Source organism: Marmota monax, unplaced genomic scaffold (assembly GCF_021218885.2).
Source record: "Marmota monax isolate L192 unplaced genomic scaffold, Marmota_monax_Labrador192_F-V1.1 WCK01_AAM20220418_F8-fsc00019, whole genome shotgun sequence".
Classification (NCBI taxonomy): Eukaryota; Metazoa; Chordata; class Mammalia; order Rodentia; family Sciuridae; genus Marmota; species Marmota monax.
In genome coordinates this window covers 16,387,648-16,459,736 of record NW_026695242.1, presented here as the reverse complement: position 1 = coordinate 16,459,736, position 72,089 = coordinate 16,387,648, and the positions used below count along the sequence as shown (strand labels likewise).

General features: G+C 35.1%; 1 protein-coding gene across 2 annotated transcripts; it reads right to left on the bottom strand.

The window, feature by feature from the left end:
* Positions 1 to 16,962: 16,962 nt before the first annotated feature.
* Tmem26 (transmembrane protein 26) lies at positions 16,963 to 62,573 on the bottom strand. Of its 2 annotated transcripts, none has more exons than XM_046419851.2 (6): positions 61,977 to 62,573; positions 45,661 to 45,787; positions 41,000 to 41,110; positions 38,202 to 38,422; positions 23,450 to 23,526; positions 16,963 to 20,811 (listed from the first exon to the last, which is right to left on the bottom strand). In XM_046419851.2, exons 1-6 carry the CDS (start codon positions 62,165 to 62,167, stop codon positions 20,420 to 20,422), a joined length of 1,119 nt encoding a protein of 372 aa, XP_046275807.1. In that variant the 5' UTR covers positions 62,168 to 62,573; the 3' UTR covers positions 16,963 to 20,419. The 2 variants fall into 2 exon arrangements, with proteins under 2 accessions (XP_046275807.1, XP_046275808.1); XM_046419852.2 differs by having other exon boundaries at positions 45,709 to 45,787; positions 61,977 to 62,526.
* Between the last annotated feature and the right edge of the window lie 9,516 nt (positions 62,574 to 72,089).

The window sequence follows — 72,089 nt, the reverse complement described above, 5'->3', positions numbered from 1 at the left end:
ACCAGTCTAATTTGGTGCCAATACCATGCTGTTTTTGTTACTATTGCTCTGTAGTATAGTTTAAGGTCTGGCATCGTGATGCTGCCAGCTTCACTCTTCCTGCTAAGGATCGCTTTAGCTATTTTGGATCTCTTATTTTTCCAGATGAATTTCATGATTACCTTTTCTATTTCTATGAGAAATGTCATTGGGATTTTGATTGGAATATTTACCCCTTGCACATCAGATAGAACACTAATGTCTATGGTATATAAAGAACTCAAAAAGCTAAGCACCAAAAAATCAAATAACCCAATCAATAAATAGACCAAGGACTTGAACAGACACTTCTCAGAAGATGATATGCAATCAATCAACGAATATATGAAAAAAATGTTCATCATTGCTAGCAATTAGAGAAATGCAAATCAAAACCACTCTAAGATTTCATCTCACTCCAATCCAAATGGCAGCTATTATGAAGACAAACAACAGTAAGTGTTGGCGAGGATGTGGGAAAAAGATACGCTCATACACTGCTGGTGGGACTGAAAATTGGTGCAGCCAATATGGAAAGCAGTATGGAGATTTCTTGGAAAATTGGGAATGGAACCACCATTCTCAAAGGACTTAAAAACAACATACTACAGGGACACAGTCACATCAATGTTTATAGCAGCACAATTCACAATAGCTAAACTGTGGAACCAACCTAGATGCCCTTCAATAGTTGAATGAAATAAAAAAAAACTGTGGCATATATACACAATGGAATATTACTCAGCAATAAAAGAGAATAAAATCATGGCATTTGCAGGTATATGGATAGAGTTAGAGAAGACAATGCTAAGTGAAGCTAGCCAATCCCAAAAAAACAAATGCTGAATTTTTTCTCTGATATAAGGAGGCTGACGCATAGTGGGATAGGGAGCGGAAGCATGGGAGGAATAGATGAATTCTAGATAGGGCAGAGGGTTTGGAGGGGAAGGGAGGGAATAAGGGGTTAGAAATGATGGTGGAATGTGATGATCATTATTATCCAAAGTACACCGTATAAAGACATAAATTGGTGTGAATATGCTTTGTGTACAACCAGAGATATGAAAAATTGTGCTGTTTGTGTGTAATAAGAATTGTAGGGCTGGGGATGTGGCTCAAGCGGTAGCACGCTCACCTGGCATGCATGGGGCACTGGGTTCAATCCTCAGCACCACATACAAATAAAGATGTTCTGTCCACCGAAAACTAAAATAATAAATATTAAAAAAATTCTCTCTCTCTTTAAAAAAAATTGTAATGCATTCCACAGTCATATATAAATAAAATAAATGAATAAACAAAAAAAAAGAATTTTGGAATTTAAAAGAAAAAAGAGAGTGGTTTAGAAATTGGTAGTTTTTAGAAAATCAAGACATCAAAGACTGTCATAGAACTTTCATGGTTTCAGGTAAAGAAAACCGAAAAATTCCAGAAAAGCAATGGGAAGAACTCTAGAACCAAGACAGTGGCTATCTCCCAGGACCAGAGGGTAGGTGAACAGCCCCATCTTTGGTAAGATCTAAATGGGGGCTTTTGTGGTTTCTATATTAACTTTCCCCAAAAGTTCATGTGTGAAACAATGCAAGAAAGTTTAGAGGTGAAATAATTGGGTTATGAGAGTTTAAACCTAATCAATGCATTAATATCCCACCCAGGGATTCACTCGGAGGTAAGCATAGGCAGGCAGGTGTGGCTGAAGGAGGTCACTGGGGCATGTCTTTGGGGTATACATTTTGTCCTTGATGAGAGGAGAAGGCTCTCTACCTCCTGGTGGCCATGTCCTGAGCTACATTCCTCCACCACATTCTCTGCTACACCTCAGGTATAGTACAATGGAGTTATCCATCTATTGAAGGAGCCTTCTGAAATCATGAGACCCAAATAAATTTTTTCTTCTTTAAAATTTTATTTTCAGATCTTTTGGTCACAACATCCAAAAATCAGACTAAAACAGGACTAGGATGATTACCTCCCACTCCATTAGCTTACAAATACAGTAAATCTCAGTTTAATTTCCTTACACTTGTTGTTTTATTTCTTTCTACCATATTCTTTTCTTCCCACAGATTAGCTTTTTTTGTTTCCTTTTTCACATGGGAAAGTTAAACTTTTTACAAATATCATTTTATTAATGTCACTGGGGGAAAAAATCTGATTGGCAAGTTCCAATTAGCTCTGAGTTAGGAGTAACTAACAAGACAGCCATTATCTCTTAGAGAAATAGAAATCACAGAAATCAGATACCCTCAATCCTATCTAGCATGAAAATGGAAAGAAATTTGCCCAAATCAATACATCTAAGAAGAAGCAAGCACAGTACTCAGATTGGAGTCTTCTGTTCCAAATCTCAGACTTCTTTTTCTCTTGGAGTCAAGGGAAGTACTGGAGATTGAACTCAGGGGCACTCAACCATTGAGCCACATACCCACTGTTTTGTATTTTATTTAGAGACAGGCTCTCATTTGAGTTGCTTAGCACCTTGCCAATGCTGAGGCTGGCTTTGAACTCCGCAATCCGCCTGCCTCAGCCTCCTAAACTGCTGGGATTACAGGGGTGTGCCATCAAGCCTGGTTCAGACTTCTTAAAGTTCCCCATACCTATTCCTTAGTATTCTCTAAATACTATCCCTTTGATGACCACAAGCTGAAGTGGTTAGGCAAATAAATAAATCAATAATAGAACAAAATTAAATTCAAAAGGTTTAGGGGAAGGTAAAGAAAAGCAGGATGTAAGGATTGGACTTCAGTATTCTGAGAATTCAGCCTCAACTTCCACGCACCTGAAGATGGCTGCAATAGTCTGCTCCAACTTCTCATTCACAGCCTTGGACCTGGAAAGCCTGGGGCACAGAGAAGTATTTGCTTCTTTTGCAGTCCCAGGGAGTGTGCCCATTGCAGCATCCAGGGCATTAGACTGGCATAATTCCACCACTAGAGAGCACAGGGCAACTTTCTAAAATATTTATTTTATCAAATTTATTTCAACTCCATTCCTTTCTGTAAAAGAAATGAAGGCATTTCTCAGTGTTGCTATTGGTTTATAAAAAAAATGTAATTTACTTTACTTTCTGCCCACAGTTAATTTAGCCCCATTGTGTCCCTGCCCCAAGTTCATGGCAATGTGACTTCACTGGGGAAGAATCCATGTAAAGATTGTACATTATACTTTAATGTCGAAAAGGTGGATGAGTTGACATCATATAATGGAAAGTGCATCACCCTTTTACTAAGAGATGTAATAGCAGAAACAGTCTTGACTGTGGAAACTGCCATAATAACTGCTATGCTCATTTTTTATTGATGATGGATAAAAATTCTCATAATACTGTAGCACAGGAACTTGCTGGAATATAGCTTCAGGCTGCCCCCAGGGCAGACTTTATTTATGCATCCCTACTTTCACTATTTGTAATGATAATGATAATAATAATAATAAATGATAATGATAAATATCGGTACTTTCTGAATTACAACAGGAAGTAGAAATTTTAGCCATTTGCATCTGGATCTGCTCTGCTGAAACTTCTTTTAAGGGTATAATGTTTAAAAAAAGAAAAGCCACAATAATGCTCACCATTGTTCAGGTTACTAATAGAACTGTGCTAGCAATGTGGAACAGAAAGTGAAATCTGCCCACTGCGGGTTTTTCTGGTTTTGCAACTATTATTGTAGGCTTTTTAAAAATTATTAATTTATAAAGTGCCCTGAGCCTTACAGAACATAAGCAGCTGAGCAGACTGGGGAAATAAAGTTACATAAATCAGTATTAGGTTAGTAGCACAAACCATGGTGTCCCTATGATAACTCCATACCATAGATTTGGGAGTCTTGGCACATTCAGGAATTTTTAAAAGCCTAGGAAAGTATTGCCAAAAATAAAGTAAATTTGTCAAAAGATTTATGGAGTATCAAATAAAGATTCTAAATATTATTTAAAATATTATATATACAATTTAAAATATAATGTATACAATTTTCAATAATTTGACATCTTGATAACTTCACAAATTAGAATCAGTAAGAAAAAAGGCAATTTGCAATTAATAACATACCTTTCCTGAATTATATCTACATTCTCTCTCAGTTTTATGAGATGCATCATTGGGTTTGCTGTGTGAATACTGTTGAGGATGCTGTTCCATACGCTGGGTGTAGTGTGACTTTGTCAGGAGCAATGGGAGGATTCCTGTCTGATCTCACCATCAAGAACAGTGGCACTGCTTCTGAGTGTGGACCCTGGGAACTGTGTAATTGACCACATTTCCTTTTTCCTTCTAGCTGTTGGAGAGCAAAATTCTTTTATAGCCTTCTCATAGCAGAGTACGAGTCTTACAGTGTTTTTCTCATCATTTCTAAATCCATTTTATGTTTCTCTGCGGCGTTTTATTATGCTTTGTTAGTTTCATACATCTGCTTAGCTGCCTTACTTAAATCCTTACTGGAAAGAATGTGGAGGTTGGGAAAGAGACAGAGGAAGGAATTGAAATTCATAAAATCAGAGATAAATATTATCTTCTATGACAAATTATAAAATTGAATTCTTCTGTATGTATAAAAAGGCTTTTAAATTCCATTTAGGGGATCTATATCCCTAGTGCAAAATAGCATTGAGTAGATACCTGTTTTAATTTGTTCATGTTTATGGATAGATCTATATTAATCTACATTGAATACTATCTTACAGTTTATTGCTATGGTACCTTTGTTAGATTTATTAATTTGTTTCATTTTATTTCATATATACAATGATAATAGCAGAGAACTTGAAAGCTTGTGGTGAGAATTAAAGATAATTTCTATAAAGTGAAAGCTTCAACCTTTTTGCACCTTAGTATTCTTATCTATAAAATGGGTACAAAACAATATTTGTATCATAAATATTTCTGGGAACTAAACTAGTAGACATATACAGCATATTAAGGAAAATTCTAAGACTGAGTATAGTTATTGCTTCTCATATTTTTATTTTAAAAAGGTTTTTAATGATCCTAAATTATCTCCCCCAACTTAAAAGTTAAAAATATGTTTCCTCAAGCCAAATACTACATATAGTAGTCTTCTTAAATGGGCTTAACATAACCATTTTTTAAAATTATAAGATATTCTATTGGCTCCATGAGATTCTCTGTTCACTCTCCTCATAAATACTGTAAGATCATTTACCTACTCCAGAGGAATGGTCTCAACCAGAGGAGATTTGGCCCTACACCCTCCCACACAGGTGATGTTTGCAATGTCTGGAGTCACTTTGGGTTGTCACAGTGAAGGATATGCACGTTACTGACATCCAGTAGGTCAAGGTCAGACGGGCTGCTAAACATCCTTCAGTGCACAGAACAGCCCCCATGACAAAGAATGATCTGGCTCAAAAGGTCAATAGTGCCAATTTTAAAAATATCCTAATGTGATGTTTCAGGTCCACAAAGGGCATAAGAGAAGGGAACATCATAAAGCTAGTGAAAATCAAAATTGTTCTTACTCAGGTACTGATGTTTTTGGAATTTCTTTTTCTTCAGAATTTTGTTTCCACTTTGTCAGAGCCTTAACAAACACAGTAGAAAAAAACAAAAAAATATGACAAAATATAGTTTAAGGAGTCACAAAGCCTACCATTAGCCATCTATGCCACTAAATTCATAAATAATTCTATTTTTAAAAATTTAGGGAAAAAGAAAATGAGGAGAGATTGGTTATTGGGGGAAAAGTCATGACTCAATCAGAGGAGTAAGTTCTGGTATTCTATGACATAGAAGGGTGATTATAGTCAACAATATTGTATTGTATAATTCAACATGGCTAGAAGAGAGGATTTTGAATGTCCTCAAAACAAAAAAGTGATAAATGTTTGGGATAAAGGATGTGTTGATTACTGCATAATGTATAAATGTACTGGAAACACTGCACTGTTCTTCATAAAGATGAACCATTATTTTATGTCAATAAAAACAAAGCCACTGAAAATCAAGTTAGAATCTAAAAAAAGTCCATCAGAGTCCACATTGAGCTCACATAGTACAGAAGCTCTGATGATTATGAACGTACAAAGTTCTGCAAAGCAATATTATTGGTAACAGTGGAAAGTTAGATGCTATCTAAATATTCATTGAAAAGAAATGGATAGTAAAAATGAACTTAAAAGTAAACCAACTAGGTATGTATGAAGGTTGAGATCTAACATAAAAAGCCAGTTGTAGAACCATTTGTTAGGATAACACTGTTTTTATTAAGATTGTGTTTGGCTGCATTTTTTAAAAAAACATAAATGACAGTGGCTTAACCAAAGGGTGGTTTATAATTTTGTCCTGTAAGGATTCAGTTGAAGGTGGCCCAGATATTAATCAGGTCTCCTAAAATGAGGAAAGACTTGAAAATTTATTTTCATAAGGTCTCAAACCTACAACCAGGCTTACTGGTTGTAGGTTTTTATTGCTTCCATCTTCTATGCCATCTTTCCATCCTCAAGATCTTAAGATGATAACTCCCATGTCAGACATGTATCTTTGCTTAGATCCAAAGAGAAAGAAGGTAAAAGATGGGTCTGAATCTGAACCTGTCCCCTCGTACCAAGAAAGCAATGTTTTTTGCTTTGGTTCTGTTTTCTTTTTCTAAAAGTTCCACCATTAGCACTTCTAGTTACAGCTCCCTGACCAAAACTAGATTATGTCCTTCCTTACCCATCATCCCACTCTTTAGCTGGCTGTCCCAACTTTGGGAAGGGGGAGTGAATGGAACTCACTGGGCCATTGCTTCTTGAACATGACCAAGTTCTGATAGAATGGAAGAGGGAACATTGAGTAGTCCGTGGAGAATTAGAATTGTCTGCCTCAAATACTACAAATTATTTAGAGAGTGGTAATACAGATATAAAAATGTGGACTGGAAGAATATGTAACAAATCTTTGAAAGCAGAGAAGGAGAAAAAGGAATACATTTAAGAAGCAGTACAAAGAAAGTTTTTACTTAATCTCTATTGCATTTATGTATTCATGTAAAAAGAAAATCTGAAGCAAATGAGACAAAATATTGAAGTCTTTAAATTTGGATATTAGACACATGAATCTTACAATTTTTAAAAAATTACTTCTCTCTATATATATTTTTTAAATTAAGGAAAAAAATCTTTGAAGGTATTTTGTTAACCTTCAAATACTAGGACTAGTGTTAAGTATTCTTTTACCACAAGAGAAAGAGAAACATGAAAGTATGTGCCCAAATAATGAGAGAAAGGAGGACTGAGATAAAAGCTCCAGGGAACGGCATTCCCACTGGCCACTAAGCTGGACAGTTCTTGGAAGTCCCAGTTCCCATATCCATATTGCATGCAGCGTCTCCCAGGTGCATACTCTGAAACAATTAAACTAGGATTTAAGCAGAACCATGGGGGAAAAAAATTTAAGTATTCATGATTCATCTTGTTCCCGCTGAAAGTCAGCATAAAAGCTTACATGTACAATGTTTCCAAATAGCTGACTGTCCTAACATTTTCTTTCATAAGAGATAGGTCATGCAGGATACCCATACAAGAAGAGATGCTTTTATGTGAGACATTTTATCCCCTTCCCCACAAAAAAAAAAAAAATGTGTAATGAATTATTTTCCAAAGCTGATGGTTTCGGAGCATTCATTTTCATGAAAGCCAAAGTCACCCCCACGCAGTAATGAATTCCTTTTGGATGTGATTCAGACTTTCCAAGGTTACCAACTGAGGTTTAACAGAAAGAATTATGCCAGTTTGACAAGGGATATCTGGGAGAAGTTGAGGGACAAAAAGTTCAGGAAGCAGAAGACAGGAGGAAGTGAGGCCACCAAGACTGGCTATTCACTGAACAGGGAAGAACTTCATGCCAAAGCAAAGACAGACAAAGCCAGTTTAGAATAGGTTTTAATTTATGCAAATGAAGAAGTCCCAGAAAAAAAAGAGAAAGGAAGACTTGCTGTTTTAGTTTCATGTTTACCTGCTGCAGTCTCATGTGCCCCCTTGACTTACCATGCTGATAAGCAAACAGGAAAAGCTATGAGGGAAGGCAAGGGAGAAGTCTCTGGAAACTCTGGAGAGATCTTCTGTAATATGACCTCACATATTCCCGGCTGCTGGGTCTTTCTTATGTTCTGTTAATTGTCTTAGAAAATGGGGTAAGGGTTTCAGTGTGGGAAGGAGCAAAAATGAGTTTTATTTTTTTCCAGCTCTATTAAATATAGAAAAGGAGACAATCAAAAGAAAATGTTCTGACATAATTAATCCCAGTACCACAGAAACAACAGCAGTAGTTTTCTTTGAACAAAAGTGCACAATACAAACCTCTCTTTGGGAAGAAGGCAGTCAAATTAATTTTCTCATTTTTGGTGAGTTGTAGAATATTCCACAGGAGGAAAGCTGTTAGGAGCAGACCAGTTAAAACCCAGGGATATAATGTAATTTAATCCCATTCTGAGTTTGCAGACAGATGTAGTTGTCATTTTTATGGAGGTGGTTTTGGACACAATTCCAAGGACAATGGGACAACTTTGCTGGTCAAAGCTAAGTTTGAAAAATTTCAGACCAAGAGGAAAGGCAAGTCTGTTCAGATTGTCTAGTTGGGTTGTGCTCAACAGTGCTCACTGATGAAACCCCAAGCATTCATAATGCATTCTTACCTGGGGAGCTAACCCTTTGAACATCGGCCCCTCAGATTTAATGACATGACCCTATATAAGCCTCTTGAACTTTCTAAATCTTGATATTCTCTCTCTCTCTCTCTCTCTCTCTCTCTCTCTCTCTCTCTCTCTCTCTCACACACACACACACACACACACAAATTGCCTTCAAAGTGTCATGAGAATACAAATAAAGATGTGAAAGTGCTGTGTAAACTCTAAAATGGTAGTAAAGATTATTTCAAGGATATTATAGGTATTATGTATTATTAGTAAAAAAAAAATAAAGATACTTTGTTTTTTCATTTTGTTGGACATTTTTCCTAAAGTTTGCTTTTATGTATGCATCATTTTAATCTATGAATTTACCATTTACTACAGCACATCTATACAAACTTTCAGTTTCATTTCTTTGCTTTCAAAGAGGTGAAGAGATCCAATATGGCATTAAGCTCAAACACTCTAGAAGCATGTAATTCAGAAGACAGAGTCTATCACAAGTAAAGGCAGCGTCAGAAAAGAAGTCAACAGAATGACACTAATTGAAACAGCATTTTTGAGGGATTTGAAACTGAAAATTTGAAGTTATAATAGTTGCTGTTTGCTTTGGCTTCTCCAAGAAGTTGGAGAAATTAAATCTGTATTCTTTGGAAGATTCTGATTGAAAGGAGGATTTTTATTAAGTTTTAGAAGAGGCATAAGGCAAGAATGAATTCTCTGATAGCTACTCAAATATTTCCTGAACATTATCCCTTTCGAGGAACTGGAGTTTTGATGAATGTGGCTGTCACCCCCAGAGATGCCACATTCAGTATAATAAATGGATCAGTTCCTGGATGTTTAGTCTTCTATGAAAGAGCACAGAACACAAAAATTCCAGGGTGAGCATATTTGGGTTTTTGCTGATTTCACATATGCAGGTAGAAATACAATTTTAAAACACAAATTATCAAGATGCTGTAGATCACCAGTGCTTAGGCTACAAAGAGACACATGTGTGCAGCAGAGTCAGAGAGTGTGAGTTCAATCAAGTCTGATTCAATAGTCTCTCAAGTACAAGCAAGGCAGATCCAGAAATATCAGCAATTGCCTCTTCTGCTGTTGACTCCCAAGCCAAAATAAACAGGACTGAATAATTTTTTATCATATCCAATTCAGCAGCATGCAGCTTAATGGGCTGCTTCCCAAAAGAGAGAAATGGTGGACATCTGCTCTTAAAAATGACTGACATGTTCCCCAAACTAGCATTTTTTTCAAGGCTTTTATGCCATGTATCATTTAAATATAATTTTAAACTTTTTGAGAAGTAGTTGGAGAGAGTTAATAAAAGTGAATATAATCTTCAAGTAAGATTGTTTTGCTGTAATTGAGATTGCTAAAATGCTATGGCCCCAAGTGTTCCTCCTTTTGGTATTCTTCCCTTTATTCTGTAAAAATAAATCTCACTGCTCCCTCACATGTAACAAATGAGCATCTTCTTCCCTGGATATCTACCAGGAATATACTTTAGATTGTTCTGAAAGTCTGCACAATGCTTTCAAGTCATCCATGTGGCTTCCACATGAATGGCGACTCACCACTTTGACCATAGAAATATGGCTGAGTTCAGATGGAAACCTCTCCAGAAGAGCTGCAGCCTTTGAAGACTGTCAATTTCAGCCCAAATCATTACAGGTCCAAGATGAGTCCTTGCAATGTTTGGGGGATCCTACAGTGGCTATCCCACAGGGATCAAGTGCCATCAACCTACAAAAATGTGTTTTCAAAAAACAAACAACTTTCAATTTTTTTAAACCTTTCCTTTTGCATTCCCCCTGATATTTCAAAGTACATGTTGGGAGCGAGGATAAGGACTTCAGGTTCCACACAAAACCCACAGAGAACCAAAACGAACGCTTCACAGGTGAGAAGGTAGGTGGTAGGGAGTAAAGTTTACACAGGTTATAGTAGCATTTTTTAAAGGCCATTGATATAAATTCCTGCAAAAGCAAGGGCAGTTTCTTATTCATTTGTATATCCCTCTTATATCTAGCAGTGGTATGTATATGGTTGGTATCAAAAAATATTTATTGTGCCATTGATCATTCACAGAGCAAAAAATTATTCTTCATGTACCATGAGAGTCTCCATAGGGCACAGAAACATGAATAAAACTAGGTCTCAATTCCAGAGTTTACCACAGGGGACACCATTTTGTTCAGTCTCCAAATTCACAAAAGACCTAAAACATTTTTCATTCTTCCCACAGAGGTTATATATGCCTTTGTAGAAGTAATACTGACAAGATTGAGAACTATAGTTGTTCAAAATACAAATTTAAATTAAGCCACAAGTTTTACAATTCTTTTGATGCTTAATCTTGTAAAATAGGAAAGTATATTATTCCATTTCTATCTATCTATCTATCATTTATCATTTCTTTTGGCAATAAAGGTTCACAAAAGAATTACCCCCAAATTGTTGATAAGGAACATTGTAACAAGGTGGGAGTTCATGCTATTTTACCCTCTTCATTATAATTTTCTGTGTAATTGAAGTCATTACTTTGAACACACATGGATTTACATAACCCAACAAAACAACAAAACTATATTCATTGTGTAAAATGAGATATAATATTCAGCAAATATGTGAAAGAGAAGAGTTAATCAAAGATGATTCCTTAGTTTGAGCTGAAATGATTGGAAGGGTAGTGGTTTTGTTAACAGAAATGGAGGAGTCATGAAAAGGGACAGATTTGCAAGGGACATGTTCTGAAATCAACTGTGAACGTGTTGAGTTGGAAGGGCTGGACGACCTTCTACATAGAAAGGCAGAAGAGAAGTTTGGCATAAAGCTGGTTCTATAGTCAAATGGTTTATTGATAAAAGGGAAGTCACAAAGGAAGAGATTAGTCTGGATGGACAAGATAGGACTTGTACACTTAGAGAGTAAAGCAGTAAACAAACCCATGGATATAGAAGGAGCCGATAATGAGAAAATATGAGAACCAGTAGGTGACGGTTCTCACATCACTGTGGGAGTGAGTTGGCCACAAAGAGTACGCAGAGCATAGAAAAGCCTATGGTTTATGGACATTATGTCTTTTTTCTTTGTTCATGTGCAGAAGTAGGTAAACATGTGCTCCAAGAATACTTAAGTAAATTCTTAAACAATGATAATAACTGAACATAGCAAGGCATACAGATAAATATGAAATATGATTTTAGTTTTACGAAAGAATTATTGGTATAAATAAGCACAGAAAACAACATAATCAGTGGTGGGTTTTTGTAGCTATTGCATGCTAACCACTAGACACAGACATGGATAAGATGGATACCCTTGACCTTTGCATTTCCATTATAGGCAAGAGTGACAGCAAATAAATAAACATATCAAGTAAAAATAATTTTGCTAGGAAAAAACTAGAGATTAATGTGATGGTGATTATTGGGGAAGGAAAAAAATGATAGCTTCTCTGTGGACCTTGTCTTCAAATTAGAATTCAAATAAGAAAGAGCTAGCTCAGGGTTGGGGTGTGGCTAGAGTAAAGGAATCCTAAAAAGAGGCACCAGCAAGTACAAAGTCATTGAGATAGAAAAAGCTTGGTGAATTATGGAAACAGACAATTGTCAGTGTGTCTGTGATTTTGTGACACTGTAACAGAGTATATGACATGGATTATACTCCTAGTTCACAGTCTGATGGCAGAAATGGACATACAAATAAACCATTACAGTACATTATAATAAGCACTGGGATAGAGACCAGTACAGAGTAAAATAAACAGTAAAATGGAAGACCCACTGAGCTCTTCAAGCAAGAAGATGTGATATTTGAGGTGAACCTTCTAAAGTTTTTGTGAAAATTTTTTTTTCCCAAGAAGATGGTGAACACTGAGTGGAAGATCCTATAAGAAAGGCTAATCTTATAAGGAGCAGGGAAAGGCATCATTCAAGCAGTACGAAAAGAAGGTATTAGAGTCTGCCCAAAGAAGGTATAGTCTACCCAAACTTGAGACAAGGAGGGAACTTTCAGGGACCACTAACCTGTTGCTTCTCCTACAGACTCTAGTTGGGGTCTATGATCCCATATGATAAATAGTAAATCCCATAGCTCTCCATCCACATTGTCTTCCTTAGCATTGTTGCTTCAAAGGAAATCCTAGAAACCAGGTCTCCAGGATGGAAGGATATCTCTGCTCTCAGGACTAAAAGTTGCCTACATTCACTCAAATCTTTGAGTTCCCTTGGGGTGCAGAACAATTTTGACCACTGGGATTATTCTTTCTTCCTTATCCACCAAATCTAGAAGGGGGAATTTGGCCACCCATGAGAGGGTAGAGGTGAGCAGAAAAGAGATGAGTAATGAAATGGTGGCAATATGAATATTGCTGAAAAAAAAGGACTTGTGGACATGTGGTAATGTAAAGAATAATTGTAGATTTAGGGGAACATGAATTGTTTCTTAGGGTGGCTGTCCCGTGTGTGTGTGTGTGTGTGTGTGTGTGTGTGTGTATTGATGGGGCGACAGGGATTGCAGTGGTGGAAAAATGACATTGGAGAGGGAGATGAAGGCCAGTTTATGAAAGGTCATACATGATTATCTTGGAATTTTAGGTTTAATCTTTTTGGCCATAAGACATCATCAGAATGTTTCAAATAGAAGAGATACATGATCAAATGTGTGCTTTAAAATAGCCAGTTCTAAATGACGTTAGAAAAATTATTATCCAGGTTTTATCTAGTAGATTGAAAAACCAATTGGAAAAGGATTGCAATTCCTCAGGCAAGAAAGTTTGCAAATTAGGAGAGTAGCACCTGGCAAAGAGATGATGGGATAAAGATTGAAAAGAAGCATAAGTAACATAACTGACAGAATGTGGGGATTACTCAGGAAGGAAGTGTGAGAAAGAAAAGGCAAGGGTCACAGACATAGCTGGTTTTAGCCTGGGTGCCTGTGCAACTGGAGACCCAATATTTCTGCATGTGGAATACATGTATTGGGTCTGTAATAATTGCAAAGTAACTAGGAGGAGACATTAATCCAGGCATGAAGTCCAAAGAAGAGGCTGGGGGTTGGTAGATATATCAATAAAAACCACTAGTTATAAGAATTAGTTGAAACCATGACAGCTGATGAAATAATTATAGCTTTGACCCAGCTGTTAGCTGTCACTTAGGTCATGTGGGAACCTTGAATAATAGAGAAGAACATTTTTTGCCAGAAGGTAGAAACAACCCCCAAGATTCCAGAATCACAACCATCTGAATTCTCCAGCTATGCATTTGGCAGAAGCCGAACACCAGCATCCACAGAGAAAACATATTTTGTCTTGTAGATCCAATTTTCCTTGGCCAAAATTCTTAGTTTGGATACAAAGACTATGTGGTATCTGACATGGTTGGTTTAGAATTTTTTTTTCTTCAATAATTTGATCAGATTTGCATATGACCCATTGGATCAGTTATCACAATCAATTGCATATTTAGTAAATATTTGACACAATTAAAAAGTTTATATACATATATTAGATGGGTTTTGAAATCTATGCATCCATTCCCATTTGGAAATGGGAATGGATGCATAGATTCTTTCTGAAGTTTTGTTTTTCTTTTAGGGCTCTTTTTGCTTTTCAGTCTCTCCTGGGGAAATGAATTTGACTATGTAATTCAAAGTTAAATTCCTCTCTGGTTTGTTTTGTTGGCTCCATAAATGTCAGTGAACGAGGAAGGTTCAGAGTGATGGTTGCAAAATTGTCTCCACGGTACTCATAAAGAAAGACCCAACAACTCTTTTTGATCAATTCGATTTTTCTGTGTTCTTACAAATCTACTAATGATCTCATTTCCCAAATACTTGACACTTATTAAGTCAAGCAAAATTGGACATGGCTTAAACCCCTGAAATACCAATGTTTTAAAAGACCATCCTTAGTTATAATGGCAAAGTCTCCATTTTCCTGGTAAAAATAAATGATAGGTTTTTACTTTATTTGTAAATTGATTTCAAAGCATCTGTATATTGCTACAGATTCACATAAAGATCATAAATTGTTGAGGTTTATTTTTATTTATAATTGCTTTTAAATTATAAAAAATTTTAAAAAGCTATAAAAAGCATAAAAGTGAACGTGAAAACAAGGAGAGGCAGAAATGTCATAATCACTAGAAACTTAAGCATCATTTCATATTTTTATTAGCCACTTATAAATGTATAGATAATATTTTTTAAAAGAGCAACATACTAACTTGTTTTCCATCCTTACTTTTATCTAACAAAATACTTAAACAATTGTTCTCTATCAGCACTTATGAATCTACTTCATTTTTAAAAATTCTATGTGATATTTTATATAGTTCAGAGGTTCCATTATATAACCATGACACATTGATGGACCCCATATTCTGCTACTATGGAAAATACTGAATAACCCTATGCAAATATACTTGGCATGTAGCCCTATGCAAACATAGTTGTGCATGTATAATTTTAGAATTCTTGCTGAGTTGCTATGTCAGATGATAAATGTATTTTTACCTTTGAATGATATTGCCAAGTTGTCTTCTAAAGAAATTATACCAACCTTTCTTTTGTGAGGGTATACTCACCCAGAGACAGTGAGGTTATAAAACCCTGACCAGTCGTGTCTAGAAATACTTGCTTCCCTTGAGTCCCCCCTTATACAGCATTCTGAAAACATTTGTGGATCTTTGACAATCCAAAAAATGAAAAACGGTTGCCTTGTATTCTAGTCGCATTTGAAAAATGGTATTTCATTGTGATTTGATTTGCATTGCTTTGTTTCTTTTGTAGTAAATCATATACTTTTGTTCTTAATTTTCCAATAAATTTTTACTTTTTTTCTTATAAGAACTATTGGTTCATTAAGAAAACTAATGTTTAGTAATATTTGTGGCAAATATATTTACACATTTTGTTGTTCAGCTTTTTATTTCACTTATGGTATTTCTATTAAGCTAAAATTTTCAGTGAGCAGAAATTTATATGTCTTCAATACCTACATGATTTACAATTGATTTAAAAAGCATCATTGCAATTATAAAAGCAAAGTTCTTTTTAAAATTTTGAGTGTTTAAGTATTTGATACATATGGAAATGTTTTGGACATAAAGATCGAAGTAGATATCCAATTTGATATTTTCCAAAGCCTAAATCATTTTTAATATTCAACTCCTGTCATGTGATTTACCATATATCAGAATTCTTTATGTAATTTAGTTTATTTATGAACTTTATTCTGATGACTTTTTTGCCCGCATATTCATGTGCCAGGACCAAATTCTCTTGGTTACTATAGCTGTATAATATATTTAAGTATATTGAAAGCTCTCTTTTTTTATCTTTTACTATTTTCCAGTTATTATTTCATGCTATTTTATCACTTTTAGAATCAGCTTGTGTAATTACTGAAAATTAAGATCTTATTGATAAAATTATGGGGATTGTGTTAAATTTACAGATCAACTTGATGGAAATTGATGCTTCTTAAAATGTCATGGCATCTTACTACTACTCTCTAATAGAATATTTATATTTGTTTAGTTATTCATGACCCTCAAAACCATTTTAAAGTATTTTTATATAGATCTTATATATTGATTAAATTTATTCCTATGTATTTTTTAGTTTTATTTCATATAACTAAAGGAAATCTCTTCTCCAAATATATATTCCATGTTATGTTTTTTATCTAGAAAAGCAACTGAATTTTGAGTGATGTCAGGTTAACTATTAAATAGTTACTTAGGTTTAATATACTTTTTTAGATGTTCAACCTTATATGAATAAAAATTATAAATTTGACTTCTTATTTTCAATTTATGTCCTCATTTCTCATCTGATTGTATGGATTTTTTTCTCCAGTAAAGAAAATAGTAGTGATATATATACCTTTTGCTACTCATAAATTTTAAAGAATTATGTCAAAAAATCTGCCAGTCTATTCTTTTGTAGCTTACGAGTTTCATGTCTTGCTTCAGAAGACCCTTCCCATTGAAGACACATTGCATATTTTCTTCTAATATTTATTGTTTTCATTTTCCATCAAAATCTTTAATCCATCTGGAATTTATCTCTATATATTACATGAGATAAAAATCTAACTTTATTTTTTCCAGATGGATTGCAAAATTTCCCAACATCATTTATAAAATTGGTCATTCTTTCCTCACTGGTTTGAAATGCCACTTTAATCATATTCTAAATAGATCAGTTATTTTTTTAGCCAGAGCTTAAAAACCATAAAGGAAATGAATTACAGTAGAGAACAAAGACATGAAAAGTAGGCAAAAAATAGACGTTGAGATAAATTGTGCACACACTATTTAATGTCTATCACAAAATACAAAGCTCAATCATACAAAGCCCAAAAATAGTATAAATATAAATACTGAAAGAAAATACACAGTATTCCAGTAAGAAAGATTCTGAGGATGGACACACATAAACTATAAGGCTGAGGCACTTAATTTTTCAAACATTGTTTAGTTATTCCCATCATATACAAAGTTATTTGAGCTTCAAAGCTGTAAAAAATCCTCCAGCTGCCTGGTTTAACTCTAATCAGATATTTCTGAGAGCAAATTAGAATTTCCCTTAGTAAAAAGCAGTGTGGAATTAGAAAAAATAATATGTATATGTATATGTATACACACACACACACACACACACATATAGTCTCTCTCTCTCTCTCTTGTAATTCAAGACTGATTTTACTTTTGCATCTCTAAAGCTCTGCAGATTCTTTAACTTCCTTGGAGAAGATGGAAGGTAGACAGAGCCTGGATCTTGCAGTTCTTTCTCTCTTGTAACAGTAGAACTGGTTAAGAGTTATCAATATTAAATGTCAAAGATGATGAGCATCAACATTCAACTCTGAAAGCTGGTAGAAATCCTAGAGCATGTGCATCTCCAATTCTTGCCCCCCCCAGAGCTCTGAAATTTTTCTTTCAAATAACAAGTTAATATCTAATTTTACAATGGTGAATTCTGATATTTCTTGGCTGTATCTTTATGGCTATATAAGGTCTAGTGGAACAACAGAACCAATGGGGGAATTTATCTAAGACTCTTCAATGGAAGATTAGAAAAGATGTTTTTGACCAATTCAAGGTTTTTATTTTGTTATCACAACTTACATAAAAATTAACAGAATAATCAAAGGAAAAACAGTTTACTAATATTACCATGCCATCATGTCATCTGAGATTCATTCCAAAAGGGCAAAGAAAACACAAGAGATGGTAAGGAGGTGTGTTTCTGCACAGTATTATTAAAACAGATACAATATGGTTTTCTCACAAATGGTATTTGTACAAAGGATATGGGATTGAGCTTAAATCAAACAGTTAAATGACAACAATGGCAACAACAGCTACAACAACAAATAACCCCTTTTCTTCAGTGGTTGGGAATTGGAATGTGCTGTATCTGGGGTTGGGAGTTGACATGGCTTGTATCACACTATATAGATGATGTGAGATATTATCTTATTAGAAATAAACTGGAAACAAGTCCCAGGGTGTCAACATATAGGAGATAACTGACGTCTAGCCACTGTATAGCAAACACTTGAAAGTCTTCAACCATTACAATGTTTAGCAGTTTATAATAAAAATATACAATCAAATTAATAAATTTTTAACTTTTCATCAGTGATACAACCTGGGCTTAGGGATCTTTTCAAATTAACTAAACAAATATAGATTTACTTTCCCCACTGTAAAAGCAGCCAGTCTATAGGAGTGGGAGTACTGGCAATTAGGTTAACAAATGCTGCCCTTAGCAGATTTTCCTGGGAAAACTTGCAAAACATGTGTCTATTTTTGCCACCATTAATTGCCTAGATGGTCCTGGTGCTCTTTGACTTCCTGGCACTCTAAATAAAACCAGATTTTTGGACAGGATTTTTCTTTCCCAGGCCTTTGGAGGAGTGCTAATTACAAAATACTTTATTTAAACACTAGAAACTCATTCAGAAACCAAGCCAAGTCTCAGATTTGAAAGCACTTAAAAATATCTTTGCAACAGCCGTACTACTTTATACTTTATCTATTTTTAGAGGCTCAATGTTTGTTTTGCTGGAATAAAAAAAATTAAAACATGAAAAGTATGCCATGGGCAAATCTGCAATAATAAGCAGCACATACATGTTGTGGAAGAAAGTATTCAACATAAAATAGTCAACACAAAAACAGATTCTGCTGAGGCATTTTTATAAATAGCAGTTATTATTTTGCTTTCCATTGCTAAGCAATTTAAATAACATGCCCTTAAAAGTTGTCAAGTTCTGTATTTCATATAAATATAATTTCCTGATCTTGTATAAAATTATTGTGCAAAATTATAAATGTATTCTGTTCAATTCATCTGTAATTTTACAATCATGTTAAAAATAGAAGCACGAGGAAGAAAAGAAATAGAATTTATTGGAAAATATACATTGCTCTGCATAAAACCAGAATATGTCTTTAAAACTTTTTTATCTAATTATTTAAATGGATATCATGTCACATCCAGATTTGTACATAAAATTGTCCCAAACAGTTGTCAATAGGTCACACCCAATTAAGGGCATACCCTTAAAAGGATCATACAGAGTCCAGAGATGTATAAAGGGAAAGAATGGCTATTTCAATAGTGGAAAAAGGAAGTCCCAGTGTGAGCAAATGAACCGCATTTCCTGATTCCCAGGATGCGATGGTAAGTTGCTACTGACGCCAGCATCCATCAAGGGCAGTGGATGGGGCTGATGCAACCCTCCATCCCCACATTCTGGAGACCAAAGCCCAAGTCAGTTTCAGTGGTGGCCGTTCAAGGAGCTGCAGCTATGTTTGCTGCTGCTGACAGACACCAGAAACCATGGTAACATTTAAGGACCCAAAACACCTTTATTCATGGCTCCTGAGCTGTCCTGGTTCAGCTCACATGATGCGACTTGGCAATACAGAAAACAGTAAAGTGGGTTCAGAAAAACACTGATGAATACTGCAAATCGTATTCAGAGTGGAAATTGTGACTATTCTAGCATTTTACCAGTATTTCCTGCTTTGCAACCAGTAGATACGTAACCGAAATGGCTTGCTGTGAATTTTGTAGTACCCAAGCCAAAAGCAATAAAATTTCTGTAAGACCATATGTGCCATGACAGAATACCACATCAGCCCAGAAAAATGATTTTCGTGGGAAGGCCTGTGTAGCGATGAATACGGCTCTGTATGATATGGAAGCTGGGCAGAGATTTTCTCTGCTTCCAGCTCACAATGAGGTAATTTTAAAGGCACTTTTCCCTCATTTGTTCTGCATTCACTGAATGTACATTTTTTGATGTCAGAGGGACATTGCAGAAAAGATTAGACGAGATAGTCTGACAATGCAGCCAAAGTTCAAAGCTTCTATATTTTCAGGTAACAGCTGCGACAGTTTGTCTGCACTAAATCTTTCCAGGGCATGTCACGGCAACCCTGTCCATAGCTTTTGAAACAGTTCAACACAAACAAATCACTTAGCTATTGAACAACTATCACATCTGATACCATCACAAGGAGGTTGTAGCCATAGCCACTAATCAAATGTTCCTTCCATTTCGTCAAAAAAAAAAAAAGAGAAAATTCTTCTGCTTTGACTTAAGATCACTTTTTCATGTTGTTTCTTTGAAAATTACCATATGCAAAGATTGGGGGAAAAGAAGAAGGAGTACACCACGGCTGTAAGAAAAATCCAAAAGTCAAAATTTGTAGCTGCATGCTGCTGAGAAGAAATAACTATGGTGTCAGATGGGAGTCCTCCGAGGTGACTGGGGAGGCCCGCAAAGGAATGGACAGTCCCTCCTTTGACCCAGAGGGTTGAGCCAGGTATCTGTGCTCTGCATTGGTGGCCTCTGACGGGTGCCTCAGGGAAGCACGGAATCCCAAAGCCAACACCACCAGGCGGTAGAGGTGCAACACCACCACGAGGAAATTCTTCACCGCGAAGAACACCAGCATTTGATTTATCACTTTAAAATAGGTTATCAGTATGAGCCTCACAACAAGGAATGGGCCATCTTGTATGAAGACGCTGATTCCGATGTTCCACAAAGAGGAACTGCACTGGCAGAAGAACTGCTTGATGTATCCCCGCCTTGTCACAGCCAAGGGGCACTCGATGTGATGTACTGAAAACACAAGACAGACCCATTAGCGTACCTCTCTTAAATGTAGAAATGGAAGACAGATGAAATCAGACAAGTCAATAACAATGGGCCCTATACTAGTAAATGGTGGGAAATGACTCTGATTTAATTTTGTCTGGAACAGGTGAAAGCTCCCTGGTCCTTCCCAATGCATGGTTTTCATTAACTGAAAAAAAAAAAAAATTCAAATCAGCCTCTTGTTCTCACTCGGAGGAAGCCTCAGTTAAATAGAGTGTTAAACAGAGAATAAAGAATTAAGGAGACTGCCACATGTGTCTTGGAGGCCTGCACTGTAGGATGGCAGTTGAGAAGTGGACTCAAGGACTCATCTGGGGGAGTCTGGCTGCGAGATAATGAACAGCTTATTTCTTGCCTCAGTTTCTTCCTTTGAAAACTGGGATAACCGTCTGTGTGAGGTCAGGGTTTCCTACTCATTGGTTCATTTTGTTTTAATTAGAAATGACACCTCTGCTTCTCTTCCCTCTCTCATTCAATCTTCCCTTTGGAATGATGAGTGGCTTCCTTGACTGTTAAATTTGACAAAGTGTACCTGAGTCAGATCATTCTAGAACTTCTCATTAGTATCTACCTATTTTCTTTCTGACTGACTCAGTTATATGTGTAAAATGTGCTGTGAAAACCCAAGCGCTTATAATCAAATTCAAATTTAATTCATGTCAAACACATTTTTCTAATGGGGGAAGAGTCCAAATAAATGCCATTGTTATTTTATTTTGTCCTAATTTCTTATGCTTTTGTTTCACAGTTTCCTAGAAAGACTGGATATAATTACTGATTTTCCAGTTGTACAAAAGGAGGTCCAATCAACAGATGAAACTTTTTGTTTTAATTTATAAAATGTAAATTTAATTCAGGGTCAAGGACAGAAAATAATCCTTTTATAATAATGAAGCCTTCCATTTGGAGTTTTCAAACAAAGAATGCCTTCGTTTACTGGAGCCTGCAAATATTATGAAGCTGCTTTGATATGGGTGAACATAATGTACTTTTTGTTGGAAAATACAATAGTGATTTAGTCAGAAGTAACATTTGGTCTTTGTTTTTCTAACAGCTGCATAACATTATCACCCCTGAAATTCACAAAATTTCTTTCTTAAATAAAAAAATTTCTTAGCAAGGCTATAAACCACAAGAAATGAGAGGGTGAGGATAAGCATAGTGAATGACAAAATAAAAACCAACATAAAAATCAGTAACGGCTTTTCCTAAGAAGTAAGAGTCCGGAAGTGGCTCCAAGAGGGCCCTAAAAGTATTACTGGGTACTTACAGTGATGGGCCTGAATATTCTATCAGCAGACCAGATGACCAGCTAATATTCTATCAGTTGATTAATAAGAATTGTGCACTTTCTAGGGCACACTCTAACAAAATCAGTGTGTGTATGTATGTGTGTGTGTGTGTTAGAATATAATTGTTTGTCATTATTAATTAGTAATTAGGTTTCGGTTTTTTGAAAAAGTTCCAGCAACTCTTTCCATCTGTTCTGATGACAAGTTTGTTTTGCAAAGTGGAAGCTAAGATCTAAAATGGTCTCTGAGCTTATCAAAGTGAACCAAAAAAAAAAGACAGAAAAAAAAGTTAAATATGCCTGTCCTAAGGATTCATTCTAACCCTGAGACCAGCAGATAGAGTATTTAAAAAAAAAGCCAGACTAAGAAAAATGTAATAATTAAATTCCAGAATTTCTCCAAAGTGAGGAGTTACCCAGCAGAATTGCAAAACTCCATGGTACCAAAAAGCTGTGGTATGGCTCCATGTCAACACTGACCAACTGAACTTTCTGAGATGGTAAAAATTTCCACATCTTTACTCCCATATCCATATTCAATATGGGAGCCACATGTGGCATTTGAGCACTTGAAATGTGGCTAGTGTGACTAAGGAACTAAACCAATAATTTTACTTGACTTTAATAAATTTAAATTTGAAGAGCCACACATGTCAAGTGGCTACCATGTTGGACAAAACATCTGTATATCCTTGCTACTATGAACTGTCCAGGACAAAGCTTGCCTCTTGCAAAGTCTTTAAGGTTTATATATTGATTCAAGTAAAATCAAATGTCATTACAAGGGCTGTCATGGAGAAAAATTTTAATTTTTCATTTGTGGCCCTCAAACATCGATTATTCCCCCAATACATGGCTCTTACATAGGAACAAAAATAAACCCTTACGAATATCAAAGAGATACTACTTTTATGCCAGCAACTTGCTAGACTCTTTATAAACTCTATGTTCATCACAAGAGCCATCAACCCTCCCTGTCATGATTATAATTACATTTCATGGTTGAAGAAACTAAGCCACAGACACACTAAAAAATTTTCAGGGGATTTTACAGATCATAAATGGTGGATCCATTATTTTAGTGAATATAAAGTTGTGTGATTGTCCACCGAACTATCTTCAGCTCATTATGCACCAGTGGATCCACTCATGGCTTCCCAATGTTTCCATCTACTTTCCTCCTAAGCTGAACTGTAACTAACTCTGGAATATCAAAATGATAATTCTCTCAATTATCTCATTAACTTTAGCAGAGTTTGCAATCAAAAGTTTTAATCTGATGTTTCTTTGCATAATTTTCAAGACGTTTACCTGCCAGGTCCAGTGGAAACTGCAACATACTCCATGTCCATAAAGCAAGGATGATACAGACTAGCTTAGGGTTATTCCTAGAATGCAACAAAATTTTAAATTAGTAATAAAACATATGATCACATGCAGAATAGAGAAAGTTTCTCAACCCACATATGAATCTATTCTTAATAAACCTCTTACAACTTGGAAAAATATGTAGGTGATATAATAAATCCATGAAAAAATCCATACATAAAGGAATAATGAAAAAGAAATGAAACATAAAAAAATCTAAAACTTACACTCAACATAAGCATGAATTATGACAAAACCCCTTGTTCCCACATTGCTCATCAGTTTTACAAGAGAATGGAAACATTATGGGAGAGAAGTGTAAGGAGGAAATGTTAGATATTGACATGGATGTTGAGAGGTCTGACTTCAAGAAATTTCAGGGGGAGACGCTGATGATTCTTCCAGGATTATAAGAGTCTAATTGAAAATGTCTCCCCAAAGGGTAAAATAATGGTTAAAATTAAAAAGTTAAGCATGTGAAAGAAAAGTGTCTTTAGGTGGAAAAAATGGGGCGATAAATAAATATTTGATAAATAAAGATTTATACCAGATACTGGACGGTAAAACAAGGAATATGTCTATTTCATCTACTGCTGTATACTCTGTGTCTAGAACTGTGCCTGGAAAGTAACAGGCTGTAGATATAAATATATAGATATAGTTACACACACACACACACACACACACACACACACAAGCACACCCAAGGCTTCATGCTTGCTAAGCAAGCACTCTACTGCTGAGCTACTTCCCAGCTCAGGACTCAACATACATTTATTGAAGGAATCATTAAATATACACAAGGGCCTGTGCTTGGGCCAATATACGGATATATTAGAGCTAAGAAAATGGTGTAGAAGACTAAAGTCAAAAAGAATAGGGGTAATGGAAATGCAAAGAATATTTTAAAAGTACCAATGTCATATTTATTTTTAGCAAGAATACAAATGAAGTTATCAACTTGAAGTCAGTGATGAACAATAGATTTTTGTTTCTCTTTTGTCAAGAGAGATTTTCAACTGGAGAGGGCTAGAAAAGCATCAGGGGAAGAGTAATTGAAACCAAACTAAATAGGGTGATTGTGAGGGATAAATGCTTCAAGTGTTGAGACCCTGAAAAATAAAATTTCAAAACTCTGAGAGAATTTGTAAATGAGATTTTCTGAGCCATCGTGATCTGTCTTGGCAGTTAATGGTGGAGACAATATTGGTGACAGGAAAAAAAAAAGCCTCAACTTCCAAAAAGAAGCAGAAATATATCTTAAAATACAAAAGGCCCATTAGTTTTAATGCCTATTTAGATTATACAAGTGATTCTTCAAAAGATTTCTGAGAACCCTTATAGAAGAAGACAGTAATTACCAAGAATCAGCACAGGTTCTCTGTGAACAATTGCACTGCTCTAAACTTATTTCATCTGCAGGTGATGCTACATAAATTGATGATAGACATTTGGATTTATAAAAAGCTTCCTGGAGAAAGTTTCCCAAACTGTCCTATTAACAAAATTAAGAAATGTTCTGGGTGTGAGTACTTCAAGGCTGATTCCTAACTATGTAAATGACTCCCCAGGAGTCCTCTGATGAGTTGCTGCAAGATCTTTCTCTGATTCTGTTCTACTTCACATTCCATCAAGGGCCAGGTTGACAACACTGATGGGAGAAAGGCTTCTCACAGGCACATGTGACTAGGAACTTTGGCAGAAAATCAGGAATTAGAAAGACACAATCAGAATTCCAAAAGATGGAACTGGATAAACCTAAATTAGAAAGAAAGGATAGAAGAGAGAGCATTTCAGAAGCAGCTTTGAAAAAGGCTCCAGGGTTTTTCCTTACTCTTACATAATTATAAATCCACAGGGTGAACTGATTTATGATTTTCCAAAATCAAATGCAATTGGTCAACTCACAAGAAATATAAAATCTAGAATTTTAAGTGGAAGTGCCTTTGGAACGTGGATATCATATTTCTCTCTTTGTAACATCCACATCTACATTCATTTTCTATACACAATAAGTGCCTGAATTTTAAAATAATGTTACCTGTAGTTTCCAACCTTGAGACGTGTGTAATAGGCAGTTTTCTAAATGATCACTTCATGATCTCACTTGATTCTCATATCAACTCAACAAAGTAGGCATAATTATCATTCACATTTGACTAAGGAGGAAACTGAGTCATAGAGAATCAAGGTACATTGTCTAAAGTAACATGGTTTTAAGAATTAAGAGCAGAAAATTTCTACCATTACATTATGCTATTTCCAGGAATGGAATGGAAAGTTTTAACCCTACTCTATTCTATAATACTCAGAACACACCTGAAATATTATGTATTATGCTTCATGGTAAATTTGTAAATTTATTTGTTCCAATGGGGAGAGACAACTATGGTAAGGGAATTTGGAGCTGTGTTAGATGTGGATTGCTTAAGAAACTGAAAACCATACAAGTTTCCTTTTAAGTTTTATTTAGTATGTTTAAAGGGCTATAATGGGGAAAAGAAAGTAAACATATCTGTGATTTCACAGGGACAATTCAGGCTCAAAACATCTGGTTGCATCTGTAGGAACCCAAATTTCATCACAACAGAAGAAAATACTTTCTAATAATATTAACTCAAACCTGAATAAGTTGCTACTTAAATCCATATATCCTGTAATAGGATTTTTCAAATAGACCTACAGAAGAACTTGTTAATGTTTTGGAGAGGACTTTTCAGTAGATGCAAAATAGATTTTTCCTAAGATGGTCACTTCTAAAGTCTTTTGTAATCCCAAACTTCAATAATTCTCATAAAAACTCATATGCAATTTGTCTGCAAGACAGTAGAATGTGGTGGTAATGCATGGGATCTAGTAGAAAGTGATCATAATTTAAATATCAGCTCCCACTCTCTCTAGAGAAATAGGATGAGGGACTCTCATCCTGGATTGATCAATTATAAGCTACATGAATATATAAAAGTAGTTTAGCATCTGCATGCTTTATTTTACCTATCTGCACTATGAGGATAACCATAACAATAGCTATTAGATTTTATTTGATTGTTTTAAGTGTATTACTTTACTATGTTAAAGATAGAAAGATCTTGGAACAACACCTAACACAGGTTAAGTGTGAGAGAACACTGCAAGTCAGTTTTATTTTATTACAGGTAATTTTGAGACTTTCTAACTATATATATATTTTTCTTATAAAATGGACATAATGGAAGTCTCTGCTCATAGGGCTACTTTAAGTGCTAAATAACTCATTAAAGAACTTCTTGGCACATAGCAAATGACAAATACGCATTACATTCTTGTTGTTGTTATTATTATTATTGATGATGATGATAAAGATGATGATGTTAACTTGCTTCTTATATTCTTTCATGTCTCAATTTTATCCTCTTAGGAAATAGGGACAAATTATAGCCTAACCTTGCCATAATCTTGCAATAATGAATGTTTATTTTTACACATACTTACCTATCCACATATAAAATACGGAAGAATATAGGTATTGGGAAAGATATTGGTAAAATTATAAAAAATAACAGTGTAACAGTGGGTCTAAAAATCTTAAAGCAGACAAATATGAATTATTGAATCACACAGTGAAATTACTCAAAAAGGTTAAATGAAAATAAATCACTGAGCTAAAGTTGCAAAAGTCAAGATTTTCAAAGGAACTTGGGGGTGGATTTATCCACTATGGTTCCACGTGTATAATCCACCTTCATGCATGTCAACTGAGGAGCATGGCAGGCAATGGCCTTCATAAAGAGAAAAAGATCTTGAGAAGTATAATGATTGATGTATCATTTTCCTACTTGGGAGGATAAAAAACTAGCATTTGGTGGATCAGCATTCCATCCTGGGCTGCAAATTAAAAATAAAGTCATACTTTGCCAACTTGCTTAACTAATTCTTTCTGGAAATATAAATATTCTTATAAACAATGATAATCAGTGAAGAAAATTTAGCTAGCTTTTAAAAAGTCATTTGACAAAACACATAAAGAGAATAAGAAATACATGAGAGAAGGAAAAAGAAAGAAAACAAAGTGTAAATTAGACTCGAAGAAATGTCTCATTAAGCAAAATAAAGAGAAATTAAGAAAAAATACAGTAAAAATACAGTAAGATTCTTCTTTGTGTACTAAAATACAATGAAATACCAGTAATGTAATGGAAATAGATTTTCTTCTTAGTAAATGATTTGTATTCAGCAAAAGATTGCACAATGATTTCCAAATTATGAATGGCCAATAGAACTCCTCCTGGCAATGATGTTGGAATTCAGACTTATGACAATGTCAGAAGGTGGGTACAGCAAAATCAAAAGGTCGGTAAATCTTTCCCCCAACAAATAAGTATAACACCAGACAAATTGTCAAAAATAACCATTCCAGGTTATGGAATGCAACCAGAGGCAAACAACAAATTGATTAGCATTTATTCATGAAAATGTCGGACTTCAGGTAAAGAGTAGGGAGAATCTGCAGCATTTTTACTCATGGATATTGTCATATCTTCAGCCTGACTGTGTTCAAGAAAAATTGCACTGGACGGAATTAAACAGTCAAGGAAGAATTAATTCAGCACTCTTGCAAAAAGGGAGATAGACTGAACACAACTCTGCTGAAACAAAAGATAGGAGTTTTTAAGTACTGGGGTGAGCTAGTGGAAAAGTTCAGGGTGGAGGTTAGTCAATGTGATTAGATCATTTCTGTTTGCTAATTGTCATGTATTAATGTTGCACACATAGACTGGAATTTATCTTTCTTCATGATATTTTTTACATTTACAATATACATTACTGCACTTAAAAGACTTGGCTCCTAGATCCTTGAAAAAGACATTCTTGGCTTTTCAACCCTCAAGATTCTGGGAGAAGATTTACATCTCAAAGAGACGCACAAAAGATTTACAATTTCAATTTTGTTTTTTTAAATAAAAGCTCTAGGAAAAAGGAAGCCCTGGACTCTAGGCAGTAAAAGCACATAAAGTTAATTCAAGTTGTGAACATGTTAAGACCATCTTGATCAGTAGGAATGGTAGTTTTACCAAAAAGTGCTTGGCGATGAAAACCAGAGGCCCTCTGTGGCCTGAGGTTTGGAAAGAAGTATGAAATCTCACACTCAGAGGTGTGGTCAATATAAGTAACAAACTTCCTTGGAAATTGAAGGGAAAATCCACAGCTCTTCTATTTTGAGGTTGCAATCCCACTTGGGATTGATAGGTAGCAGACAGATGTGAGAGGTGGGAACATGAATTTAAGAGTAAATTCTGTAGACGGGGTCTACTGTGCTAACTCCCACATGCTTTTCTTTAAAAATAAAAATAAAAATCAAGGCCAATCTGGCCCTGCCCTAGCCTACGTCAATAGGATGTAGTACATTTCTCAGCAAACAACCTTTTATCTGTAGAAGAAATGCAGGCTCAAATGCTACTCCCTGTCAATAAAAATAAACACAAGTTACGATAAAGGGGGAACTTTTGTGACCTTTATGCAGACCAGATTTCAGAATTCAGAAAGACACAAGAATCAGAAGCAAAAGCCTACCAACCAGAAAATCCGTAAGAACAAGTTCCAATTAGAACCAGTCAGCCCAGACCAAGGTAACCCTGGGTTGCTTTTAGATCTTTAGCATGTCATTATAATACTAAAATTTCCCCTCCATGGGGTTAGACCATACACTGCAGGGACTTGAAAGTCTGAAGCAATTTTGCTGCCAGTCAAATGACATGAAGTGGACCTGGGTGAGGCTCTCTGGAAACTTCCCTGAGAATCTAGAATGAAACTGGACAATGAGGGTCTAAATTGACTCTCTCCTTTCTGAGAGGAAGGACCCACTCAACTTCTTGTCCTTGACAGTGTCCTTATTCATTTTTCCTTTCCCTTCTGATAAACTCCTTCCTGCTATTATGTGCAGGATTTGAAATCCTTCCTGCGGGGTTACAAAGAACTTGTCATGAATCCCTGTGGTTGTTTCAACTCCACGGGTGGTTCTCTCTGTGTACAGCCGAATGATAAGCTAACTTTAAATATAATGGAGACATGGTCAAAGTGAGAGAGCTATAAAGAGCCTAGATAAGTTCTCCTTCCTGTATGGTGACTGACTAAGAAATCGCTGGCAGTGCAAAGAAGACCCGAAAGGATCCAGTTTAAATTAAAAGATGAAGTATACCTGGAATCTTCCTGAACTTTAAATGTGCTACTCAATCAATACACAGATCAGAGGGTAGAAATCATAAAGGATCAGTATTTGATGTCTCTGCCCAAATTACCAGCTAATCACAAGCTTTGATGTGGCAACTGGAATGCTAAACTAAAAATAGAACTAAGAATTTTAAAAACCTGAGACATCAGTGATTGTAATCCAAGGAGAGGTAGATTCCTAGGATTAGGTAAACTAAAGCAACAAAGGAAGAAACCTGAGGTGATGATGGGGAAGTTTGAAAATGTTCAGTTTTCCACAAAGAAAGTATGTGAAATGCAAAATGTACAAAATGGGACCTATAATTACTCTGCGGTGGAGGGACAGTCAGTAGAAATTCACTCTAATGGGGCTTAGACAGTAACATCAGCAGAAAAAGACATAAAAACAGACAACATATATAGCTGAAAGAATGAAATAAAATTTTGTTTTATAAATGAAAGAAATATCTGATGTCAGTGACTTAAATAAACAATCTAATAATGAAATAGCAAAAATATAAAATTATTAAAGAGAAGCTTTAGAGTTGAAAATATATAAATTGAAATGAAAAATTCACTAGACAGACTCTGATTTTTTTTTACTCTATGTCTAGATTTGAGATGGAAAAAGAAAGAACCAGTGACCTGGGAGATAAATCGATGGAAACTATCAAATCTGAAGTTCAGCAAGTAAAACAGATTGAAGAAAAATCAATTGATGGAACATGGTCAAGGATGTGCATTTTTAATAGGATTCCCAGCAGAAAAAGCAAACAGAGCAAGGAAGTTATTTAAAGATATAATGGCTGAAATATCTTAAAGAGAAAATAATTTACAGATCCAACTTCAACAAAGCTTTATAAAGATGAAAAGCAAAGAGAAATGCACCTGGACATATCACAGTCAAACTACTAGAAGACAAAGAGAAAAAGAAACCCTGAAAATAATGAAGAGAAAATTGATTCATCATGTGCGGGATACCAACAAAATAACTAATGATTAATATCTAATATGAAACAGTGAAGATCAGAAGACAATGGGATAGCATATATAAATCCTAAAAGAAAAATAAAGTGATAAACCAAGAATTCCATCTACAACAAAAATATTCTTCAAACATCAAGACAAAAAAAAACACATTTCCATGTAAAGAAAGACAGGAGAGTGTTATTAGCCCGTTTGCCTTAGAAGAAACACTAAATGAAGTCCATTCTGATGAAGGGAATTACATTAGACAGTAATTTAAGTCTACCTGAAGGAATGAAGAGTATCAAAATAGAAAATCTAGAGGCAAACAGAAAAGACATATGAAATATTATACAATCATATAAATACTTTCTTCTCTTAACTTTATTTAAAAAAAAAAAAAAACAAAAGATTGGTCTGGGGATGTGGCTCAAGCGGTAACGCGCTTGCCTGGCATGCATGGAGCACTGGGTTCTATCCTCAGCACCACATAAAATAAAATAAAGATGTTGTGTCCACCGAAAACTTAAAAATAAATATTAAAACATTCTCTCTTCTCTCTCTCTCTTTCTAAAAAAAAAAATTTAAAAAACCCCAAAAGATTTTAAATAGTGACATAACTATGTGGTCTGGTTTGTAGCATACAAAGACATATATATGTACAACCATAATAGCAAAAAAAGGCGGGATGAAACGGAGTTATGGGTAAGGAAGCAAATGAAGCTATAAAGCTGTGATCAAATGGAGAAATATTGGTGTGCTTTGCTGGAACTAAAGTTAGTATTAATCTATGAGAATCTAAAGAAGTAATTACACATTTTTCTCGAGCTTACATAGAACATTCTGAGAGGTAGGCCATATCCTAGATAAATAAATCTTAATAAATTAAAAATATTGAATCATTTTAAATTATATTCACAGACTATGATAAAAGTAAATTTTTTTAAAAAAATGGAAAATATCCATATATTTGAAGTTAAATTTCTTTTTTATAAATACTCACACAAGGAAAAATCACAGGAGAAATTGCAAAATATTTTGAATTATATTAAAAAAAGGATAATTTGTCAAAATTTATAATGCACTGGAAAAACACTGCATAAAGGGAAATGCATGGCTTTGGATGCTTATGAGGAAAGAAGGAAAGTCTCAGATCAATAGTTAAAGTTTCCACATTTAGAAACTAGAAAAAAAAAAACAGAAGAAGAACAAATTAAATCGGAAACCAGCCTAAGGTAGAAAACAAACAACAGAGCATAAATGATTGAAATGAAAATAGAGAAAATCAATAAAATCAAAAGCTGGTTATTTTTGAAGATTGACAAAATCAGTAAATACCACCAAACAAAACAAACAAGTAAACAACTTCCCTCTAGGAAAAAGGCAGAGAATGACAAATAGCCAAACTGAGAAATGAAAAAGAAGGTATCACAACTGGTTCCATAGACTTTAAAATGTAGTAAGTGAATAATATGGACAATTTTATGCCATAAATTAGAAACAAATGAAACTGAAAATCTAGAAAGAAAAATACAACCAAAATTAACTAAAGAAAGAGAATATACAAATAGACCTATTAGAATCAATGATCTTGATTTGGCTATTTAAAAAACAAACAAACAGGGGCTGGATTGTGGCTCAGCGGTAGAGAGCTCACCTAACACATGAGAGGCCCTGGGTTCAATCCTCAGCAACACATAAAAATAAATAAATAAAATAAAAGTATTGTGTCCAACTACAACTAAAAAAAATAAATAAAAATTAAAACAAACAAATAAAACTTCCATAAAGAAGAGCCTGGGCCCAGAAGTCTTCCTAGGTGAATTCTACAAATACTTAAAGAAGAAATAGCAAAAGTTTTCAAACTAAAGGAGAGCATGCTCCTGGGGTATTTAATAAAGTCAATATAACCCAGATACAAAGGCCAGAAAAAGATGTTAGAAAAAGAACAGTAGAAATCAATATTCCTCAGGAGCATTGATATAAAAATTAGCAAAATGTTAGCAAACTGAATCCAGGAACATTTAAAAAAGAGTATACAATATAACTAAGTAGAATTTATTCCAAATACATTGAGAGTGGTTTAAAATCTAAAAATTAGTTAATATAATATACTTTTATAGAATAAAGATGAACTAACATAAAATCATCTCAAAAAAAAGCAGAAAAGGGATTTAACAAAATTCAATACCTATAAACACTTATAAGGGGGGAGAAAAACTTCCAGTAATACAAATATAAATGGAAATTTAGTCAAATTGATAAAGACCATCTATGTATAACTTAACCTCACATTATCCTTAATGGACAAAGCATTAATCTCTTGAGATTGAAATATTCACTCATTACTTCTTTTCAACATTGAAAAAAAGTTTCTTGCTGTGCACTATGTCAAGAAAAAGAAACTAAAGGCATATGGATTAGAAAAAAATCAAAACTGTCCTTATTCACAAATGATCTTATATGTAGAACACATTGAGGCATAGGACAAATAAGCAATTTAGCACAGTTACTGGGTACAAAATCATCATACAAAAAAATTGTGTTTCTATATAGCAATGAAAATATGAACATGAAATTAATAAAGTGCTTGTGTAGCAAGAGCATTCAAAAAATAAAATATTTAGGAGAAAAACATTTGGAACAGCAGTGTGAGACTTGTACATTGAAAATAGCAAAATGTTACTAAGACAAATTAGGGAACATCTTAAAACAAAAATGAGATGTTTCAGTTGCAAGACATAATATTGACAAGATACCAACTCTTCCCATACTTACCCTCTGATTTAGTTATTTCCTATCAAGGCCACAAATTTTTCTTTTTATTTTGTTTGCTTTTGCTAGAACTGAATAAGATAATCATGACAATTTGAAGGAAATGCAAAAGACCTTGAATAGCTAAGTCATTTTTTTTATGAAAAGTAATGTCAGAAGACTTCAAGTATTTCATTTCAAAAGTGACAGTAAAGCTACAGTAATCATGATAGTATGGCTTTGGTATAAAGACAAACATGTAGTTTAATGGAACACAATAAAAAGTCCAGACAAAATCGCTTAACATCTGTGGTCAATTGATTGTTGATGAAGATGCCAAGGCAAGGTGACAGGAAAAGAATATTTAAAAAAAATATTGTTGGAACAATTAATCCCAGCTTGGGCAACAAACAGGGCTGGGACAATGACAATATTAAAAAAAAAAGCAAGTTGGAAACTTACCTCACATTATACAAAAATGAAGTCAAACTGGACAATAAAAATAAATGAAAGAATTTTTAAATTTCCTTTAAAAAATTGAAAGAAGGTATTTTTGATTTTTAATTTTTAATTTCTAATTTATTATTTCTTAGATATGACACCAAGAAGCATGATAGAAAAGAGAAAATATTGACAGCTTTGGACATCAAAATTTTTAAACTATGTTCTTCAAAAGATAACATTATAAAAATAAGTGGAATGATGGGTATCAATGTTTGCATTTATATAACCGATAAAGGACTTGTATCTAGAATATATTTTAAAACTCTTACTGCTCAATAATAAAATAATCCAATTTAAATGAACAAAAATTTTTTAGGCTTGGTGGAACACACTTCTAATCCTAGCGACTGGGGAGGCTGAGGCAGAAGGATCACAACTTCAAAGCCTCAGCAACATAGTGAGACCCTGTCTCAAAATAAAAAATAAAAAGGTCTGGGGGATATGGCTTACTGGTTAAATACCCCATGGTTTAATCCTTGGTACACTCCTTCACAAAATAAAGTGGGCAAAAATTTTAATAGGCACTTCAATAAAGATATATAAGTAGCTAATAAGCATGTGCAAAGATAATGAATAATGTTCATTGTTAAATACAAATTAGAGCCACAATGAAAAAAAAAGTCTGAGCAAGAATATGGAGAAAATAGAACTATCATACATTGCTGGTTGGGAATATAAAATGGTAAAGCTACTCTAGAAACTGAAAGTTTTTTAAAAAGTTAAATATGCACTTAAAATAAAATTAGTCCTTCTACTTCTAGGTAATTATGGGAGAGAAATGAAAACATATGGAAATGTTGATAAATGAATGTTCACAGCAACATCACTCTTAATAGCATAAAGCTATAAGTAATGCACATATATATCCACTAAACAAATAAACAAATGTGGCACATGCATAAAATGGAATAGTATGCAACAATTAAAACAAGAACCAGACAGATTAACATGGATGAACCCTAAAACAGTATGCCAAATGAAAAACAAAGACAAAAAAGAATACATATTTTATAATTCCATTTACATGAAATTTCTAAAACAAAGATCTGTGCAGGCAGAAAGTAGGTTAGTGGTTGCTTATGGTGGGTGGCAGAAGTGAAAATTGATGGCAAAAAGCTATAATATTTTTTAGAGTAATGAGAATATTCTAAATCTAGATTTTATTTATGGTGCCACAAATTTATAATTTGATAATATCATTAGACCTTAGAATTAAAAATTCAGCTTAGAAAAAAATTGTAAGATCATAAGATTTAGACACCTAGATAAATTCATAAAATTAATCAGATGAACTTCAGTTGTGCCAAAGGAGTAAATTGATTTATTCTTCAAAAATGATATCTGAGGGGCTGGGGATGTGGCTCAAGCGATAGCGCTCTCGCCTGGCGTGCGTGCGGCCCGGGTTCAATCCTCAGCACCACATACAAACAAAGATGTTGTGTCCGCCGAGAACTAAAAAAAAAAAGTAAATATTAAAAAAAAATTCTCTCTCTCTCTCTCTCTCTCTCTTTAAAAAAATGATATCTGACATATTATTTACAATATAGGAAAGAGATTTGGGTGGAGCATGGTGGTGCACTCCTATGATCCCAAGTACTTGTGAGTTCCAGGACAACCTCAGCAAAACAGCGAGACCCTTTCTCAAATAAAAATATAAAAATTAAAATATATATATATATATATATATATATATATATATATAAATGACATATTTGCATATTTGTAATGTAGTTCTCATCCCTCATTGTTGTATTGTAGGCTTTCTCCTAAAAATGTCAACTCAAAATATAGAATAAAATAAGAGAAAATAAAATGTCATAATAACAAGCTATGCTGAACAGACCACAATGAAGTAACCAATTTATTATAAATATCTTTTACTTAAACATTAATTTTATTCTCCCTGATAAAGGGGGAAAGCTAAGTCCCAGTGGGAAAAGATTAAAGATCTCCTTTGAAAGACAGACATTTCACAGTGTCAATTCTTGCAGTAAAGGCAGGACTTGAGACAGGAAATCAGACCCTGGAACCTGGCTTTTACGAGACAGGAAAAATTCTAGATATACTTTAGGACTTGACTTTGGGTGTAGAGGATATTTGAGTAATGGAGGTACATGGGAGTAGAATAGAGATTACAAAAGGCCACTAAACACACTAAAGCTTATATAAAATGGCATACTATTTGCAGATAATATGTGCACATTTTCCCATATACTTTAAATCATCTCTAGAGTACTTACAATACCTAATATAATGTAAATGCTATGTAAATAGTTGCTGCACTGTATGGTTTAGGAAAAAAAAATGACCAGACAAAAAGTCTGAATATGTTCACTATATATACATTTTAAAATATTTTCTATCTGCATATGTAGAACCTGTAGATATAGCTTGCTTGGAATATGATACATGTTTAAAAATTTTTAAAAATATACATTTGTGAAAGTATTCAGAGCGATATGTAGACCCCGAAAGGAATCAGGGGATTTAAATATCCTGAAATATCATGTGTTACCTAAAACCTCACTGAGTTGAAATAGACTTGTTTTGGGTAGAACTGAGCATCCTTCATGCAGCACTTGCTTCACCATTCACCCACTGTGTGCTACCCATTCTCTGCCTGGCACCCTGCCTGGCACATGTTACCCAACAAATCCATTGTTGGTGAATAAAGGCCTCGTGATTTTCAAAGATTTTTTTTTTTGAGACTGGGGAATTAAATAAACTTATTTAATAGTCAACATTTATTGGCAACCACAGATCTATAAATTGCTTCTTGATGTCATTTCTGGATGGGACTCATAAAGAGTCTAATAATTCAGTTTGGTATTTCTCAATTTTTATGACTAGCCTGTAAAACATACCCCCCCCCATTTCCCTAAATATTTAACATGTATATATTTATTTCTAGAAAGCTATAGTTTGTTATCCTTGTATTGTCATATCCCTGTCACTGTAGATATTTATTATTTTTATGTGATTTGTCATGATAGTTTCACATTTTTCTTAGAATCACTTTGTGTTATAATTATCATTAAACTACTTAAAAATAAATTATACAGTGTAAATCACAGACAAAATATAAGGCATTAAAACTACAGAAATAAACACTTTGAAGACATTGTACCAATTTAGATTTGATTCTTTTTTTTTATTGGTTGTTCAAAACATTATAAAGCTCTTGACATATCATATTTCATACATTAGATTCAAGTTATGAACTCCCAATTTTACCCCAAATACAGATTGCAGAATCACATCGGTTACACATCCACATTTTTACATAATGCCCTATTAGTAACTGTTGTATTCTGCTACCTGATTCTTTTTAAAAGAATATGTCAACTTAATGAGCGAAAAGAAAAATTAATATAAATGAAACAAGAAATGATCTTGTAAAGATAACCAATGGTTATAAATATAATTTGTACTATAATTGAGATATTAAGTTTACTCAATAAGTTAATATATTTTGCTCAGCTTTATGTTATGTTGTTTGAGAAACACAGCATAAAGTAAACTGTAGCATTAAAAGCCAGCCTCATTCCAATTTATTTTTATAGCATAGTGCAAAACAACCCAAGCTTAAAGTACATTCAGACACTGAGACTTAAATCCCTAATGGGTAGAAAGTAGTTCCATAAACAGATGTGATCATGGATTCTGAGTTTATTTGCTTGTGGCAAAAATAAAAGTACCAACTCAATAAGTTTTAATTTATAGGCATCTACACCAAAAAGCCTTTGGGCGCTTTGAACAAAACTGACTAAAAATAAAATTTTGTAAAATAAAACTTCATCTTCCCCATTCTACATCCACACAAGGGAATGTAAATTCTCCAACTGAAGAAGAGAGAGAGTTCTCCATGTCTTTTGGAATTACAGCTACACTGTGCTCTAGAAGAGGATTTTACAATCAGTTCCTGGTACTTGGTAATGTGAAAGAGGAATTAGGGATGATTTTTCCACTACAGAAGTTTTCCCTATAAAATGGCCCCACTTGACCTATAGTCATACAAGCATGCACAGCTTTTCTGTTCTCATCCACAGGCCATATTATGCGTCCTTTTATCTGGTAGAAATCTCCTTTATGTAGTAGTAGTGGTAGTAGTAGTAGTAATACTATAAACATCATATCAGTTCCAAGCATGTATCTAAATAGCTACAAATTGTACTATCTTAACATTGAACACAGGAAATACTCAAATTCTTGTTCATATGAGATACAAATAACAGAAAGAGAGGTGCATGGTACTAGCCTTGAAAAGAAGCACTGCAGTACTTACCTCACATTATTTAATCCCAGAGTCTCACTGGTAAATTCCAGTATGTCAGCAGCTGTTCCCACAAACATAAGGAGAAGTTCTGAGAGCTGGTCTCGAGTGATGGTACCTCCAATAGGTAGAAGCCATCTTCCAATTATTAGCAGTAACAGGAATGTCTGATGAAGTCCCAAAGTCCAAGTCGTCTCACATACTGCAGATAAGTTATGTACAAAAACTTTGGCCTGTTTAACAGAAATGTCAGACAGAAGGATTATGAGCTTGTAGAGAGATGTTTTCTTCACCACAGCTTTCAAGTTAGTTTGCATCTGTAGATGTATTCAGGAGTTAACCCTTCTCTTACTAATGAAAATAACACTGTTCTGCTGAACACAGAAAAAAGAAATATACCTCTAACGTGGGCCTTAAGGTAAGGCTACAACTAGCAAGTAATTTAAACCTTATACTTCTGAGTGAGATTGCACATATGATATTTAAAGAGCCAATTTTACAATGTTTTAAAGATCATTGCTCATTATATTATACTCTATAACAAAGTATAATACATAGCAAAATTTTATAAATTCCATATTAAAATCACAAAAGGAGTCCTATAGTTTTCTTTTGCAGATTTAAAATCTGAATTTACTAACCTGAAGATATTTTTAGCATGGTACAGTCTTCCCTTTCATTTATTATTGCCTTAAAACTGTATCTTATCAAGACAGCAAAAATGTAATAATGTTTATCATGTTATCTTAAGAAAGAGAATAGCAGTTATTATTTTTATTCTGAATATTTAACATATTATAAAATAAGTTTTAAATTAGCAAGCAAATTTTAGTCTGTCATTATTCTTAGACTCAGAAAAATTTATATCCTACTAATACATTTCCTATGAACTCTTTTGCCCATTTACCTTCTAAATAAAATTTAAAGTATATTTTGACCTTATTATGTTACAAGTTTTAAAGACTACTAGGTCTTAGGTCTTAAGAATGACAATTTAAACTTATTTATGCAAGTGACTTAAATATTTTTGTGCAAAATCTACCCCCTCTTGCTCACTTATCTCTCTTGATCACTTATTCCTCTTGATCACTTATTGATATCAAATGAACAAGTACAGGGAGAATAAAAGAAAAGGCAGATGCTGACCTGATTGAAATCATGCAAGGTCAAGAGTCTTTCATTTGTACACTTCTTTATATTTTTATATGAAACTTCACATACATCTTATTTAATTCACAAAAGAACAACACTAGCAGGAAAGATATTAATTTTTTAATTGTCAGATGAAAAACTGAGAGAGACTAAGTAACTTGTCCAACATGATATAGATAAATTGGGATTAGAATTAGAATTAAAACCCAAGTTAATTCTATTCTTACTGACAAAATCAATATATTATTTTCAAGAACATGTTTCAGTGATAGGGATTCTTTGATTCTTTTTCTTTTATACCACTTTGAAATAGGCCATGATGGCTTTGCCAAATACCAAACCCTTGAAGAAAAAGAAAGTCATTCTATGTTGGCTAAAACTCCTTTCTAACATACTTAAACAAATAATATAGGACGGAAGTCTAAGCTAGTTCAATAAGACAAGAAAAAGAAATAAAATGTATACTCATGGGTAAGGAACAAATAAAACTATTCTTATTCACAGAAAACAAAATTGTCTATGTAAAAAATCCTAAGAAATTCATCAAAAATTTCCTATAATAAGCAAATTTGCAAAATAAAGGTTGATATACAAAAGTCAAACTTTTTCCTATATACTAGTAAAGAATTAGATTTGCAATTTAAAAAGCAATATCATTTGCATTATCCCCCTCAAAAATGAAATATTTTCGTATAAACCTAATGAAATATTTAGAGGAAAATACACACACACACATACACACACACATTATATATACATGAAGAAACTACAAAATGCTTATCCAAGATGTCCTTCAGTAACCAAATGGATAAATAAACTGAACAATGAAATATTATTCAGCACTAAAATGAAATAAGGTATCAAGTCTGAAAATACTATATATTTGATGATTTCACCTACATAATATTATAGAAAAGGTAAAACTAAAAAGGCAGTAAAATGACCAATGGCTGTCATGACTTGGCAGGAAGGAGAGGGATGAATAAATGAACACAAGACTTTTAGGGCAGTCAACATACTCTGTATAATATTATAATGGTAGACACCTGCTACTATTCATTTGTCTGAACCCATAGAATGTACAATTTCAAGAATAAACCTTAGTGTAAACAATGGACTTTTAGTGATAATGAGATGGCCATGTAGATTTATCAATTTTTAACCAATATACTACTCTGCTGCATGATGTTGATGGTAGGGGAGGCTGTGCATATTTGGGGGCAAAGGGCAAATGTGAAATCTCTGTACCTTTCTCTTGGTTTAACTGTGAACCTAAACTGTTCTGAAAAACAAATACTTTTTAAAAAAATTATATGTATAAAATTAGAATACAAATGTGTGAATGATATAATTAAAATATTAGAATAGCATATATTTCAGTGTATATATCTCCACTATATAGTATCTGAATTGTCTTTTAATACTGTAGGTTATATACAGTATTAAATTTATGTAAAATGTTTAAAATATACTATGTAAAATGTTTAAAAATAGATAACATACAATTATTTTGTGAATTTTCTGACCCAAACAATTAAATTGGCAAACGTATTTAGGGAAGAATAAACTAGAAATGGACTGCTCATTATGCTCATGAAGTCCAACTGTTTGATAGATGTTTGATAGATCTTTTCATAAATGGTAGGAAAAGCTCTCACCGTCTCAATGATATTCACTCCATTGACTTTCTCCTTAGACATCAGGGTGGGATCAGTGTCTTCTCTTCTACTGATGTTCTGTGACAGTCCTTCAGATTGAACATCACAATACTAAAAATGATTGTGGTGGTATCAATATGCAAAAAAAGGCAATAAGGTAGAGTTTGAAATGATTTTAATCTATCCAAGATATTATGAGCAGATATGTGATGCTTATACATAACACATAAGCATTTACTAATATCTGAATACAGACTTGAGATAGAAAACCCCTTTTCAGTTAATTTGTGAAGGGGGGTAACTACATGTCTTTGAGGCTCTTGAGGACACAGACTCTCTGAGTGACCATGAGAATGGCTGAATTGATAACTGATACCTGGAATCCCTTTACTGAACCCTGGAATAAGTATAATACAAACCAACAGCCATAACAATGTAATCCTGGTCAGAACACTTACTTTCTTTCTTACCTGGAAGTCTCATTATCCAAAACACCATTCTGCTTAAATAAATGACCCAATTATTTTGAATCTTTCCTGTCAAATACTCTAACAATTTTTTTTTCTTATGTTCAGTGGTTCAGACATTTTAACTTTAGGTTGATTTAGGTGTATGGGAAATTTGATGATTTAATTTTTCTTTCCTTCTTCTTTTTGCTTGTAAATTTCTGCAAGTGAAATGCACAAAATTATTATCTTGCAGATAAAAATGGAAAAAGTATATATAAGAGAGGAAAGAGACAGCACTTGAAAACATAGCTACAACCCATGCATATTTTATCAACTGGCTTAAAAAATGGTTGAAGAACTTTTAAACATCTGCAGTTCTAATTTTTTTTTTAAACACACGCACACACACCACTACCACTATTACCACCCCATAGCCATGATTACACATTTGATTTTATAGAAAAATTATTTAAGAGGATAAAATATTGAAAGCTATAACGTGCTTTTTTTAAAATTTTACTGGATAGTCATTGATTCTTCTATGCTCTTCTTGAAAAAGTAGAAAAGACTTGCAAGAAGCTGGTTTTTTTTGTTGTTGTTTGTTTTGTTTTGTTTTTTGCACTTCACCCAAGTAAGTACTGTTATGGGTGAAATGACAATGACAAGAATAATTTTTAAAAATGGCCATTTGCCATATCTCTAGGAGCAAAAATATAGCTGTTTGCACACTTTGTGTGTGTGTACGTGTGTGAAACTAAAACTCTAAGAAAAAACAGTGGCAATTTAAAAGTTTAATTTTTGAGTTTAGATCCAAATCCTCATTACAGAGTAGTTTTGTGACTATTGCTAAGAACTTACTGGTCAATGGGACACAAATTTTGACCATTCTGTTTGCAGGCGTGAAGGCAGATTGATTATATGTTAAAAGTGGTAACCTTCATATGTTTTTGACATCCTTATCACTAAAAATCAACAGTTGTCTTGTTATTTAAGGAAAAAAGTCATTCTTTAGTACAGTATAAGCTAACTTGGAAACAAATAGTTTTGCACTCTATATTACGGTATTCAGACTTATTTGAGTTCCTCTCCACTTATGTTATTTTGTTAGAGATTGATGAGACTTTTCTTTAAGTATACCTACATAAAGACAGCAATGAACAAGTGATTTGACTCCTTCAGCCTAAACTGACTTACATTGTTTTTGTAGTTACATTGTTTACATTAATCACAGCATAGTGATTCTATGAAGATGACTTGGGTACCAACCTGCTATTTTTTCATGAACTATACCTTTAATATCTTAATAATTTCCACAGCATTTCTTTAGGTCAAACCAGTCTGTGACACCATCAAGACCAGAGCATTTCCATTACTTTAATGAGGCCACTTCATAAGCAAATCTCGCTAATGGTTAAGGTCACACTTGTCATAGCTGTTTTGTTTCCATGCATTCCACTAGTTTCTGGAATGAAGGTACCAAATTGGTGATCTAGGGGAAATATCTTTATGAAACATATCTAGGGGAAATATCTTTATAAACATCTTTATAAAACAGATGTTTTGCTCACGCCAAATCATAGATTAGAACATTGAGGATGTAGAATAAATGGTAAAATGTGAAAGGAAATTAAATTACTCTTTTTCATCATGAAAACTTCAGATGCAAACTAATGCAGACTCCTTTAGAATATAGGATAGACAACTGAGAAAGGCAGAGGAGTTTAATGGATTGGGTGTCCATTAGGATATAAGCCCCAGCACTGCTGTTGATTACCTATGTGTCCTTAGGAAAATTTCCTAAACTTTCTGATCCTCAAGGTCTTCTTATATAAAATAGAAATGGGGGCTGGGGATGTGGCTCAAGCAGTAGCACGCTCGCCTGGCATGCGTGCGGCCAGGGTTTGATCCTCAGCACCACATACAAACAAAGATGTTGTGTCCACCGAAAACTAAAAAAAAATAAATATTAAAATTCTCTCTCTCTCTCTCTCTCTCTTAAAAAAAATAAAATAGAAATGTATACACCATGCCTAACTTATTATAAATGAGAAAATATATCTAAAAGCACTCTGAAACATACAATGCTATAAAAAGAAAAGTGATTATCATAACCAGAATTTCCTAATTTCCTAAATGAGTAGGCTAAGGGATTTGCTATACTTCACTTTATTCTGCCATTTCTTATTTCTTTAAACGGAAACCATCTATATATGGATTCTATTTAAATTATGCATAGATATATTTTTTCTCTTGTATATATGTATGCATATATATGTGTGTGTGTATATATATATATACATATATATATATATATGTGTGTATATATATATGACATTCTTAGGAATTACAAAACAAAAACAACCCCCCCTTTATCTGTACTTTGCTACATCAATGCCTTTGGGTTTATGGGAGCATATATATATGGATTCTATTTAAATTATAAAAGTACAGATAAAGGGGGGTTTGTTTTTGTTTTGTAATTCCTAAGAAAGTCATTTTACAGCATGTCACATTATTGCAATCTTATATACATATATATGAGAAAGAAAACATATCTATACATATATATACTATATATATATATATATATATATATATATATATATATATATATATATATAAAATTTTTGTCTCTCTCACTTTTACCATCTCCATCCTAGCTCACTGCCCATTTCAATCTCTGAGCATTCATTTTAATTCTCAGTGTCAAATCCATTACTACTAACGGTTCAATTTCTTTTGTAGTATGAAAATTAGAGAGGTACTGCCCGGGGCTCAAAAATCTTTTTTTTTTTTTTATTAAAAAGAGAGCTTTTGGTTGCATGCTATTTGTTGTAATGGGATTTGACCTGTATATCAATTAACTGTGCAATGCATTTATATTATAAAAGCATTTGGTAAAATGAATTGCTATTGTGGATGATAGCCATGTCATAGAATTGGATATGTAGGGAAAAAATTGATTTAAATCACCGGGAGCTTATTTCCATACCCTTCAAAATTGTAAGTAGTAAGGAGATTGAAACAGTTCCCTAACTCCTTATGATACTTTTCAAAAAAGCCATGATGTTTTGAACCAACAAATCTATAGTTATAAAAAAAAAGAAGAAGAAGAAGAAACTTTTGGTGCAGAACTAGAGATGGTTTATCACTTTAATGATTTTTAGCCAGAAGATTTAAGGAGGAAAATGGTTTCTCTATTGCTTCATTATTTGTATTTGCTTGGAGATTTCTTCAAGGATAGTCCACAGAGCTAAATTCCCCTCTCATGTGCCTACAATGTGGAGCAAGCATTATTAGATAACCTAAACATGCTATTAAATGACTACCTATAACAAAGAAATCTGTACAGGGACAAATTCTCAGAGATTCTGTCTAAAGCATTTATCAATAAAGTTACTAAAATGTTAGATACTAACCATAATTCATCTGTAACAAAAGTCCTGTAACTGGAATTGTGAAGTCCAAGCTAGAGTCTGAAGGGCTTTGCTAGCTGGCCATCTCAGTTTCTCAAAAGCACCATCAACAGTAAGTGACTGAACCCAATGCAAGCCTGCTGACTAGAGTTGTCTGTGTAGGAAGCTGCTCAATTAAAAAGTCTCTACATGAAGATTAGTGACTCTTATTGGAAGCCAGATTATTTTCTAGGTCCTCACGATCTAATACATGTAAGCTCACCTTTCTCTGTATGGTTTCCACATCTTCCCCCGATTTAGCCTGAATGTCAGGGCTCTGGAATAGGTTTCCTGTTTCACTAAGATGGCCCAGGAGACCCCCCAAAAGAATCTCCTTTCTTCTGCATTAACGGTATTTTAAAAAGCCCCCATAAATCCAAATGTATTTACATAGCAAAGTACAGATAAAGGGGGGTTTATTTTTGTTTTATAATTCCTAAGAATGTCACTTTACAGGATGTCACATTATTGTGACCTGAAGATTCCTGGCATAACACAGCAACTCCCTATAGCTTCCAGGGTCAAAATCAAATTTCCACATGAATTCTATCATGTGTGGAGCAAGGGAGGGAGTCTGAGGAACACAGTCACTAACACAGATGTTAATTAATTGTGTAATCTTAAATTTTAAGTGAAATAATATTTTAATTTTTTTTGACAGATCACAGAATCCATTCTTTTTATAAATGGCCTTTTATTCTATTTTTGATAATTTGTCTCTTGAAAAAGAGCATTGCTGAAATAAATCAGATCATACTGTGAAAGCAGTTTGCCTCTGGATATTCCAATTTCCAAAAGGAAGTACCTGGGTCCCATGATGCATTTCAAGGAGCCACAATGATGGAACGATGTTAATCAGATATAAAAATATAGCTGGTGAAAACCTGTGAAAGGGAAAAACAAGATAGTTCAGCTTTTATGGGAAAAAAAGGGAAGAAAGGAAGGATAACAAATGCCTACTCCCTAATCTCATCAAGTCAACCTTTTTATCTTAAGTGTGTATTTCCACAGGAAAAAAAAAAAAGCGTTATGTGATTTCTGCCATACGGATTGCAGAGAAACACAGTAACTGTAAAAGGCACTAGCAGCTGTCATTCTCACTGAATTTCTAATCCAATTAATAGATGTTAATTTTAATATGGTTAATGGGACACTGCCAATTAGTTTCAGGCACAACACTGGATATTTTGCATTTAATATGTTTTACAAAAAGCAAATACAGCACTCGTAAACCTCAGATTTTTTTCAACATTGCAATTTCAGGAAGATTGGCTACATTTTTCAACATTAACATGGAATTCTGAGAGCTCAAATAATAACACCCTGCTAGTACACACACACACACACACAAAAAAAAAAAAAAAAACAGATGATAAGAATGAAAAATGAGAATAATGCACTGGTTTTGTGTATGTGTGTTAAACCTGTAAAATAAAAACCTGAACACAGCCAAAAGGTTTGGGAATTTTTTTAAAGGCTATCTAAATATCTATTCATTATTTTCTGCCTCAACATTTCAGATGGGAATCTAAGCAATAGGCTTTTGTTGTCAGACACACTCAGGTTCAAATGTCAGCTTTGCCATGGACATCTTACTTGGTTTCCTAATCCACAAAATGGGAACAGTCCTTGCCTGTATCAGTCAATGTGGGCTGCTGTGTGAAATACTATAGACTCCATGGCTGAAACAACAGAGCTGATTTTTCTCATAATCTGGAGTTGAGGAGCCTAAAATCAGGGCTCCAGCATGGTGGAGCTCTGGTGAGCACTCTCTTCTTGGCCTGCAGACAGGACTTCTCCATGTCCTCTCTGGTGGCCTTTCCTCAGTGCTTGTGCTGGGAGAGCTCTCTCCCTTTCTTCTACTTTTAAGACCACTGATTTTATTAGATTAGGACCCATGTTTATGACTTCATTTAACCCTAATTACCAAATTAATCTCCAAATTCTGTCAAATTTGGTCTTAAGACTTTAATAATGAATCTAGAAGGGACACGATGCAGCCCATCACCGTCACATGGATTTCCCAGGGAGTATATTGTATCATCTGTAAGACAGTGCCTGGCAGAGGAAGGCACTCAATAACAGATGGAAACTGCTAGTATTATTATGAAATAAGATGAAATTAATATAAATCCCAAATTTATTTCTTCAAATTGCATTTTATTTTAGATTGGATTCTTGCTTGATAGAACATCTCAAAGTCAAAATTGAAAGTCAATATATTTTATTAAAATACTTGTAGGACACACTTATACTTTTGAGATGAAATGTTACCTACACAGTAGTATTATAATCCATAGAAAAGTAAATAAAGATAAATGAAAGAGGAAATTTTAGGATGGAGTTTTAAAAGGGGTTTTTAACCCTTTCATTAGATCTTCTGTCAACTTCTGAAGAGAGGAAGGCAGAAAGGGCAAAATGAAAAGAAATCCTTAAAAAATCAATATTTAATATAGATACTCCCCTACCTTTGATTTCCTGCCAAAACCAATTTTGAAACAAAAGGTTATGGGTCAAGATATTATTAAAATCTGACTTGGAAGATGGCTGGGCTTCAGGGAAATATAAAAAGTCCATGTTGAGCATGCTCTTAAAAAAAAGTGAGAGCAATTAACTCTTTGACCTTATATATCAAAGGAAACACCAGGACAGAATATTTCCTGTGTGAAAAGGAGGAGGAAGTGAATTCTGGTCAGAGGGACAGTTGGAATATGCAGATTTTTGTTTAGACAGGTCAAATGTTGGCTGGACTGTTAGTTGACTCTTGTTCAGATTAATTTTGAGATTAACTCCCCTAACAATATCATTACAAAAATAATCTGGGGGAAACAATAGACTGAGTATATAATTGTTCTTGAAGGGAGGTTAAAAACAAAAATAACAATGACCCTTAATATCTTCTAGTATAAGATTTATTTGTTTAATTGGAAAAAATATTATTCCATCTCAACATATTTCTTTTAATTAGGAAATTATTTACATAAACATACACATACAACTCAAGATTCAAGATTTTCTGTATAGAAAATCTAAATTCCATAACTCAATATTCAAGGCCTCTATCATTGGGTCTTATCTCCGCTTCCTCTATTGCATCCTATCAAGCTAAGCAACTCAGTAGTCCCAATGTACTGTGTATTTTTAGATACCCCCAACCCCCACGCCCCCCCCCAAAGTAATAGGCTGGATGGAAGAGTCTGGGATAGTTCTTCTTACTTCATTCTGTCTTTGTTAGATTTATTGGACATAAAGATGAAAGGAGAAAGTGAGAAGAAATCATATCAAGGGCTTAGGAATTGATTATATTAAATTCAATCCAAGACTTCTTTAACCAACCACTGGTCTCTGTTCAGAACCATTCACTCTATTCTCTCCTATTTTGGCTAATTTGAGAAGAGAGGATTGGAAATGGCGTTAGAGCAAATGCCCCCCCCCCACCCCCATAATGAAAGATCTCTTTTCGGAATGCCTTCTGGTGGACTTGTATGTCCACCAATATCCTACATATTTTCAGGGCATAGCAGCAATTAATCTTAAACAACACATGCTGTACTTTTATAATAATGTATATATAAGACATAGATTGCCTAATGTAAGTCTTTGAGGCAGGTCCTGAGCCCTATGTGTCTTTGTATAACTTCCCTCTTCTCACTTTATCTTCTCTTCTCCCCCATGGCAACACAATACCTTATTCAATCTATATGCACAGCAAGCAAATGCTCAAATGTTCAAATGCCTGAATTTATGAATAAAGAACAGATGGTGCAAGTTTGTTCTTCATGTCCAAGTTTGTTCTTCAGGCTGTGACCTTTGAAGAATTATTGCACTTAGGTATGATCCAGTAGAAATTTCACAAATTTAGAGGACACAAACATTTGAATCCTATGCCTTCCTTTCATTTATCTTTGGAAATTTATTACCTTCCCTGAGACTCAATGTACTATTTTTAAAATGGGGTGGGGGGTGATACTCACTCCAAAGGATAGCTATGAACATTAAATCAGACAGTTGTACCATGTAGTCAACATTGTAGGTAATCAATAAATGTAGTTAGCTGCTTTTTACCCTAGTCTGAGCTCTGCAAGTTTACTCAGGGCTACATATTTGTACCTGTGTTTAAAGAGGATTCAGAATACCAGTCTAGAAGACTATTTCTTCAAATAGTTTATGGTCAATTCCATTTTTAAATCATGATTCTCACAACTATTGCTATCTAAGTCTGCTTGTATAAAGTGATGCTTTTTGCACTGCTGAGGACACAACTAGGCCTAACTCCACATTCAATGTTAAGGCAACTACTGGTTGACACAGCCATGGTTTGCTTGGGCATTTGCCCATCACAAACTCCAGGAGGCTGCACAATCAGGACTAGGCCTATGTTTTGGGTTGTGTTGCTTGCCATTCTTCCTCACTGTGCTCCTGTGACAGTGTTCCTCCTGTCTGGGAAAATGAGAAGAAGGTTAAGGACCTTTTTAGCTCAGGCCCCCACACATGCATTTGTATCCCTGGGAAATTCTCCCTGAATTTTACCAATTCTCTCCTTACAGGTCATGCCAATGACATGAGACTCCTCCAGGAAAATATTTCTTGTCTTTGTTCATTTTTTACCCCATGGATTTTCAAAATTGATAATTATATATATGGATGTGTATATGTATTTGGTATCATTTCATCATTGTCCTCCAGCAATTCCAAACAACACAAGCACAATATGTCTGCTCATAATTGTACCTTTGCTCTTTCCAGAGTGTCTGACAGTTGTGGGCTCCCACAAATATCCAGTGATTCAATGAGGACCTAGTTAAATTACCATTTCTACTGTTTTGTTGCCCTGTGCTAGGTTTGGTGTGATTCTCAAAATACTATCATAAATTGATTTTTTTACTTGAAATTTTACTGAAGGAAACTAGTTTAATATTGTTCTGCTACTGAGAAAGAATTTTTTGTTCTTTTTACATATACATGACAGTAGAGTGTATTTTAAAATATTATACATACATGGAATATAACTTATTCTAATTAGGATCCCATTCTTATGATTGTACATAATGTAGAGTTTTTCTGGTTGTGTATTCATATATGTACATAGGAAAGTTATATCCAATTCATTCTACTTTCTTTCCTATTCCCACCCCCTCTTTTGTCTTCATTCCCCTTTTCTAATCCAATTAACTTCTTTTTATAAATATTTTTTTAGTTATAGAGGAACATGCAGTATATATATGACATCAGGAGAAAGTAGATGCCAAGCACCTTGTTTGAAGGCTAATATTATAAAGAGCTCTCATTAACTCAGAAATAACTTTTTATCAGGTTTCTAGACAATTGTTTATAAAAATATAATATCTTGTACTAATCAAAACTGATAAATATATGACTAAATAAGACACATTTCAGTGGGAAATTTTTGCAAAACTGATAATACCATATTACCAATGAACTAACTGCCATAAGAAACTCAGATTTATTACATTCTTGAAGACTACTACCCTGCCAGAATACTGGAGTTGCCCAATGTTAACACTTCAATGCCAAAGTAGTTTGCTTCACTATTTTTTCTAAAGTAAACTTTCCAAAAAATTAATTTCTTTACTTTTTTAAAAAATTTAACAACAGTTAACCTAGCTATCAATTCCTCCCAAAGTATACAAACATAAAAAATATCTAAAAGAATCTTTTTCTTTAATATATATATATATATATATATATGTATATATAGATAGATAGATAGATATAGATATATATATATAGATAAATATATATCAACAAATTCATTTATTTTGTTTTATTTATTAATGAAATAAGTGTTACATGCTAGACACTGCTCAGAACTCTTTAAAAGCTGTACTGACTGCCTTTTTCATTTCATCCAAAAACAAAATACCACTTGTCATATATAGTTGTCATTTCAACAAATTATAATACTTTTCAAATGATGATTATGTTGTTACCTTTAGCAACTTAGTCCTGCAATGGATTTTATTCACTTCAACTCACTATTAGTCTAGAATTAAGGTTCCACTTTTCTCTTTCTAAAAATGACAATTATTGTTATTTGCTTACTGAAAAAGAAACACATAATTTTTAGAAACATATAACATTATAAATAATCATATAGAGGAAAAGATAACCATAATATCACCCACTATTCTGTTTAGTTTTTCTGTCTGACTTTCAATCATATATATATATATATATATATATATATATATATATATATATATATATAAAACAATATTTAAGGGAAGCAAAAATAATGTTCAAAAATGAATTCAATGTGAATCCAGATTTTATATATATTTCATTTCTTGTTTTCTAGTCTATATAACAGTGGATCTGTAAGGATCCCAGATCCAAATTTAAAAATCTTTTATCAAACTACCTTAACTATCTTTGATAAAATTTCACTTTATAATAACAGGTTTGTTTTATGCAAATCAAAAAACTAGGTCAAAATACCTTTCTGTGATCTCCTAGGTTTCTCTAATTGGACTTAGCATCCATTATTTCGGTCTAGGTTGTTTAGCCAGAGCATCCCATTAGTGTGCAGGGAGACTATGGCCAATACAACAGCCTCAGTATTTCACCTATCTTCTGCAACCCTTCAGAATGAACCCAGTGCGTTTGCAGAACAGTCTCTGAATTCTCTGACAAGTCACTTCCCTGACCCCAGCCACCATTCATTTATTTTCTTAAATAGCACCTCACCACCACCTCCCCTCCAGGAGCCCTTGGTGTGTGAAGGATCCTTGGCAAAGGACACCACCACTAAAGGGCCATAGGCTCATGAGAATCCCCACAGAAATGGGAAACTAAATATAGACAGGTACGTTTTGATAGGTACCAACATCAGATGATAGGTTTGTTTTCTCCGTGAACTTATGGGAGAGTAGGTCAAGAACACAAGAAACACAGAGAATTTTCAAATTGTTTGGGAATACCCATTGCAGTAGAATCATATTCTGAAGGTGAATATTAGCATTCTTAATTATAATTTTCATTTCTTATTGAAAATTTTAAAAATAGAGTCATATTCCCAAATTATGGTATAAACTGAAAGCATAATTAGCACTCAGTATACCTCACTTAACCTAAAATTTTCTGAAAGTACATCTAAAGAAAGCACAAGCTCACATTTGAACTTCAGCAGTGTGTTGCACTATTAAGCTAGTTATGAGACAAAATATGAATTAATTTTAGGATTTATATTTTATTTTTCTCATAAAATATGAGAACTTGGCAGAGAACAACATGACATCTTCCTAAATAAACTGGTTCCAAATGTAACCCTAGGTACCACCATCATGTTTTCTTCCCTGAAAAGCATTTTTTTTCTCTGCAGTTCTGCATCCCACCAGCTAATTCAAAGGCCAGTACAGAAATCACTTCCCTCAGATAGTATTATGACTGAATCTCGACTCTGCAGCAATTCTGCACTCTTGAACATAATTTGTGGAAAATTATTTCTTTCTCAGACTGTTGTTTTGTACTGTTCTCATATAGCTGCATTTATTTTATATTCCTGCCAGAACACTATCACAGAATCTAGTATAATAAATGCTTGCTTAATGAATAAATGAACTTCAGTTGTCATTGACTACAGCAATTTTAATGCTCTCTCAGAATATAAAATGAATTGTAAATGTTATTTAGGTAACACTTTCATTCTATATAAAGATAATAGTATTTATTTTTGTTCTGTAGAAGAGTTGTTTCTTCATTTCAGGATCCAAATGAAGACAATCTAGTGTACCCTCCTCCTGCTTTTTTTTAACTTTACAAGGACATTCGCTTGTACAAGAAAGTGTGTTTTGTATGAACTTTTCTATATTGTTTTGCAAGCAAAATCATGCTAGTCCTCCCTTAGTAGGTCACCTGAAATTTACCCAATTTTGGAGAAGGAAAAGAAGAAGAAAAAATAAATAAAAGCTTTGACCCTTTCTCCATTAGAAAGATTTTTGATCCTAAAAGCTATGTAGTTGTACTGTCTACAAGCAAAACCCAATTCGGTTATTGAATACAGAGCATAAAGAATAGGATAATGGAGTAAAGGAATGAACCAGCCCAGGATGACCAAATTTTCTTCCTTCCTTCCTTCCTTCCTTCCTTCCTTCCTTCCTTTCTTTCTTTCTTTCTGCTACAAAGTTCTATGTTTTTTTTTATTTGGTTTTGTTTCGAGATGTAACTTAGTACTGCAAGTAATCCATACAGGAAGTATTTAAGATAAGTACCCAGGTGAAAGGAAAAGAGCAACATCATGCTTCAAAGGACAATGAACATCATCTGACAAGTCTAGATGATTTTTCTTGGGAAGAGGAATCCTTCTCCAAGCTTCTCAGTACTGGCTTTCTCATCTGAAAATAGGAATAATAATGGCCCCACCATAGCTACTATGAGGATCAAATGAGATGATGCATGCAAAGCAAATGTGCTCACCAAATGTTAGAATTGTTTTTGCCATTTATTATTTTTAGTTGTGACCTTATGTAAATGATTTAGCCATGCTGTGCATCAGTGTCCTCATCTGAGAACTGTGATAATGATGAGAACTAATTCATAGGGACACTGTAGGATTACATGAGATTATATGAGATAATGGATATAAAGCAGACTCGATAATTGATAACTGTTAATCACCTCCATTATTATAATTGTGATTACCATCATCTTCATCACCATTGTTAGCAAACTCTCAGAGAATGGCAAAGATGATTTATTGGGAAGCTATTTCAGGTGAACTAAAACATTGCATGTGTCAGAGGCTCAATTTGTGACGGAAAAAAAAAAAAAAAAAGCAAAGGAATACGACAGAGCACAACCAGGGCTGGCAGCAACACTAATGTTACAGGATTGTTTGTTTTGTTTCCTTAAAAATGTACTTTTTTTTTTTTTGGTACCTGGATTGAACCCAAGGGTGCTTAACCACTGAGCAACATCCCTAGCCCTTTAAAATTTTATTTAGAAACAGGGCCTCACTAGGTTGCTTAAGACCTCAATAAATTGTTGAGGCTGGCTTTGAACGTCTGATCCTCCTGTCTCAGCCTACTGAGCCACTGGGATTTCAGGTGTGCACCACTACTCCCGAAATTTACTAATATTTATGATAATAAGTGTATAACATCATATACACTTATATATATATATGTGTGTGTGTGTGTATGTGTGTACAGTATCTACATCTTTGAGAGACTGAAAGTGAAATATAACTCCCCTCCTTCAACAACTACAGGAAGTAGGCTAATACTCAGAGCATGATTTTGCTTACAACATAATATAGAAAAGTTCATATAAAACCTACCCTGGCATTTATATTAACTAACTTTTGTCATTTATATTTTTTCAATGTGACTTTCAAACAAGTGCATTTTATGGTACATACACTAAAATTTTTAGTTTTTCTTAAAGAAAAGAAACATTGGTTTGTTTGTTTGTTTTAACAAAATGATTCATCTTCCTGAAGCTTCACTTTGCTGATACCAGCACTTCACAGGAACTTCCAGAGTCACGTGAGACATGCACACAGGGAGAATAAACCTTCATGTAAATGTGAATTTCTCCCTGCTGGGAATAAAGTTAAACAATTCACATTTGACCTAATACTGTGTGCATAATAATGTTACTGCCATTGAGAAGAAGAAATGCATAAAATTTAAAACTAGGGATATATTTATAGTGGTTTATTTGAGCTGTCCACATTAGTCTGTACTTTGTTTTTCTCTTGGCCAAGAACAAAAAGCTATGTTGGGGTTGTGGCTCAGTGGTGGAGTACTTGCCCTTCAAGTGTGAGACACTGGGTTCAATCCTCAGCACCACATAAAAATAAATAAATAAAATAAAATATTGTGTTAATCTACAACTAAAAACATTTTTTAAAAAAGAACAAAAAGCTTAAAAATATTAGTAACTTTAATTTTCAGTTCTAAAGTTCTTGTTTTACCCATTAAAATTTTGGTTCTATGAATAAGTAAAAAAATAGACACAGGTACATTAAAATAGGTTTAAAATAATAATCTAGAGCTTAAATACATTATATTAATATTATTTAATATCATTATGTTAGAATTACTATATTATATTATAACTATATTACTATTGGGCTATATTTAAAATTTTATAAAGATGTTCCACATCTGGGACACAAAGACAAAACAGGTTAGATATACTCATGGAGAAAGCATGGTAACCATTCATTGGTAACCATTCCATTCTAAATGCAGACATAACTGTTATACTGGTCCAAAGTCCATTGTAAAATACGAGAAAAAAAAATTGACTTCTTGAAAGTAAATCATAGAACCAATCTAAGGAGAGTCTTTTTTTTTTCTCAAACATAACTTGAATTAATAAGTCATTTGCTGGTAACATTCAATGTGTACTTTCAAAAAGAATGAAAACTTAAGTCACCTTTATGCATTAAGCTCAAGGATCAGAATTCAAACACATATATCTATAAATATACCAGAAGAAACTATAAAACCCCAGATACACTTTATAGACAGGGCTGATAAATCCAATGTGTGGGAGACTAACCTTGTACATGACTGGGTCATACTCCCTGGCTGGGTGCTGAGGTGCTCAGTCACAGAAATGTGGCAGAGCTTTCCCCACCCTTCTTGGGTTCCAGGGACAGTGTCTCCTGCATGGGTGTGTCTTGCTACAGCCCCATGGGTGGAGGTATGCTCACCTGTTCCTTTTTAATATAACCCCTTGCCCTGTTTAGAATAGAATGTTCCATGGAAGTGCCTTGTGTGTGTCCCCTTTTCTTACTGTGTCCTTGGGTTGGCTTACCCAGGTGTCAGTCAACCTGCTGACAGTGGACATCATGAAGATATACTCAGCCCCCTGAAACCTGACCCCTTGCCTCATCTGAATAGCTTTTCCTCAATAAAAGTGGTTAGCATGTTCTCTCTTTCTCTCTCTCTCTCTCTCTCTCTCTCTCTCTCTCTCTCTCTCTCTCTCTATCTCCCAGGACCCTTAAGGTCAGAGGAACTGTCACAGCAACCCCAGAGAAAAAGGTATTTGTGTCTCTTGTGTGGTTATTTTGCGCAGCCCAGTTAGCCCAGTTCAATTGGAGTGACCCCTGAGCCTTTTAGTCGTGAACAGAAACCCGGCACCAATGCACAGTGGGAAGAATTACTGGAATACCTAAAAAGCTCAGGAGAGACTTTGAGAAATCTGGACACCAAGTATGAAGAGGGTGAGACACGGCCTATCTTCTGGGATAATTTCCAGTTCCCAAGTTAGTGTTAAGGAAGTCACAGGATCTCTTTCCTGATCCTTCCATCTTGTCCTCTCTGGGGTCCAAAAATATCAGTGAGAGTAGGAGCTGGGGAGGAGTGTGCTTATTTTCCAACTTTCTCTCTGGCATTTAAATGAACATTTTAATTTTTTTTGGTGGAGGAAAGTATGCATTATCACATTCTATACAGAATTACATCATACAAAATTCTCCTGCACTGCTCAAAACTTGTATTAAGATGTATCTGTCAAGTCTACATTTTGTACTTCACTATTGAACTTTCCAGAAGTAATTGAGTAATCAAAACGGATTTCTTCAGTTTTTCACAAAATTGCTTTGAATTTGAGATCGATGTAGGATAGACTGCCTTCTGATTTCCAATTCATCTTTCGTTTTTTTTCACCTTGTGAGCCAGGCAATTTCTAACACACCATGTTTAAACTGAGATAATGGTAATTTTTTAAAATTTAGTAAATCCCAGGTCTGGGGAAAAAAATAATTAGTAAGACTCTTTCATATGGAGGCAGGGGACATAGGAAGGAGAAAAGACAGGGAAGAGCAGAAAAGAAAGTCAATATTTATTGGTCACGTGGGGGAATGTTAGAAACGTTTCAAGTCACATGAAGATTGTCCAGGCACCTTGACTTTTCCCTTCTCCCTGGACCACTCTTACCATTTCTGACTCCCTCTGATGTCTCAGGCCTCAACTCTCAGACCACCTCCCCAGCCAGAATCTATGAACACCCAGTGCAGCCTTTCCCTGCATACACCCTCACTGTGTACTCCATACCACTTGGACATTCATCCATTGTTCTGAGTACTCATTTGTTCACTTGCTTATTTTTTACCTATTATTTATTTATTTATTACTTCTTTGGTTATTTTCTGAGCCCACTGATTAACGTGGGATTTTGAGAGTCAGGGATGTGCCTCTTTTATTTATTTCCATATTCTACAAAATGAACAATGCCTACCAGATATAGTAGAGTTTTCAAACACTGTAACTGAATGAAGAATGGTAAGACACCAAGCTTCCTCCAGAGACATCTGCTCAAGTTTCCTGTCCAGGCTGTCCTCTTTCCAGTTGGCCTGTGCACTCCAGATGCAGATCTCACTTATTTTTTTCCTGCTATAGCCCCAAGGCTGCAAAGTTCCCCCTGCTCCACCCTGTACTGTGCATCACACCCTTTCTCCTACAAACTGTCAGCCTGCAATGGATAAGACTGAGCACTTGGAGCCTTCTCTACTCCCTCCCTGCCAATTGCCAACTATATGCCCTAGTTTAGTCATTTAAAAATGGGGGGAAAAAACCCAGAGAAACAGAAAATTATTACACCTATTGCCAAGATTGAATGAGATTGTTTGTGTGAGACACTTGGTAAAGCCTGAAATACAAGAAATGTTAAGTATTCATCATTATTTTATTCCCACGCCTTTGAGTACTTAGTCAAAATGCCAACTTTTATGTTAAAGTTTCAGATGTGTTTGTTTTCTGTTTCTTTTGTGTCCAGAATAGTATCATGTTTACTTATTAAGAAATTCAAAGATTGCCTGATCCAACTTACTAAAAGAAAAGGTAAGGAGAGTTAACAAAATCAAAACAGAACAAAAATGACCCAATAGGTGAGTTATTACCTGTTGATTCAAATTATATTTCCCTTGCATTTTTAAAATTCTGGTGAAGAAAGTTTGGTGCTTAAAATTCTGTACTTTGGCTAGTGGACTCAACTTAGATTTCTACTTTAATCTCACATACTGCTTGCTTTCAAGTGAACAGGCTTCAAGCTTGTCACGATCTTGGTAATTTTTCAATCCCCTAGGGAATATTTTATCACTATTGGCTGGAAGGCAACTGAAATATTATTTTGTATTTGACTTTACCTAAATGGTAATTCACAGATCCATTGGATTGTTGCCTAGACAACTGAATATAATAAAATCAAGAGAAAAAAAAAGATTAAGCTAAGTAATACTAATTTCCAGCTTAAAGAAATATAAGGGAATATGGAGGTGAAATAAATACTAGGTGAAAAAAGTGCAAACTCTACTAGCATGCATTTATTGAATTTAACAAGGGTTGTGCTGTTGGCTCACCCTCCGGATCCTATAGGATTCCAGCAAATTAAACTTCTCCAACTGGCAAGTTAATAGTGTTGATGTAATGCTGCTTGTCCCCAGACAGCTGAACTCAGCAACTCCAGTTCCATTTTTCCTTTCCAAAGGATAGCTAAAGAAACATTCCTGGGACACATGTAACATGTTTGCTTTTTCAAGAAAGAAATTTAGTTCACATTTTCTTCTATAGCTCTATGTCTTATGCCATGATTTCTTTTTTTTTAACACATTTTTAGTTGTTGATAGATCTTTATTTTATTAATTTATACACGGTGCTGAGAATTGAACCCAGGGCCTCACACATGCCAGACAAATGTGCTACCGCTAAGCCCCAGCCCCAGCCCCTTATGCTATGATTTCTATAGATTTTATTTGTTTGGGTAAAAAGAACAATATTTAGAGTATTCCAAAAGTTCACAGATCTGAAGTTCAAGGAAAAGGGATTTTTTTTGTCCTATATGTATACATATTATTGTCCTATATGTATTGTGGTCCTGTATGTATATTCTCTTCGGTTTTTCAACACAGGAGGGCCTGTGGACATTGCTGCTGCTTCTGCTTTCTCCTCCCCTTTCCTACACAGAGCAATTCCCTTACAAGTCCACTTTTTCAAAAGTGAATATAAGACACACAACTGTAACCTGTGTCTCCTAACAATATAGCACGTACAGTTCTCAAAGCCAATGGTTAAATCCAGCTCCTTATTTATAATTCCAGAAAAATATTCCATAGTGTGAAAATATAATTTTTCAGCTATTCCCTTGATGAACAATCAACTCATTTTCAGGTTTATTTTCCATCAACACGGTGGAAGTTAATCGTTTTTGTTCATGATTTTACATGTGGGATCTTTTGAGTCTGCACATTATATTTTAAAATATAAGGCTTATGGGTCAAAGGTCTATTTATCTATATTAAATAGCTTTACATTTAGATCTACATGTATTAACATTTTCTTATTTAAAGGTAGTATAGATATTGCTATGGTATCTCTATTTGGTCCCATCAGCTCAGGTTTTTCATTTTATTTATTTATTTATTTTTTGGTAGAAAATGGTTCTTAACACTCAAAAGCAACAACAACAAGAACTTATGCCTTGTTTTAAGTAGAAAACTTTAATCTAGAAATAAAATGTGCCTCAAATCAAACCGATTTTTATTGTTACTATGTTATTTCAAGATTATTCATATTTTAGCAGTTCTTTTTTTTTCAAACTTTTGACAGAACATTGTGTAGGTGCTAGGTACTGAACAAATGACCACACTGGCAGACTCAGCTCTGTATTTAACAACAGCAAAGCATTACCAATATATTTGATGGAACAACACATTATTAATCACATTTCTATTTAGGCCATTACCAAAGATTCACTTGTTCCTGAAATTTTGTTATAAGCCAAATCATTAAATTTCTTTGCTTATTTTCAAGTATTAGTAGAACTATTAAGTCAACAAGGTTTTTCTTGAATTAATGTTAGAATGTACGGTATACATCATGGATCTGTTTTTATGACATACAAGGTGTTTTGTTTCTACTTTTTTGCTATGGAAAATAGTTAACTGGCTATCTCTTTGATATGTGTAGTCATAAAATGTGACTAGTTTATATAAGAATATTTTAAGTAAGAAGAAAACAAAGGAAAATCCTAGGATTTAGAGATGACCATTTTCACTGACCATCAATATGTATTATTTCATATAATTCTTCAACAACTTATGAAATTAGCATTCACAGATGAGAAACTGAGTTTCAGAGACACCAAGCAACTTGCTCAAGGTCTCACAGCAAATAAATTGGAAAGCCCATACTTGACCCCATCATCTGTCTGGTGTTGAGGCCCACACTAGTGTATCCTTTGTTCTCTACTGAACCTGACACATTGATCACCATGCACTTTTGCCCCAATGTTTTTCTTTTCTTGGTTATAAGTCACAGGTCAGTCTGAATCAACAGTCAGTGATACAGACATGAAGCGAAAGTTCCTTTGGCTATAGCACTTCTACATGACTGGAATGGATCTGGTCCCCCTCTTGGAGAGGAAGGGGATTATTCCTGGTCCTGCTGAGCTGGCTCCTCTTCTGAGGTTAAAATTTCTCCCAGAAGCTTGAGGTTGGTGGTAGGACATGGAACATTGTTTAGTCTCAGACTTCATCCTTTTGTTATAGTCAATATTTCTACGAGTGTATTAAAGCTATTCACCAAAAACTAATTCAATGTTACATGACCTTCTGCGTGTACACTTTTCTTCCCTTTGTTTTTTTTTTTTTTTAATGCTGAGAATTATTTGGGAAGCTAAGGACATTCTTCTTTGAGACTTCCAAAAGGCACACTGGAAAGTACCTCAAATGTCTCAAGCTTAATAAGTATTCATGAGGAGGAGGAGGCGGTAGTAGTAACATTGCAATCCTCCTTATATTAGACTGTTGTTGAATAATTTGAGCATTGATAATTTTAGAATATTTTCAGCAGTGGAAAATTTAAGCAAGACTCACATCATCTTCAGAGGCAACACATGTTCATCCATGGCCTGTCATGAAATGCACAGCCTTTTGAAGTTTCATATGCAAAAGGGTAGAAGGTCTTTTCTTTTCCTTCCTGAATATGATGCCTAACTATAACACCAAATAGTATGGAATTCTTAAATTAGCTAATACTATTTTCTCAGTTCATATCGCATTAGGTTTTGTTGGTGGTGGTGGCGGTGTTTTAAATATTTGCCCTGCTTCCTAGTTAAAAAAAAAAAAAATACAGCAAGAGGACTAACTTGGGGAAGTTTGGGATAAAAATGTACCCGGAGTGTAGGGATGGGTGGGGATGGAGGCAGTGGGGGATGCTCTTTGTAAATGGCAAGAGAATCTTTTTCTCAATTCTCCTACTGCCATGCAAGACTTTGGGAATTCAGCACCACGCCCAGCTTGTAACTCTTGAACACTGAGGTTAAGGCTGAAACACTACCTGCTGCTCCCTTCTCCAGCATCACACACAGACCAGGTCTGGCAAAATAGGCTGGCTGTTAGCCAAACTCGGAAATCACCAACCCCAGACACCTGCAGCTGGTTCCTTGCCAGAGAGCCCGGGACGCCTGGGGTTGGAAAGATGGAAAGTCGCTGAAGCCTCAGATGCACGCACGCACCCGGGACCGGGAAAAATTGAGAAGCGGTTGAAACCATAGATGCCCAGGGAAGAGCTGCTCTCCCTGGAAGGGTGCCTGGCACGCACGGCTCTGGCAAAGATCCAGGATGCCCAGCGAAAAGCATTCCCACACCTGCATGCGCTCAGAGTGCCAGCGCTTACCCACACACCCCAAATTCACAAACAAGGCACATGGCAACGTCCTTTCCCCTGGGTACCCCTATCTGGGTGGCACTCTGTTCTAGGCAGACAAACCCTTCTTTTCTTTTCTTTCTTTCTCTCTCTCTCTCTTTTTTTTTTTTTTCTCATCTTGCAAGTTTCTAAACCTGAGGCTGGGCGACCCAGGGCTGCGCTCAGGGCTCCTAGTGTTGCCCTGGAATCCACCGGGTACCCATGCCATGCCCAAGAGACGCACAGGCATCTCTCGCACGTTCCAAGCTCCCAGAGAGGACAAAAGGGGATAAGGGTCCCAATTTGAGTAAACAAACGGTGACTGCTGAGACAAGCTTCTAGGGCTGTCTGCTAGTGCCTCAGGGAACAATACCCAGGGCCCATGTGCGCCCTCCCTTTCCCAAGGCATTCTCACCAATTGTATCCTCTGCCACGCTTGAACTTGACGGTAAGCACAGTCTCCAGGAAGAGCAAGAGGTTGAGCAGCGCCAGCAGCCAGTACCATGGATCTCCCTTCACCTTCGTCACTCGCCAGACCCCGACCAGGGAGTGCAGCACAAACAGCAGCCTGGTGACGAGGTCGTTGAGGAGGACCAGTCCCTCCATGCCTGCCCTTGCGCTTGGCCAGAGGCACCTCGCCTGAACCCTGCGGACCCTGCTAGAAGCGCCCAGAGCCCGCTGATGGGTAGGAACTTGACAGCACTGAGACCTGATGCTGCTGTCTTCCCTCCTCACCCTCCCGCGACCAATGCCGGTAGGATAGGAGAGCGTGACTCGCCCCTCCCCCCAAACTTCCTGAGAACTCTTCAAAGAGGGGAGAATCCAAACCCAGCTTTTCCAGACTGCTGGGTTTTGCAGAGTGCGGGGCTGCGCCGCTCAGGCTCCTGGGCGTTATTTTGCAGCTCCACTCATCCCCCTCCCAATCCTGGGGCAAATCTCCATCACCATCACCCTGCTCTATCCCCACCCCCAGGCCTCCGTGGGGTCCACAAGAATTTCCCCCACTCTGAGGAGCTGTAAAGAAGAGGGAGGTGGACAGAAGGTCAAGGTGCTGCATAGCAAGATGGGGCGAGGCGGGAGGAGAGAGGGGGCGCCCCTCTGGCACCTCCTCTTTACTTTTCCACCAAAGTACTCTTTAATTTACTCCCACGTTTCACAGGAACATGCTCTCAGGGTGATTCGAAGCTAGCATGCTGGAAAGCCAAAGAATCTGCTGTCCATGCAGTTTTAGAAACACAGCAGCGCCTGCCCAGTTTAAAGAATTGAAACTTTCCAGGACCAGACAAAGTCAGCAGCTCTGGGCTGTCCTGGAGCTTCTTACATCTCCTTCAGCGCAAGGGTGACCCTGGTCACTTACTCTTCCAATGCTTTCATTAAAACAGATAATTTGGCGCTGGGGTTGTGGTTCAGCAGTAGAGTGCTCGCCTCACACGTATTCAATCCTGGGTTCGATTCCCACCACCACATAAAAGTAAATAAATAAAATGAAGGTATTCAATGAAGGTCCAACTACAACTAAAAAATAAATATTTAAAAAACCAGAGATAATTTTTATTATGCCATCCCTGACTCCTACCACTATCCCTAACCCCTTGAGGGTGGGGATGGAGTGGTGCAGCAAAAGGGCAGAGGGGAAAATGAGGGAGAAGAAAGAAGATAAAGTCAGGAATGAGATTAAGAGGTGAGATTCCTGGAAGGGAGACCTGCACTCTTGAGATCAAGGACCCTTAAGTTAAATTCTGGTCTTTCCAGCATCCAAGGCAAAGTAGAAGCTTAAGTCAGACTTTCCTAAATCACCTTCATGATTTCTATTTGTTTGTTTGGTGTGCTGTTATTTGTGATACTATTTACTTAACATTTTTCTTTAAATAAACTTTTTTTTTTTACTGAAATCTATTTGTTGTAAAAAGAAACTTTACATCATTTGTAAATGGAAACCCAGTACAGTTGTCTATAGATGGAAGGTAACTGCAAAATAATAATAATAATAATAATAATAATAATAATAATAATAATAATACAATGGACTAAGTTGTTAAAAATATCATTAGGTATTCTTGTCTCCAAAGCTCTGTACCTCAGATTTCTTTTCTTTGTTATAAATGGAGATTTTAAAAAATGATAGTTAGATTACTACCAAGCAGGAATGCTCTGTTGTCCACATTAGTAACATTGAAATAAAAACACATGGAGAATATCTTTTCTAGTTAGGTTTATTCAATTTAAAACTATGGTATACCTCAAGTCAAAAAACTATGAGTTATTTGATTATCTCTATTAGGTGAAAAAGAAATCAAACTGCTTAGAGAAAATGTAGAAGCTATTTTTGGTACTGAGATCTGTAAGAATTTATTTATTTACTTTTCCTATGGTCTGTATTGTTTCACAATATCTTGCAGGAAACCCTGCAATGATTTGTGTGTGTGTGGGGGGGTGTTTATTATAGTGCTGCTCAATATAAACTGATAGCAGTGAGCATATTCAAGGAAAAGGAAGTGGAGAGCATGGTAGACAAAGGTAGCAGAGGCAGCAGCAGGGTGTAAAGATCAAAGATCCAGTGCCCACCAAGTAGCCTCTGGGAATGCTGACTCAGTCACTTAGGAGTGTTGTAGTTTTTATTGCCCTCTTGTAGCTTTTATTCCTCTGTGTGTTAATCAGCTTTCTGTTGCTGTAACAAACTACCTGAGAAAATCAATTTAAGAGATGAAAGAGCCAGGCCTGGTGGCACATGCCTGTAATCCCAGTGGCTCTGGAGGCTAAGGCAGGAGGATTACAAATTCAAAGCCAGCCTCAGCAATTTAGCAAGGCCCTAAGCAACTTAGCAAGACCCTGTCTCTAAATAAATAAATAAAATGAAAAGGGCTGGGGATGTGGTCAGTAGTTAAGCACCCATGGGTTCAAATCCTGGTTCCTTAAAAGAAAAAAAGGATGAAAGATTTGCTTTGGCTCATGATTCCTGAGATTTCAGTTCATGGTTAATTGGTTACTTTGATTCTGGGCTTGTGAGAAGACTGAATTTCATGGCAGAGAGGGTATGAAGGATCAAAGTTGCTCACCTAATGGCAGCTAGGAAGGGAGAGAGAGTGAAGATGAGATGCAGACCCCAAGGGCACATTCTTAAAGACCTCCTTCAATTAGCTCTTACCACCCACATTTCCTATCACTTCCCAATAGTCCACTTATTTATAAACTCATCAGTTGATTAATTCACTGATGAGGTCAGAACTCTCAGGATCTAAGCACTTTCCAAAAGACTCACATCTGAACATCACTGCATTAGGCACCAAGCTTTCAATACATGAGCCTTTGGGTTACATTCCAGAGGCAAACCATAACACCCAGCTTCCTCATTTGCAAACCATAACACCGAGGTTCCTCATTTGCGAATTGGTAGATAGTAAGTAGATGCTAAGTCTATCTACTCATAGGCTCACTAGGGGACCAGATATATTCATCCATATAAAGTGTCTGACAGGTATTATTTGTTAGAAATTGGAGATTATTGCCAGGACCAAAACAAACAAACAAAAAATTAGTCCAGAGAGCTATTCTGAGAAAAGGACAAATAGGAATAGAACAGACAAATGTGTCATTCCCAACGCATGTCAAAACCTTTCAGCAGGACCCTACTAAGAGCACATTCAGAACTGAACAGGATGGGTTTGCTACTTTTTTTTATAAAGGGAAGCACATTTCAAGGGGACCCATGAGTGTGTCAACAAGAAGGTTTTAGAAAGGTAAAAAGTTTTAGAAATGACTTACTAGAAAGTATTGGCTTTGACTTAGGCAATGTTAAGGCTTAAGATAATAGAACTATAGATTGTATGCTTTCAAAAATGGACTTAATTTTATGATTGGTGGTCTTGATAAATTTAATTTAGATAAGGGAAGGTTGGTCACTTCTGTGGTTTGTACAATATTCATGTTTTGATTGTGTTCAGTCATGACTATGAAGCAGACTTATTTGTGTCTTTATCCACAACAATCACACTGTTGACCTTGCCTGATGTTAAGTGAACATGTTGTATTCAAGAAGAGGATTCCAAAGCCAGACTGATGGTACCAGAGCAATGCCTGCTGTCAGGAGTTCTTTTCTCTTTCTCACGCCTGTCAGGAAGAGCTCCTTAGGAGGAGTGCAGAAAAGAAAGAAGGAGGTTAATCTGACATCTTCCAAACATCTTTGCAATTCTCTGTTTTGAAGGATTCGATACAGTATAGCTTCTGTTGTCTCTGGATCTGAAAAACAAAAACTATCATTAAAAAGAATATAAAGGTTCTTTCTTTTTAATTTTCTCCTAAGCCCATTTACAAGGACTGGAGGCTTTGAGAAATATCTTGAGATCTTCAACCTAATAGCCCAGTAATATTTAGAAAAGAGGGAAAAATTGTAATTGTTATTTTTTTAAAAAATCCACACTTCTTGAAAAAGCCATCTCAGCAGCATGCACCCAGCTCTTGAGGTTACACTAAAGCAGAACTTGGTCAGACCACTATCTCATGAGGAAACATCACCAGATTTTTCTTCCTTTCCCAGGACAAAGTGGGCATCATCACTGTCAGGCTTCTTTTCAAATTAGGGTGATTTGAGTTGCAAGAAAGATACTTTCCTGTGCTAGCTCAAGTAAAAGTAGTAGTTTTTGGAAAGCAACGTGTGATCTAAAAATGGAACTAGACTCCTTAGAATTAAGAACAGGAAGTATAATAACAGGACCTTGGCCATCTAGAACTGGAAGCCAACTCAAGTAGCACCAGGGATCACATGAGTACTGTTTGTGGATCTTTGTAATAGCAGCTCTCTGACGTTGGCTTCTAGCCAATTTCTCCATGCTGAGTTCAGGTTCCTGAGAAAAGAACTTCAACTGACTTCCTTTAATTTTAGATACCAGGTCACATCATAAATTACTGCACTGGCAATCAGTGGACCTCAGTGTTTTCACTGGCCATCCCCATGCAAAGACAAGTTTAGTGTTGCTAGATTCTGGGTAGAGTTTGAACAGGAGACAAATGGGACATCATAGGCATGTTGAACAGCTTGCCTAATACCATCCAGCTATGAGCTGACATGTACATACCCTACACCTACAATGCCAAAGATGCCCCTAACCAATTCTATCTAAACATTGGCATACAATTGTCCACCCACCTATGGCTTTCAACAGAGATGCAATTCAGTCACATCTATCCTATGGCTACCCAAGCTGCAGGTTGATCTCAGAAGCTGTAGTCTTCTGATGATCCTCATTCTTCTCTTAGCTCCTTTATTATCCTATTCAGACATCACCCTTACGTGTGTGTGTGTGTGTGTGTGTGCATGTATGTGTAATACCATTCATGGAAAACATCAATCACTATAGGCAAGTGCAAGTCTATTCCCCAGAGGAATTTTTCATCACTAACACTTTCCATTTTTATTTTTTCTAGTGATTAAAATTATACTTTAAAAATAGCTGGGGGTGGTGGCACACGTCTATAATTCTAGTGGCTTGGGAGGCTGAGGTAGAAAGATTTCGAATTCAAAGCCAAGGACCTAAGCACCTTAGTGAGATCCTGTCTCTAAATAAAGTATTTTAAAAAGGAGAGGAGATATGGCTCAGTGATTAAGTGCCCCTGGGATCAATCCCAGTACCAAAACAAATAAACAAACACATTTTATATTCCTTTATTCATTTACCAACTTATAGAACTCTTGACTTCTTTGTTTGAAATTGGAGAGAATCCACTACTCCCACAACACCTTCTTACTCATTCTCCATTATCTAAATCTTGCCAATCATGCTCTCTATATCAGTAACATTCTAATCTCTTGTTAATTGACGTTAAAATTTGAAGATCAAAAAGCTATTAAAATATATAATTAGTTCTCAATGTATATTTTTAGATATAGTGTGTTTGCCCCTGAACTTTGAAAACATTTCTCCATTATGTTCTAGAATCCAACATAACTAAAAAGTCTGATCATTTTCTTTTTGTAAATAAGTACTTTTTAATATCTAGTATTTTCAGGATTTTTTCTTTATCATGGAGTGCTTCTTATTTGACCCTGCCTACATATTGGACTTTTTCTTAATATATCCTCCCTAGTGTCATACTCTGTTGTATCTTTAGTTAAGTTGAATCAATCTTCTTTTGTAACTTCTTTTATTATTTCTTCTCTATTGCTTGTTTTCTCTTTCTGGGATACCTTATATTTTTTACTTTCGTCTTTTTCATCTATATTCTATTAGTTTTTCTTTAATGTATCATCTGGATGTCTAGCTTAGTTTTCAGATTATTTTATGGTTGAGTTCCATCAGTGATTTTTTGTCACCTTATTTTTTCAACAAGCCTTAATTATTAATTACTGCCTCATTTTCCACAGTAGCTTATTCTTGTTTGGGAGATACCAATAACTTTTCAAGTATCTTGAGGAAACATATAGTTTTTAATTATTCCATCTTCCTGAACTATTTGTCTTTATTTTGTCAATTGCTTGGTGTATTCAAATCCAACCTTCACTTTTAGGGTTTTATAATCTAGTGATCTTCAGATAATTTGATAATTCTTTGTTGTCCACTCACATTTACAAATCAGGGACTAGGCTGGTGGTAGGGCATATGTGAAACAGTTATTCTCAGTTGCTGTTGGTTTACTGAATGTACTGTGGTCCTTGGAATTAGGGCAGAGACCACTTATCAGGTTTGCTTTCCTGTGGAGTGCAATGAGGAGAAACAGGTAGGGGTGTTGAGAGAAGGACAGTCTTCTGATAGTAGGTACTTGGTGTATCTCATTGAGTCCTTGGTAGAACTGCTTGTGGTTCTCTCCTCTACCCCATTCCACAGTTTCTGGCTGCGTGAAGATCCATATCTATCCACAGGATACTCTGATTTTGTCTACACTCTTAAAAGGAGCCTCATCCCCCAACCCTTCCTTTAAAGAATAACCCTCAGATTTTAGTTGGAGGGAAAATATCACTGGGCAGTAGCGCATGCCTATAATCCCAGCAGCTCAGGAGACTGAGGCAGAAGGATTGCAAGTTAAAATCTAGCCTCAGCAACTTAGTGAGACCCTGACTTAAAATAAAAAAATAAAAACAGCTGGGGGGGTGTGTGGTTCCACTAAGTACTACTTAAGTACCCATGGATTCAATCCCTAATACCAAATATATATATATATATATATATATATATATATATATATATATATATATATATATAATACCAAATATATATATATATAATACCAAATATGTATGTATGTATATATATAATTGGTACCAACCTCTAATAGGAAGCAGAGATGATCTCCAACCATTTCTACTCTTCTCAATATAGTTACTTAACAAATAACTTGAACATTACTGCTCTTTGTACTTGCCAGTTAAGACTTGAGCTTCCTGGAGGCTCTAAAAAAAAGGAATTGTACTCAGCTCTGATATCTAGCCTGTTTTCTTCTGCTCTGGCTTCTCCACTGACCTAATTCTATCTGTATTCTGTCCTCCTGAAATTCCTCAAAATTTCCATCCCACCCATTCACCATTTCTAGCACTGCTTTTATTGTACCTTTCTGGGTTTTAAAACTTTTTTCCTGCCATTTCAAAGGGAGATTTAGCTCCTAGTTCACAAATTTGAAACAGAAAACTCACAAATTCCTTTACTGTTCTAGAATGCATAGATTAAATAGAAACTGTACTTATATCTATTTTGCATTGTGTATAATATGAAGACCAATAGAGCTTTAGTAAGCTAACTGTAATTGAAAATATTACTCTCATAAAAGAAGTAAAGGGCCAGGTGCAATGGTGCACACCTGTAATCCCAGAGACTTGGGTGGCTGAGACAGGAGGATCGCAAGTTGAAAGCCAGCCTCAGCAAAAGCGAGGTGCTAAGCAGCTCAGTGAGACACTGTCTCTAAATAAAACACAAAATAGGGCTGGGAATGTGGCTCAGTGATAGAGTACTCTGGAGTTCAATCCCCAGTTCAAAAAAAAAAAAAGTAAAGGTCAGTGTTAACTATCAATATTAGACATTTTGAAAACTAGAAAAATCTGAATGGCAGGTGGGGCATCTGGAGGAGGCTGCCTTCTTTAAGTCACCTTCTTCAAATGTTGGTTCTTAAGTGATAGGACAGTGAGCAAGTTACTTAATTTGTTGAAGTTTTGGTTTCTCATGGATAAAAGAATAATGGTAGTATTTCTGGTCTGCTGTTAGAATACATTGGTTGATATTTCAAAAGTCCTTAGAAGAATGCCTGAAACATAGCAAGCACTCAGTAAACATTTGCTGAATAAATAACTGAAGATATAAGTGAGGGTTGAGTAAACAACATCCCAAACAGAAATGTGTTATTTCTCAGCTGCTTCCATCACTGAGCCTTCTTCCAAAGCCAGCTGCTTGTAAACCATGGGCTAAAGAATAAAGCTAGTAAATTTCATTAGTATGAGCTCAATGTTTTCTTCCATTATATGAAGAATATCTTCGGTCACTAAAGACCCAGCCTCCTCTTCTGGATGATAAGAAAGACTGAAAATGCTGATTTTTTACTACTATGAATAGTGTGAGGCTCTTCTATCAGGATAGCTGATATTACAATTTTGGCTTTAGAGTCATATGGCAGGGTTTGAATCTGGGCTCCCATTGTAGGATGACTGTGGCCCCCCATTCATTCATGGAAGCCCTAAACCCCAGCATCTCAGACTGTATGTGGAGATGAGGTCTTTAAAAAAGTGATTAAGTTAAAATGAGACCTTGTTCTACTACCGAAAATTTAAAAAAAAGGAAACAAACTAAGACTGGATACTTTGTATAATTTATATAAAAACCAAGAAATGTGTTTTTCATAATTCTGAAGGTTCTGGAGACTGGGGAAGTCCAAGACTGAGACACTCAAAAATTCAGTTATCTTATGAACGCTGCCTTTTCCAGAGGGGAGGACACTGAGTTCTTAATTGACAGAAAGCAGAAGGCAAAAGGGATGAATGAATTGCCCCATCCAGTAGAGTCTTGTAGCCTAACCACCTCTGAATGGTCCCACGCCTTAATACTATCACGTTGTCAAGATCTGAATTTTGGAAGGAACACATTCCAACCATAGTAGCTCCTTAGGGTAGGTCTCATCCTATCTGAGAGGCATCCTTATAGGATGAGGAAGTTTGAACATCCAAAGAGATGCCAGGGATGTCCAGGCTTAAAGGAAAGAGGAGTGGAGACACAGGGGGAAGGTAGGTATCTGCAAGCCAAGGAGAGAGGCTCATAAGGAACCAAACCTATAATAACTTCATCTTGAAACTTTAGCCTCCCAAATATAGGAAAATAAGTTTCTTTTGGCTAAGCCTCACAGTCTATGTATTTTGTTATTACAGCCCTGGCAAACTAATATAGCTCCAAACATATGATTTGCATAAGCTTGTGTGAGTTTCTCTCTCTCTCTCTGGGCCTCAATTTTCTCATCTAAAGAATGAAGACATTAGTAGTATTTAACCTGCAGATTTTTGAGGATGAAGTGTGATCATCATTTAGCACAAAGTCTGCCTTATATTGAGGGCTAAATATGTTAGCTGCTATTATTACTAAAATTCTAACTTTATTATAACAATATATAATTTTTTGGGTAATATATTTGTAACGGCTGCAATAATTGTTCTAGTTGTAATTGTCTCCAGAGAGATAGTTATCAGACCCTCTCCCTATCTGATTGAAAAATGAGCAACTTTGTAAAACACACAATATATATCTTTTTGTACTCACAAATCTGTTTTACACATGAGGAAATAAGCTATTAAATGATTTTGGGGGTCAGGTACAAAGACCTGAATCTTTAAGAAAATAAGTATGACTATCTAACCTAAAATAATTAATTTGAAAAAAGAAAAGATCATTTTAAACATAAATTAAATCATGATGTTTACTTTGTGTACTTTTTTGTTTATTACTTGATTGGTTGGACATTTTGATCAGAATTTGTTAAAAAAAAATGCCTAGGGTTATAGCTACAGTATGAAGATAACATGAATCATAGACTCACATACATTGCTAAGCACAGGAGCATTCAAGTGAATTTACACTAGAAAGCACTGTAAGCTGCTTCTTCTTATAAATGTTTCTTTTATGTCTAATTTAGAGGAGGTGATCAGGAAGTTCTCTGAAGAGCTCAGCAGGTGACAGGCACAGCACCTTAGCTACAACCCCAGATTCAAAGTATTCTATAGTAAAAACAGAGTGGAGGATACCAGCCTTATTCATTTCATGATCATTAAAAGAGTCACATGAAGTAATAAATATTAAATGCTTTGTACATTGAAGTCAAGATTAATATCACCAGTGATAAATCATATCGATAGCATGTACCTGTGACATAATGTGATGAGAATGGCATTCTAACTAGGCAAACATCCTCCTCCAAACATATAACCTCAGTTTATTGTTTAGTTTTTCATTGCTGTGACAAAATACTGGAGAAAATAAACTTATAGGAGGAAAAATTAATTTCAGTCTTCAATCCTCAAGTCAGCTGACTCCATCATTTTTGTGACTATAGTAAGAAAGAATGTCTT

What these genes read in the sequence shown, in the direction of transcription:
- Tmem26 (XM_046419851.2), bottom strand. Translation starts at nt 62,167, where the DNA reads ATGGAGGGACTGGTCCTCCTCAACGACCTCGTCACCAGGCTGCTGTTT. An exon ending in CTGGGATTAAATAATGTGAG is followed by an intron (nt 23,527 to 38,201) that starts GTAAGTACTGCA and finishes GTTGCATTCTAG; the next exon opens with GAATAACCCTAAGCTAGTCT. An exon ending in GTTTCCACTGGACCTGGCAG is followed by an intron (nt 20,812 to 23,449) that starts GTAAACGTCTTG and finishes TTGTGTTTTCAG; the next exon opens with TACATCACATCGAGTGCCCC.